Genomic DNA, 60,948 nt, shown 5'->3' on the forward strand with positions numbered 1-60,948 from the left:
GTACCAGGTAGGATAGCATTGTTGTCATGGACCATAGGGCCTCTGGACCCCACATCACCTACAAGAGAACCTATTAGTCCACGCACCCCTGCTTTACCTACAGGAATTTTTGACAGACTGTGATGTGATAGAATGTGGCATGTGTTTGACTTGATGAAAGCATTAGGATCTAGTTAAAAAGATTGTAACATCTCAAAATAGTCCCATCTTGCCTATATGCTAAGGATTTTGCAATGGAATTAGAGTCACCACTCACCTCAGAAACAACCTTCGGTGTATTCCTTTGGGGGGGCTTTTTGAGTTGCGACATCTTTAGGGATCAAATCCAACTAAATTAAAGCTTAAGCCAGATCAGGCCCCACTCGAAGCAAGGAGTCAAGATTCTAGCAGTCATCTATTGGTAGTCTTTCCTAGCAAGTAGGGGCATTTCTATTAGATGGACTTCCTATCAGATAACAACACTTTGAGAAAACCACCTAAGAATTCAGCAACTAAAAATCATAATCAGGAAGAATTAAAGGATTTATGGGAAAGAGAGACAACTTGCCTTGCTCCCAAGTTTCTTAATGAAGCTACCATCCAAATGAACCTCAAGTTACATTGTCATGGTCTGTGAAACCATGCCAGCAAGAAAAAGATACTATGAGCTTGAGGAAACTACCATCGAAGACATAGGAAAAGAAAAGAACGCAAGAACAATAACAAAAAAGTGTTTCTATTTTAATGATGATAAAAATATTATAAAATATATTAGCAGAACAATTTGGTTACCTACCGTTTCTCCTTTGTTCAAGAAAAGCTTCGAAACCTCAATTCCAGCCTAGGAAAACAACTACACTGTTAGGTTTGAGAAACCAAAAAATATCAGTTCCACTGTCTTTCAAGACCAATATGCTGATAAAATGGCATGTGACAATTAACAACATACAAGTTGCTAGGACATGTAAAATGAGTTTCTATAGAACACAAGATACTGAAAATTAATGATACACAAATCAGGCAGGAATTAAGAAAAGCATAAAAAATTAATGATCAGAAGCAAATTTTACAGTACTGACAAGGAACTGTAGTATAATGAAAAATTGCATTCCATGAAGCATATTGATATGCTGTAGTGCTTATACTTGTATGCCATCAGTGCATACTGTTCCACTCAAAAGTCACACCATAGAGATTACATGGAAACATAATACTCATTGACATAAAAGGATGGTTATCTATCTAAAGGAAGGCTTATAACCAATAGAATCAATGAATTTTTTCTTTATTTTCTTTCAGTTCTCCATTAATTTTTTTTCCTTAAGGTGCAGCTACACACGACCACTTCAACTGTAACATAACCTTTTACAATCAATAAGTTGACTGTAGAAGGGTGATGATAACAATTTGTAAGAAAGTTTACAGTGTTCAACCAAGATCCTTATTGCAATGACAACAGCATAAGGGCCCCTTTTCTTTCCTTTTGCTCCCAAGTTTGACGAACTAAACTAGTAAACTTCAACTTTTTTGTAACTTCTACATTCCAAATTTTTACACAGTTAGATTGCTCTAGATTTTAGATTAAGTAGGACTAAAATTGAATATATGAGATGCAATTTTAGTAATACTAGGAATAGACAAAAGAATATAGTTAAGTTGGATGGGAAAGATATTCCTTTAAGTAGAAACTTTAGGTATCTTGAATTAATTATTCAATAAAATAAAAAAATTGATTGTAATAACAAGATGGTTAAAATGGCGAGGGAGCGTCAAGAGTTTTGTGTGATCACCGGATACCTTTGAGACTAAAAAAAATTTATAAGATAGTTATGAAACCAATTGTGTTTTATGGCTCTGAATGTTGGACAATTAAAAAACAATATATAAAAAAAATTTGTGTTGTTGAGATCAATGTATGAAGTTACTAGAAAAGATATAAAAAAAATATTTTAATTTGTGAACAATTGGGTATCGCTTTAATAGATGATAAGATGAGAGAGAATCATTTAAAATGGTATGAGCATGTGCTTAAAAGACCTATGGATGCAGTAGTTAGAAGAAACGAAATGATTAAAGTTAGTGGTAAGAGGAGAGGTAGGGGAAGATCTAAAAAACCTTAATAGAAATTATAAATAAATATTTAAATATTCTAAACTTAATTAAATATATGACGTTTTACATATCTCAATGACGATAAAAGATTCATGTAGATCCCAAATAGTTGGGACTTACGACTTTATTATTGTTATTGTATGGTCTAAGCCACATTCTAGTATTCTACATTTTTAAGGTTTCCTTTAGCAGAGGTCCATGTTCAGCCAAAAATCCCAATCAGACAGAACTACCAAAAGGTAACTATCTTATTACCTTGCCTAAGGAAAACTTATCACTCTCTGGGTCTTTATATTGTGCTAAGATTTAAAGAACATTTTCAAATACAAAAATATTAAATGAAGAAGAGTGGGAAATATCAAATTTGATATTCAAGAAATTTCCATAAGAAAACAACGAGTTCAAAAGAATCAATTTCCCAAAAAATTTAAAGATAATATAACAGCTCAAGAAACCAAGTTGACAAGGGCATACAGGGAGAAAAAAAAATCTCTACTATGAATTGTCAAGTATAATGGTAAATTTTTCAATGTTACTTCAAATATAGGGGATCTTTTAACACCATAGCACTGACAGCAGAGATAAAAGTCTCGTTCAAGTGGGGTAAAAGGAAGTTTATACAATATTTCTAAAACAATCTAACTTCTATACCAGTATTGACACATGGCCTTCCATGGCCAGTGACATAAATCACCAAAGATGAGTCTCATACATGTAATGTAACACATATAAGATACATCCTATTCAACCTATTTAAAAGTGTGACCGGTGACATAAATCACCAAAGATAGAGTCTCGTACATGTAATGTAACACATATAAGATACATCCTATTCAACCTATTTAAATGTGTTGTCTGTTTGCAGACAATTGAACCCAATCTAAATTGGACAATTCTAGCTAATCTAAACTGATCTTACACAAGAGAGAGGACAAACCAGGCATGTTACGGGAAAACCAGGATACTTTGGTCAATCATGATGTGGAATAGTAACAGTGAATTTATTTCAACTTTCAATCTTCTCGGCAATAATCCAGTCAATAAGAGTTGCCAACAAAGATGTGAAATAATAAAATCAAAAATCAAGTAATCCATCACTTCAAGAATGATAAAGTTTAATAGTTTAGTTACAGCACTGACTTTACTGATTAAAGTAATTGGCTGAGTGACCACAAAGACTTGGAAACTGGTATACCTGCACAAGACCACCAAGATTATCCTTAAGATCCAAAATAAAGTACGATGCCCCAGCAGTTTGAAGACGTTTTAATGCTGCATATGGAGAAGTATATAAATCACAACTCCAAATCCCTATATAAACTAGGCGAAGTTGAAATTGAATAAATGACTTTTACTGGAATATCCTATATATGAATGCATGACTTTCCAAATCAATTTGAGGAAATACTAAAAACATAATAAATTCATTATTATACTTTTCTGAAATTATTAAAAGCAGGGATCTGGCATACCAATAACCAAATCTTTTTTTGCCAATGCATTGAATTCTTTTATATGTATGTATCCAACTGAGATGTCTCCATCATCAAATTTTTCCAGACGATAGAAAACAGGAGAACGAGCAACAAGTTGTCTTTCAACCTTCATAGACTGGATAGGGCCACAATTTCCATGTTTAACCTACAAGTAAGGTCAGATGAGTTTGCAATTTATAATAATTCCATCGAATTAATCATATGCATTGATTGTAGCACAACCTCAATTGTAACAAATGTTTCGTGTGGACCTTGTAGCAGAGAGGAAACATCAAATGCCGACATCCCTCTTACATCTACACCATTAACTGACAAAAGCTCATCACCCTTTACAAAAACACATAAAATTGAATGAGCAACAATAGTCAACTAACGCTGGAAGAAGCACCTGCTTTCATCATAATAAGATAACCTAAAGATCAACATAATCCATGATAACTAGATGAATACTTGTAAGACAAACAATACTGTAAGGTGAGACTCTAAATCAAGATCACGTGTGTCAAAAGGAACACATAAAACTAACAAAAAGTTAGGATCTTCCACGGACCACAGTTTAGCTCTCTGAATATATCCATAGGAAAAAATATAACACATTTTGCATACTTCTATCTTATATTGTTCAAATATGATTCCATTGAGATTATTTTGTATACAAAAGTGTGAATTTCAATATCCTGCAAGACATCACATGCAAATAGCCAATCCTACGACTTCCATCATGCCATTTCTCATTAAAACAATGAGAAGAAGATGAGTGTTCAAGAGATGCAAACATGTACTTCAATTTTTAATAAATATCTCCAAAACTGGAGAAGAAACATATAGAAGTTAAATCAAACAAAATAATAGATGTAGTTTTTAAGTAGGAATATCTTAATTCTCTGTGATTACTTTCTCTTTAGAATGTAAAATAGAACATATGCAAAAGACTGTCTGCTTCTCATTCTATTCTTTATATGACAAATCACACATTTGTCACATTGATAACCAGATCTATAGTAAATTGCATAGCTCTAATTGGAAGAAAGAGGTTGTCATATACAATATTTTCAACAACAATTTTCTACTAATGCAGACAAAGAGCAGTGGAATCTTTGTTATGAATCGCCATGTATTGCTACTCAGTACTTAGTAATCAAAGCAATATACAAGGACTAAGTCACAAACTGGAAAAAGATCAATTGCTAAATTTAACTGTAAAACAAAGTGATATAAACATAATGACTCCTGGTCCAAATTATTGCAAAAAATATATCAGTGTACTCAATCCCCCCAGTGAAATTAAGAGGAAACAATGAGGAATTAGAAGTCAAAATAAACAACACCTTGGGAGAGGTAGGTTATATGTTTCAACCATATGACATGATCCTTTGACTGGTATCAATTTCTGATGAGTAATAATCAAAAGTACTTGGGGAATTAATTAATAGTTATATGTATTATATAGTCAAATGACAAGGATATCTAGAAGAGGATTATGTTTCACCAAGGTAACTCTGTTTGCCTGTCTAGAACTACACACTACATTGACCATATAGGTGAATGACAAACATATGCAGCATGCTCAACTGACCTAAAAAGCATAAATAGAATGAAAAATTACCTGTCTCACTCCAGCAGAATAAGCAGGACCATCTAGTATAATCCCCAGAACCTTCATCTTTACAGTACCTTTATCATCAGGAACTTCCCTCAGATTTATTCCAATCCCAGTAACATCATACTTTGCCATCTTTGAGAACTTTGATCAACGATAAAAGTACCAAATGCCAACAAACATGAAAATTGCAATCCTTGTCATTATACACAGAAATGAGATTGTCATGAGTTGGTCAAAAAGGAAGTACAATCTAAATTGATCCAAAGCAACCAGAGAATTCATTCAAAAGCACATATGAACAGGTAGATAATGTTGCTCAGTCACAAGTTTGACAATCAATGAATAATTCAGCTAGACTAGTAAAACAAAAGAAAATTGGAAAATAAAATAAAATGATAAATCAAGCAAAAGTTTAGCAAAGATTCATTAAAAATATAAAAGGAGTGATTACAAAAAGAAAATTATTTGATATTTTTTTATGAATATTCCTATAAATGAAAAAAAAAAGACCAACAATGAAATACCTCCATTGAGATATGAACTGACAGTTCCCATAGATTTATTTTAGTTAGACATATCACAAATTTAGTGCTAATTTACATAGCATTGAACTGACAGAAATAATAGTCTTCAAAAGAACTCCATTTTCAAGAGACGAGGAGCATGAAGTGCAAAGCAAAATGATAACATTGTTTGCACACTAGAACCAATTTGTATCTCTGAGCCCTATTACAAGTGCAACCTTGAAGAACAGACTATGCAAAGTAAAAGTGCATTATACAAAACACCAAGCATGAACCGGAAATATTCGCATTAAAGCAATGAATCTACCATAGAGTAAGATTCTAAGCACTCATCTAATGGTAAAGATACTCACAGAAGTGCATAATTAATCATTTTCAGATAAAGATTTGTTGATCTCGATTAAGTCTCAGCATTTCCCTCCTGAACTCTCTGGTGAAAAGTTGAGAAATGTACTCATGTAACTCTATTCTAGGTGTTAAAAGTTATAAGACACCTAATTTTTGGGCAAAATTAGGTAATTATTCACTTTTTATGATGACTTTTTCTTAATGACAACAAATTCATGATCAAAATAACAAAGAAAAGAAACCTGTGGACTATAGAATGACAGATCTGCTACGTGCTTATTAGCATCACTTACTTCTGCAGGAGAAAGAAACCGGGTATAGGGATCACCCAGACTAGCCAGCATCTTCTTGATTACATCATGAGCCCTGGATCTTGTTTGTATTTTGCTATCAAGGATGTCTTGTTTCTTTTGCTATGTCAACAAAAATAGTATTTAGAAAACATTGAAGATGCTCGTATTTATAAGTAGAAATGAAAAAAAGAAAATGGACTTTTGTCATATAAGCATAGTAACTAATTGAAGACTTCAAGTGTCAGATGTTCAAAAGAAGTCCGAGGATTTGATATGCTAAGCAAAATTAGAAAGGGTAATGCCATGGATGAGACTCGCATCAATATGAGGTCTTGGAGTGATCAATGTATATAGTATTACCCCAAGTAGAGAGCCTAACTTTGTACCTCAAAATCTGATCATCCTGGCTACAGGATAGTATCCTTACCATGGTGAGAAGACCCACCCTCTTATAAGTTGAGTGACAAATTAATATTGCAGCAAGCTTGCTCACTCGATCACACAGAAAATAAGAAATTTATTTTGTTATCTTACAGATTAAATGACCACAAACTTCTTCTGCTTGAATCATGTCATTCTAATCAAGTCCCTTCTGATTTTTTATTTTTACTTTCTTTCATTCTCTTTGTTAGTCACCATCCATTTGCAAGTGCTATGATCATTCACAAATAAAATTATTTCTTTCTAAATTATTTCTTCTAAGTATTCCTATCTTCTGGTTCTCTTTTTTGTCTCTCAAAACAAACCTTGAGTTTTTCTGAATAAACCACTTAAATTTGCTAATGGCGATATTATATTGCTACGTCTTCAATTATGGCATCTAGTACACCTCCTCTAAGACCTCTGAATGGTCAAGCCATTCTTCATGTCATTTCTTACTAACTTGGAAGAAGTTGAACACAGAATAGATAGCTTGAATAATTGAAAATATATGGAGATAATTGTGTTCTTGATGGAAACTTATGTTAAGCTTTCTGATTTACCTCTTTGTTTCCTCAGTTAGCAAATCCAATTTGCATAGCAGACATCTACTGGATAGGATGACAAGACACCCAAACTTAGCTACGCATTCTTTCTTCCAAACAGGGTGATCAATAGTGTCAATTAATTAGCAACTGAATCATAAATTTTGTTCCTCGTTTCTGTCACATACCGTATACATAACACTTGAATAACTCACCCATCTCATTGTCCACAAAAACTTTCTTCAAATGTCTCTTCTCCACTTACAATCTCTTCATTTCTCTCACTAATATATTGTATTAATATTAAAATAATTACTACTACGCTCGACCATAGTAATTAACGATATGACTCAGAACTACTCAAGAATACATGCCTACCACTGACTTGTTGATTCTGCATCAGATTACATCAAGATCAAGAAAACCAAGAAACAAATGCATCTACGTTAGCCCTGAAATATTTCTTCCCCTTAACCAAGAAAATCTTAGAGAGAGAGAGACGATAGTTCAAATGATACCATCCACTTCTCTGGGGACCAAGAGCGGCCCCCGGCGTCCGGAAGGAAGCTCTCGTTGACGACCTCCCACGCCTCCTCGACAAGGCCCTCGTTCGTGATCGATTCCGGCAGCACATCAGTGGAGGCCATCTCGCCATCATCTTCTCGACAGAGGTCCGAGGTGGGCGGCGGGAGATCAACCAGCGACGGAATCTCGACGGCCGCGGCGTCAAAGAGGGAAAGCGAGGCGGCGAGGGAGAATGAGAGGGCACCGGCAACCGCCCGGAGAAGAATATTCTGGAAGCATCGCGAGATTCCCATGCCGGGATCGTCGACTTGCTGTTTGCGACTCTTGATACCGAGAGTGCAATTAATGGAGTAGGGGGAGGAGGCCATCGATAGGGGCTGGGTTCTCGGTGGAGTTCGCGGTGCCGATGGCGGCAGGGGGAGTGAGCAAGAAGAGATCGACCTCATCGTTATGTTGTCCCGAGACGATTGGTTTCCTTCCAATCACTCGTATCGGTGGAGTCGCGAAGAAAAAGGAAAATGCCAGGGAAAAAATTTGGGCGAATTTCTTTAAAAAAAATAAAAAACTATTGTTTTTTTCTAAGAGCTACTTTAGTAAATCAGTTCATGGATTTTAGATGAATAACAAGGAGAATATCATCGGTTAATCCTTACATGACATATGATAAACGTTACTCTCTTTCTATTTATCCACTTATACAAAGGTTAAAGATAAAGATAAACAGTTATAGGCTTTATCGCTTACATAGATAAAAAGTTAACAAGTGATTGTTAGAGATAGTCGGAGGTTATCTTTTTATAAAATATTTCATCGATCAAATATAAAAGTTTATATTCAATACAATAGAAAAGGAGATCACTTTTTGACCACTCACGTCTGCACTACCAATTTGAACATCGAAGGGATTGAGTTAGGAAATTTCTCTTAATCTCGATCTTTGTGTATGTGATACCTCAAGAGCTCGATGTTTTTACTTGGGAGGTATCTCAAACAATCCTGCACGTATAAGTCTGGACCACGTAGGATTGACTAGGATGTCAATAAATTCTTCTTATAATATTTTTGGCATTAGGAGGGTTCAATGTCGTAGAAGCACTCGCTTATAGACCATCTCAATGAATGCTTCAGTAAATATATTTTACTCTTGAGCCACAATACTTGTGCCCAAGGTTGGTAGCAACCATTCTTTCTGCACAAAAGTGCATCAACCTTGATTCAGACATTGATACAATATTGACGTCTATTCAACAACTCAAGCCTCTCACCTCCAGGGATGACCCCGAGCAACATACTTATCCCCAATATGGTATTCTTAAATCTCACTCAAGAAGTGTAGATACGAATAAGTATGATGTAGGTCATCGCTTTGCTTTTTCTCCGGTTAGCCCAACAAGTGATACCATTAGCTCGGCCATAGTCACCAACTCAATTGCCACCAACACTAACACTCATCAACTTTGAAATTCAATGGATCGCACCACCACTCTACCCTACCTAAATCCGAGGCATAATCGGTGGAGTCGACGAAGGATTTCCTATGAGTCCAACTATAGTAGATAGACCAATATTTGGAGAAGATGTGATGATAATTATAATAATAAAAAGGGGAAGTGTTGATCGACCCCATCTCAGGTTGGTTACTATTCATCCAAAAGAAGCCAATTCCAATGAATTTTCGTCTCTTATCTTTGGAGGTGCTTGATGATAGTGCTAACTCAATGGAGCATATTATAGCCTTTCGTGCCCAAATATTATTGTATGATACTTCGAATACCCTAATGTGTCATACCTTCCTAATCACATTAAGAGGCTTAGCAGATGAATGGTATGTCTGCCTGAAGTCACTTTCCATCAGTTCTTTTACTTAGCTCACAAAAGCGTTTGAACTTCACTTCATCATCAATAGCAATACTCCTTAAACTCAGGTAAAGAGAGGAATAAACACTCGCAGTCTTCATTATTCAATTCATGAGTGAGATTTGAGGCATGCTAAACTTTTATCATTCATAATACAAACCTTTATAATGGGGCTAAAGCCCTCTCACTTTTTTTAGTGATTGATAGAGAGACCACCGACAACTATACCAAAGACACTTTAAATGATCAATCAATACATTGCTATCGGGGCAATAGTCTTGGACAAACGTGAAGAGGTCGAAACAGGAGTGGCTACAATTAGCCCTGACCCCAAGGTCACTTTAGCGAAAGAGAAATGAATAACCCTAGTAACATCATCCAAGGTCCAAGCTGACCTCTCTAAATATGACTAGAATTGAATGTTTTCTACAAATAAAAGAGAAAGTATTCTTAAAAGACCATCACCCAATGAAGACCCTGTTGGCAAAAAGAGACAAGTTTAAATACTGTTGATTCCACTGAATTACAATCACGACACAAAGGATTGTCACTACTTGAAAGAGTAGATCAAGGAGTTGATCTATTGGGGACACCTCAGATGGTTCATCCAAAAGCATTGAGAACCCTCATTAACCTTAGGGACCAATGGAGAGGTCGATTAATGTCATAATTAGTAGACCTACCCTAAGGGAGATAACTCCTCGGATCGTAAGGCTTATACATGAGCTACCATCACAAAGTACTCAAGGATAAAGAACTACCCGAAAATAACCTTCAAGGGGGAAAAGACGGAACACCTCAACCTGAATCATGATGATGCTTTGGTGGTTTATATAAGGATGATCAATACTCGATTGAAGAGAGTCACAATTGATACAAAAACAAGCCTTACTCCAAAATAATAATGACTAAATTTATGATGGTGGATATCCCTTTGGTGTACAACGTGATCATACCCTAACCCACACTAAACAAACTAAGGGCAGTGATGTCGCCCTATCACATGATGATAAATTTTTCAATAAGAGAGAGGTCAAAACTTGTTGCCTTAAAATGATAAAAGGGATTGTGCTATTGAGGACATGCTACATTATAAATTTAAAGAAGTTATACCCTTAAGGCATCCCTCGGAGTCAGGTCGGGATGACTATATCTTGAGCATCAAGCCTTGATCTACTATGTCTTCAACGCCAATTGTAAAAAAGAAAAAATATATTTTTAGGTTATAGGTGTTATAAGTTGAGAAAAAAAATTACATTACTTAAAAGGACTATACCAACTTGGTCGAGTCTCTATAATAAGAAACATTTCATGACATGATGTATAAGATAAAATATGTCCAAAGCACATGAGTCAGAAAAACTCGATCCACGTAAGAAGAAACTCACTACGATGAGAGGCATAAGATAAAATGTGTCCGAGGCACATAAGTTAGGAAAACCTTACCTATGCAATAAAAGATTCATCAATATGGGAGGCTCAAAACAAAATGTAACCGAGGCACATGAGTTGAAAAAACCTAACCCACATAATATGAAACCTACCATGGTTAGAGGCACAATATCAAATGTGCTCAAGGCACGTGAGTTGAAAAAACCTAACCTATGTAAAAAGAAATATGTCATGGCAAAAGGAACAAGACGAGATGTGTTCAAGACATGTGAGTTAAGAAAACTCGACCCGCATGAGAGTAAATACATTATGATAGAAGACACAAGAGAAAGAATATTCGAAGCAAAGAGGTCGAGCATTGACCCACTTCTTTACTTAAAGTGCATAGCCCACTACCTAACATAACCCATCGGCCTAGAGGCTAAAAAAAAAATGCAGGCACCTCAAATAGAGACGACCTCCCTCCGCCCAAGGTGGGTCCCTCAATGATGGGTGGGGCAAGTCGATGATAGGGAGCTTCGTAGCATCCCTGTTGTGGACCCATTGCCTACACAATGTGGTTCCCTCAATAACGAGTAGAAGAGGAGCCCACCTTAACACCTCCTATAGCATACCTTGACTCATCTCACATCTCACCTTGATGACGAGTAGAAGAAGAGGGTTAGGTCATCGATGGGGGGCTTCACAACATCCCTGTTGTGGACTCGTTACCTGACGTGGGTCCCTCAAGGACAAATAGAGGAGGAGCCCACATTGCACTATTTGTCACCCACCTTAATTCCTCTTATAGCTTGCCTCGATGACGAGCAGAAAAAGAGGGGCAAGTCAGTGATGGACCGTCGCTAGTAGCGCCTCGCCTGTAGTCCTCATTGAGCCAAGGAAGTTAAGAAATTTGACGATGAGCATAAAAAGAAGGGTAGGCCTGCGATGGATCACCTCTAACAATGCTTGCACCCCTTGCTTACGATCCTCACTGAGCCAAGGAGGTCAAGAAACTCGACCTCCTCCTCCGCTCGAGGCGTGGTGGTCGGTAAACTCATCCAGGTCAAGTAGAGATGGGCCCACTCTACTCCCTCGACAATGGGAGAGGTAAGTCGGTGATGGATCATCGATTAACAATGCTCGCACCCCTCGCCTGTGGTCATCATCAAGCCAGAAAGGTCAGAAAATTCGACCCCCTCCTTCGCTCGAAGTAAAGAGGTTAAGCACCTAACCCTTCCTTTTTGTCACTATCGAGCCACAAAGGTCAAGGAACCAACCCCCATTATTGTCGTCCTCCATGCTTGGAGGGTCGGGTTCACTTCGAACCCCTCTTGTGAGAGTCATCAAAGCACATCTTAGAGAAGAGACAAATGATGAGGAGAGCATCGTCAGTCAATCTTCACCTGACACATGGCCTTCACATGGTATCTAAGGTGGAAGAAAAAGTCAAAGGCTACCCTTCGCTTCTTTGCTCACATGGACAGGGTCCAAGACAATCAACTATAGGCTACATCCCCCTTGCTACCCATGTAGATAAAAAAGGTCAAGAGGAGATTGTTGGAGGCAATTAGAGGTTGCCTCCTAGAATGTTATATATAATATTTTATCCTTTTACAATTAGGCATAAAAGTTCATCTTTAATACAAGGGAAGAGGGGGGATTACTTTTTAACCACTCGTTTCTGCACTCATCTACCTTAAGCTACTAACTTTGGGGTTAAAGAGATCAGATCGAAAAACTTCTTCCGACCTCGATCTTCGTGTAGATGGCACCTCAAGAGCTTGGTGTTTTCACATCGAAGACATCATAGACAATCCTACATACATACGTCTGAACCACATCGAACTGACCAAGACATCAACGACTTCTTCCCATAATAATCTATATAATGAATCAATCCTATTTTTTAACTATCATATTTTTAAATAGATTTATAATATTTTTAAAATATTATAAATCTATTTAAGAACATTATAACTTATATGAAAATCTCTCTTTTATTTCTAAACTAATAAAAATAAAATATTTTATTTTTAATATATAAACTAGTTTTTATTGGATTTTTAAAAATTCATTTGCTTCAATTATAATATTCTTGAATATACTTATTTGGTGAAGGTATAAAAAACATAATTAATATAGAAGTTCTAAAATCAATAATGATAATTATTTAAAATTATTATATATATATATATATATATATATATATAAGTTAGTTTTATATTAGATTTTGAGTTAATTTATCTCGATCGTAATGTTTTTAATAAATTTGCAATGTCTTATTAGGAGATTCTATTAAAGAATTATAATATTTTTCAATAATAATTGGACAAGAAACGTTATTGAAATAATTGAAGGAGGAGAGAGAGATAAAAGATAATAAAACGAAGGAGGCGAATGAGAAAGGAGATTGAGGAGGAGGAATGAGATAAGGCAAAAGTGGACGAGAAGAAGAGGAAGATAGAGATGGCGAAGACAACAAGAATAGGAGAAAAACTAGATTAGGAGAGCAGATAGAGATTGATAGGGAGGATGAGGAGAAAGAGTAGGAGGAATCAGTTTAATAAAAATAAATAAATTATGAATTATTTTTAATTTTAACATCATTAGATATAAAATGTGATGATATTTCTGTTCAAATTAGAAAAATGGCACCCAAGTAAAACAGAATTAGGAGGGCATCATCTTTAAAAAACAAATAGTGGGTTTTTTTTATATATTATCCAAAAATAAAAGAGATTAACATATCCTCCACAAAATAAAAATAACAAATATATATAATCTTCCAACATCTTTAAATTACTTAAATGTTCCTGTAAATCTGTTAAATCTTATATTGTGGTTAACATTAATTAGCTTTGATCAGAACACGTATATATAAATGACAATAAATTGTTAAAATAGTATAAATATCAATTATAATTTAATCTAAAATAAAATGCCAGTCTGCCAACGAAAATTTATTTATAAGCGCATTACATATAAAATCGGCTTGGCTCCGGTTTGGCTCCGGTTCATGGTTTGGCTCCGGTTCATGGTTTCAGTAAAATTTCAAGAAACGGTTTTCCACCCTCCGACAACGTTCCACAAAAGACACCCGCCCTGTTTCTGGGAGGAGCGGTGGCCCCCTGTGGGACGTGGCTTCCTTTACGTTTGAGGTATGTGTGGCACTGTGTAGGATAAGTATTACCGCTATAGCTTTTGGTTTTATATAGACCCCAAAAAAGAACCGGCGGTTGACGACAGTATGTGTGCCGGTTCAGTTATAGACCGAACTAATTATATGTTTATAAATATTCTTCCGCGCCCTAAACCGGCCCATTCCGGTCGTCCTTTTATCTTCGGGGTTTCCCTTTTGCCCTTTATGTTTCGATGCCCTAATTCCTGACGAGCGACGCTACCCCGCGATCGCTCTCTCGCCCCCGAGGATCACACCTTTGCCGTCGATATTACCTCTCCGTGGTGGCGAGCCCTCCATTGCCGTCGCTTGCCAAGTGGTGCCTGTCTCTCTAGTGCGATTAGCTTGTGGTGCGTTTTCTTTTTCTCGATCTTTTTTCTTCTTACTCTAATCTGATATACTCGACATCATCAAACGTTATCGATTCAATGAGTCATTTAGGGTTTTGTAATTCCTGTGCCTCCAATTGATGGATCTCTTATTTTTTTGGTTGCCCTTTGGATGATTTGTTGATGCCGGAACGGCTCGAGTTCTGTGCTTGGAAATTTTGGTTAGCTGCTCCAATTTTACTCAATATTAGTTTCTCAAATTTTTGTTTGGATGTTTGATAAATTATTTCGGTTTTAGATCGTTACAAAAGGAACAACTTTTAAAGTTCAAAACGACATTGCTGGCTTTTTGCCTTCTCTTCTGTATATCTATGTTGATTGGTGCTTCTATGTTGTTTAGCAGCCGCTATTCGATTGCAGAGAAGATACAATCTAGTAGGTCCACCTTACGTATTTCATAAATTCGCTTATCACCTTTGGTATTCATAGAATAACAGATCGCCTGCTGTCTTTCATCGATTAGCATTGCCGTGTTGTATCCAGAGAGTTCTGTGTCAGTTTGCATCAGCATCGATGGATTGCATATGTTTATCTAAAGTATTATGAAACTTAATGATACATGTTGGGTTGGGAATCTATTACATTCGTGCAAGTTATTTAGGCTTTCTGGATCTTCTGGTAGGCAGCATTCATGGAGATTGATCTCCTAAGAAAGATCCTAAAAAGGAGTATTTGATTGTTGCGTTCCGGGACACACATGAGATACACAACTTATACATTTTTGCACTGGACTTATTGGTTGTTATTTTTTGTTTAGCTCACGCATAGGTTCTTTTATAGCTATCTTTTATATGAACTGAGATTCTGGGTACTGCATTTTTTAACTAATGAATTATAAGATGTTTGATTCCCTGCAAAATGGCTTTATATCAAAATGTTGAAGCTTCGATTTGGTGCCAATAAGAATATTGTTGCAATTTCAGATATCCTAAGTAGGAGGCATATTAATTAAAAAATTCTTGCAAAAGTCCTTAGAGCTGTGCATGCTCGAGGAGTTGAAAGTTTACTTGATTGTTTTGGATATGTGGGCCTAATTGTAAATTTATGGCCATGTATTATCTGAACATTACTTTTTCCAAAATGTTAAATGACAATTCTTCAATCTTGACCTAGCTTTATATCTGTTTTTTTGGGTTCTAATACGTGAGGCCTCACTAAATTTCTTTTTTCCTTTTAACAGATTCCATTCCTAGTAATGGCAAGTTACTCAGGGAGAGGTGGACCATCAAATGGCTCTGTTTATGTGTGTAAGTTGCCTCCTGGAACTGATGAGACTATGCTGGCCGAGTATTTTGGCACCATAGGGTTGCTAAAGGTATAGGTCTTGCCAGATATCCTTTTGAATCATCTTCCATTATTTTCAACTATTTGTTGTGTGTAACAGAGACACTGTTTTATGATTTCCATCTATAATTATATAATATGGCTGCTCAAAATTTGACAGAAGGATAAAAGGACTGGTCGACCAAAAATTTGGTTGTATAGGGATAAAACTACCAATGAACCTAAGGGCGATGCAACAGTTACATATGAGGACCCACATGCAGCTCTCGCTGCTGTTGAATGGTTCCACAACAAGGATTTTCACGGAGTTCCCATTGAAGTTTATATAGCAGAGTCAAAAACTAAAGACTCAATTGATAATTCAACTCAGCAGGATGGTTTTGAAGAAAATCCAATTATGGAAGTTGGAGGGCATGATGATCTGAATGGTGCCGGAGGTAGAGGTAGAGGTCGTGCTGGTGCATCAGGAAAATCATGGCAACAAGATGGAGACTGGATGTGTCCCAATACAAGGTCTGTGGTATGATATTGGTGAGCAACTCATTCTTGCACTATTAGATAATTTTTCTAATTTGAATATGTTCCAGATGATGCAACTTGTTTTATCATTCTTTCTTTTGCTGGCAGTTGTTCCAATGTGAACTTTGCATTCCGTGGTGTGTGTAACCGGTGTGGGACAGCTCGTCCTGCTGGTGTTGGTGGAACAGGTGCTGGTGGCGGTGGTCGAGGAAGGGGCCGAGGTAGTGGTGATGCTGGAGGAGTTGCCCGTTCTGTTGGTGGTCCCACAGGGCTTTTTGGTCCAAATGACTGGCCCTGTCCGATGTAAGTAACCTTTCTTGCTTTAGAAGTTAGTTTTGTCCCATTTGAAATGCTTTTTTATCACTTAATGTGGAGAGTATCTAATTTCTTGCTGAATAAAATCCAACTTTTTGATATGATTCATGGTGTTTGCTAGAACAAAATACCTTTTTTTAGGCATAAAGTGATGTTCTGTTTTCTTTTAGCAGCATAATTTTATAAAAAAAATTCTGTGAGAAACTCATTTGTTTATTGCAGCTATTTGTTAAGCTTAGTTTGACCCAATGGTTGTTTGCTTTAGCAAAGGATGTTACCACTTGACTTGGTTTGTAAGCATTCAGCAATGATATGTAATAAACTATTCCAGTAGCACTATAGTTATACGGATAGCATTTATCAATGATTTATTTTGACCCTTTCCAGATATTACACATTTCCTAGTGCCAAAAATAATCAAGGAATACACCAGAGAATAGAAAACATATGCTTTTCCCCAAGCCCAAAACATTCCATTAGTTTCATTTAGTTATTTTACTGTTTGATTTCTTACTCTATGCACAGGGAAACTACATATTATGGCAATGTTTTTCTGTTCTTTTTTCTTTTACATCTTTTGAGGTTTTACCAGCTCTGATTTTTGCAGACTAGTAAGCTCTAATTATATTTAACACGCACACCCAACAGAAAGCAAATATGGGTTAGATATTCTTTGTTGCACCCTTTATGTTGGTCAACTGAATTCAACACATGAGAAGACATCTTTATTAACACTTCCCTGCTTAGAGAATTTTTTTTGTTGTGCATGATATGTCATAGTTGAAAGCTGTATCTTGTATGCACATACTGTATAGGGTGTTTGTTGCTTTTTTGGCTACAATGAAGTTATCATTGAAACCTTTTCATAGTACACTGTTCATTAATTTTTATATAGGTTACTGCTTGAGCAAGTGTTTTTTCCCTTCTACATAAGAAACATTAAACCCCTGCTAAATTGGAGCGAACGTCTCATATTGTTGGTTCACTGCTTGGAGATTATCACACTGTCCTGTTTACCATGCGAATAAATCATGAATCGATCAGTAGCACACTATGTTGTAGAAGACAACTCTTCTCTCTCTCTCTCTCTCTCTCTCTCTCTCTCTCACACACACACACACACATGCACACACACTCACACTGTTCATCAAACAGATACATACTCTGAAGGTTATAGATACTCTACATGTTTTGCCTCTCACTGATTTTCTGTGGCCGTCAACCTATCACTCAGTGAAGTGTTGCTTTATCTGACCCACTTACTATGTCATCATGACAAGGCTGATGTTCCATTGTTCAAATAAATGTTTCAGGTGTGGCAACATTAATTGGGCAAAGCGCACAAAGTGCAATATATGTAACACCAACAAGCCAGGTCACAATGAGGGTGGTGTGAGGTAATATGAATCATGCATAGAATGGCCATATTGTAAGAACATTTGAAACTTATTATTATGGATATTAAATGATTTTTACAATTTTTATGTCTATATTTTACCCAACTGTTTAGCATGTTGGATAAGTTTATAAACTGAATTATTCCTTGTTTGATTTATGTTATAATTCTTCATACCATGTGCTTGCTAAGCATAACAGAACCGGAGTTGATAATGATAAGCATGCAAGCATTGTTTTTCAGTTTGGCTTTAGTTATGCTCCACTGATAGTAATAGTGACACATGGAGACAGTCATATTTTCTTCTGATGCCTGGGCATTTATGCCATGCTTATTTCTCGACCTGAATGTAGATGTTGTTGTAGCTTAATTGAGAACCACTTATGTAATTTTGTTGAAGCATTTTCTTGGTTCCATTGCTTTATTTGATAGAGGAGGCCGTGCTGGAGGTTACAAAGAACTTGACGAAGAAGAAATAGAAGAAACAAGGCGACGGAGAAGAGAAGCTGAAGAGGTTGATGAACCTGTAACTTTTGTTGGTGAATTTTCTTTTCCTTTTTACATGTGTACAAATATTTCGTTTGTGTCCCGCAGGATGATGGAGAGATATATGATGAATTTGGAAACCTTAAAAAGAAATTTCGTGCAAAAACACAACAAGCTGAAGCTGGGCAAATGGTTCCTGGCTCTGGCCGTGCTGGATGGGAGGTTGAGGAGATAGGTAACTTACACCTTATTGACTATGTATCATTTATAATGTTATTTATTACTTTTTAAATATGTAAATAAATGTTAATGCATGCTATATGCGATACTGTTTAATTAAAATGCTTATACTGCATCTTATTTCTTGAAGATTTGGATGTATCGGCTTATTTTTATGATCTATCTATATCCATGCTTTGAAGATGTCTTTTTCCTTTTTTTGATCACTTTTATAAGGTGATATTTCTACTTTATGTGCTTGTTGTACATGTTTAAAGAATATTCGATTCTACAAAGTAGATGCTATAAAATCTTTCAGTAACTTGTAATATGCTTCTTATGACTTGCGATACATTGAAGTACCAAGTTCTCAGAATGTAAATGTAAAGAGATTATATTTACTTTTATGTTGCTAAACGACGATGCTACATTCAGTCCTACATTTGCTAGAGTTGAAGAGACAAGACCTTTTGTAGAATTAGGACTTTTGCTCATACATGTGTTTCAATACTATATTAACATATTTTAGCATTTGATGCTGATGGGGTTCTAGGAAAATAACAAATAGAAAACTGCAAAATCTGATGTGCTGGTTTGCATAATAATTTTAAAATTTTATAATGACATTTGCAGGTGTCTCCGAGAGACACGGTGGAGAGAAAAGCAAAGACCGTTACAGAGATTTCAATGAACGGGAAAGCAGCAAGAACCGGGAAAGAGATGGTTCTGAGAGGGAGAGGGAGAGACGCAGGAGCCGAAGCAGAGAAAGGGAGAGGGAGCGTGAGAAGGAACGAGGGAGAGTCTCGGATCGAGATTATGGATATGAAAGAGGTCGGGAACGTGGTAGGGACCGCCACCGAGACTGGTAGTGCTTTTGCCAAGGCTAGGTTTCTACTGCTGCGCATGCCTTTAGTATATTGAAACTGTTTTGTGTCATCTGTAGCTGGAAGCTTTGTTAAAAATTTCTTGCTTGAACATCCACTTTCTTCTTTCTGTTTCCCCCGCCCCCCCCTTTTTTCATTTTACCAACTGATGACATCCTTTCATATCAACTTTTGAAGCAAATGTTTTGATTATTCTAGTGATTTGAGTGATGCTAGACTATTGCAAAATGCAGGCGCTGATAAAAAGCCAGCTTGTGAAAAGCTTTCTAGTTCTCGAATGTATCTACTGAAGGGTAGTTTAACATTCAGGAGATTGATGTTCCATATGTATAAACCTGCATTGTTCTTACCTTTAACATATGCTGTTGTCTTCAGGGTGACTACATTTTGATCAATGTCACTGATGCATATGGTAGTTCTCACTGTAGCTAGAGACTCGATGCAATTTAACATTAGTTCCTTTGCATGTCAGCTCAACTTGCAGAGGGCACTTGGTAAACCCCTAATCAGCAAAGCAGCGGCAAATCTCCCCAGAGGAGGATCTGAATCAAGAGAATTGAACTTGGCGATTAGTATGAAATCATTTTTGGTAACTCCTGAACTTACCATGGGATGACAATGCTTTTCATTTTTTCCTTACAGTTTGATTAAGAAATAAATTATTTTGTTGGCTAGAAAGAAAGTCCATTCGCCTACTATGCTGATAAACATTGTCATTTAGAGGATGTGTCATTGATGAGGGGATGTCCGAGACAATTGGATAGAGTCTTAGGATAAAGACAAGCAGTGCATGTTGTTTTTGAGTTAGATATCAAGAGAATATATGTCCCTTCAATAGGGTTATTTTGGTGTAGTTAAGACGTTTGGAGGGCAAAAAGGCAGACATGAGTTAGGCAATGGAATCCAATCATAGGATGTTGGCTTGCCCAAGACAAGTCATAGTTTCTTTGCTGCTTGTTCTCTTTTCTGTGATGGCACATACGAACTTTAGATTGTTATCCAAGTGTACCAAATTGAACTTTCTTCCCCCCAGTATGCCTGAAAGATACTGGTGTTGTCAGTTCACTTAAAAGAGACCTTCCTTGGAAACTGGCATTTTATCTTGTCCTGCGTTTGTTTCATTTTGTGGGTTAATCTTTTGTTTATGTTAAGCTTGCCATAAACATGGACTGCACTATGTACATGGGACATGTATTCTTCTGGATACCAAACTAGATAGATCTTGATGAGTCCAAAACAAAGTGGTCAAAAGGTAAAAGAAGGATCAAGGCCAAGAGACTGGTCAGCTAAGAAAAGGTCGTTCCTTGGACTCAGGCAATGGGGTCCTGATAACAGTAACATTGATTACATCAATGCTGGCAATGTGGGATGTGTTTTAGGTCGAGACAGTTGATGACAAGGGTGAGGAGTTTGGAAGAACAAATGTTTTCATCTTATTAGGGGATGCAGAAACATCTTGTTTCTTTAGGATCACAGAAACCCAACATATGTCAGAGTAGTGTGGCAGCACAACTTAATGATCTGGAGGAACTTATCTGTTGAGAACCAAGAGGGAGACAAAGGCAACATAATAATAGGAGCCTGTTGGATCTTGTTTGTTGCTTCAGCATCTAATATGTTTGAATCCCTGTCCCCTAATTAAGACAAGCTCGGGAGTTAGGACATTGCTTTCCACAGGACATGTTGTTTTATAGGTGACAGTCCAGTATTAATGATGTGGGTGTGGTGAGAGACCTGAAAGATAAAAAGACTGAAGACCGACGTAGATGAAGAATGCATGACAAAAGATTAGTTTAGTAAGAGGAGCCATGCTACGTAGAAAAGGAAGTAATCTTATGCTTGGGTAGAAGACAAACGGAGCCGAAGGCAAAGACAAATCCTGCATATGTTATCATTTGCATGAAGCACTTAGCAGTGCAATAGGCCAAAGCTATTTTATGTTCATCGATTATAGAACTATAAGATGCACTAAGGATGGGTCAGAGGGCTCTGTCGAAAAGAGAACAAAGGTGATGTGTTGGCTTGGGTAATAAATAAGAAGAAGATCCATGAGTGGACACCAACATCCCAAGGCAAGGCAGTCTTCCCAGTGGAGACAATGATACAAGTAAAGAAGGTAGTAGAATCCTCTTTAGTGTTGAATGCAAAGTTGGCTTTATCCAAGTGATTTCTGCTAGTGATTGAGTAATTATCAGACAGATTAATGGAGGCTGTCATGATTGTGCTGGTGATTATTATTGTTGCCCAGTTTTTTTTTTTGTTCCTGCTCGTTATTGCTCCAATGCTGATGAATTTTGTGGCATCTAATGAGGCAAGTTTTTAGACAAACTAATGTTATTTTATGTGATGTTAGAGTGGGTAATGATGCTTTTTCATGTGATCATTAAACAATGAGCAAGTGGACGACTAGTGTTGTTTAAGATAAAAAGGGATATATAGTGCTGACAATGGCAATCGAGAACTTAAAAGCCGTCTCAGTACTACGTTAAGGATAAATAAGTTCCTTCTTTTGGGGGTGTGGATAATGTGTGGGATATCTGTTAGTTTAATTTGAATTAATTTCTTACGAATTATTTGAACTCGAATTATGTTCAGTAATTATTTCTTACAACAAAATCTGAGTACCAAAAATTGCACATTTATCAGAGAGAGAGAGAGAGAGAGAGAGAGAGAGAGAGAGAGAAAAGAAGCATTTTTTTTTTGCCTTCTTGAGATATAGGAACGCTAAATTCGAACAAAGTAGTGATCGCTTATCGCACGGATTTTAAAGCATTTCAGTGGTCTGGTAGTGCTGCGGAGCAGATTAAGAAGGGCGGGGAGGCGATGGCCATGCGCTCCTCGCGATGGAACCTGGTTTGCTTCGCAATGAAGGCCTCCACCGCACGCCGGAACTCCTCCGCGTCTTCCGCCTGCACCTCCTCTTCGGATGCCTCCGTTGTTGTCGGTGGAAACATGTCCCTTTTCCGGCCTGCCACCACCGTCTCTGCCCGACGAAGCTCGGGCGGTGGCCCGCGCCGCCGCTCCATCCTCTGTGAACGGCTCTTCCGGAATGCTCGCGTCTCGACGCACACGGCCTTGTCCTCGTACACCACCACCTCCTCCTGTGGCGGCGGAAGAGAGAAGGAGAACCGGAGGCCGCGGCTCTCGAGGAACTCGTCGAAGAGGTCGCCGACGGCCGCGGAGGAGGATGAGGAGGAGGAGGAGGCAGAAGAAGTGGTGGTGGCTGAGGAGGAGGAGGGAGAGGGGGATAGGTGGCCGGACTTGGCGAAGAGGAGGAGGACGATGGCGTTGCCGAGGAGGAAGACGAAGCGTGGGCTGAGGAGGACCGCGGCGAGTCGGCGGAGGAAGTCGACGGAGAGGCGGGCGGCTGCCGGAAGGCGGGCGGATAACCAGGAGAAGAGGAGGAGGCCAGCGACGGCCTCGAGGTAGCGGAGCAGCGTCCCGATCTTTTGGAGGCGACGGTACCGCCGCATCGCGGTCTCCTTCTCCGCTTGGATCGCGTCCATTCCCGGATCGGACGGTCCAGAATCAATCACGACGAGCAGAACCTCCTCAGAAGCGGAGTAAGCCCTGTATGAGTGAGCTCTTCGGGAAAGCGAAGCTCGATGGCCCGTCTTATAGGGATGAGTGGCCTTTTGCCATATCACCACTATATATATATATATATATATATATATATATATATATATATATATATATATATATATATATATATATATATATATATATATATATATATATATATATGATTGAAGAAAATATTTAATTATCGAAAACATAATTAATTTAGACAAGATTTTAATTTATGAAAACAACCGATTAGGGGTGCAATTAAAAATAAATTAAGTTCTAATAAAGAGTCAAAGATGAATCTACTCCAACATTATTGCATGCGACCCATTTAAAATGGACAAACTACTCGTTGCTCAAACAGCTCACACACCACATCAAGCTTCATATACTTTAGACAGAATGATAACTACGTATTAAAAATATATATTTTATTTTTTTTTCTTATTTTCATCAACAATATTTTACACATCTCTGATCAAAATGATACGATGCTTTTTTAACATCGACATAAATGAGATCCTATCAAAATTAAACATCAATAAGTTTAATTTAATATTGGGTGAGTTTATTATGTTCGATTGACCCAAAGCTGGATTCCAGTGCCTCTCATCGGTGAAACGAGTTGGAGTAGCTTGTACATTTCATAGACTTGAGCCACAATTTATGATTCCGGAATAGCTTTATGTGAGAAGCAATCATTTTACGTATCAGGCCAAGTAGAGAATTATCTTTTGCTCCTACGTTGAAGCTGAATCCAAAAGTTCGATCAAGATAGAATCCATGAATCAGTGAGTTTATTTCTTGTTTCTTATGTAGATTATGACAGGAAGAATGGATAGGGCTTTTAATTCAGGAAAAAAGCTTGATCATCATCGGAGTCACAGACAGCTGATGATCATGACAGTGGTTCCGAGGAAGGAATCTGCTGGGCTCTAAAACGCATTAAAGACCCTCACCAAATCCAAATCTCAAACCACGGAGGCAGCAGCTATATTATGAGGAACTGTTGCTGTAGATTTAGTGTAGGTATGTCGGGTGGAAATCTAAAACCAACCCTAAGAGAGAGGAGCCCATCCCATTCCGCATTTCTTATAGTTCCCGGTCAAAGACTAGAGCTTGATTGATGCCAGAAATCTGCACCACCTCTACGTATACGTTTGCATGGAAGAGGAGACCATTGTGGTGTTGGAAATGGTGGTGTTCACTCTCTCGGAGCTGTGCGCACGAGTGCAGTATTGGAAATGTATTCTCAGATGCGACTTGTCAAAGCAACCAGATCTCTCTCTCTCTCTCTCTCTACCTAAACCCCTGCGGTGGGTAACGTATAAACAAGCGCCTCCCGGCCGAAACAGTGCGAAGAAATGAGTAAAGAATGCAACATCATGACTCTCTGCGTCAGAGTTGAGGGGACCGGAGCTCGAGGCTGCCAACTCGAACGCTGCAGTATTGACGCAGGTGGCAGCGGATGTCCGGAAGCCAACCACCACCACCACCACCACCACCACCTTCCACTCCTCACCCGCAAGGAGGGCCGCCACCGCCGCGGCCAGGCGACAACTTTTGGCGCCTCAGGACGGGCGATGTGGAGGGAAGAGCGAGATTAGGTGGAGTGGAAGGTGGCATTCTTTGTGCCAGTGGGTACTGCAGCTTGTGGTGTGGTTATTGTGTTGACGACTTGTCTAAAATATCATATATATTTTCTTTGTTGATATTTAATGCTATTATTTTTTGATCGATTTTCTTACAAAAATATTTTCTTCCCCGTTTTTGTTTTTTCAAATCCATCATGTCCTATTTTCAACCTCTCAAAAATATTCTGCAATCGTCAACGTAGGTTGCAGAGGCAGAAGAAGAATCCACTTCATGGCAGGCTTTGGATTAACATGGCGTTGATGCGTAATATATGACGTTTGTCAACCGCCATGTACGTGACAGTAAAAAGCTTTACGTTGACCGAGGGGGTACGGCCTGGGCTCGCCATCACGGGTTTTATTACCCTAAATGGAAACTACTAACCAACGGCTGAGATCGTCTTGGAAGGACACAAAAAGATTTGATCTATTTACCCCAAAGCCCTTCATCTTTTCAAAAATTACCAACGATGACTGACGGCGGCTATGGTTCCATAAAACTGGGCCGGTCTGCTACTTCAGTAGGCCCAATACGGCCCAATTAGTAGTGATGAATGGGCTTGGCTCGGTGCCTTTGATCAAAGCGGGAAAGAGAGAGAAGATGTGTTGGAGGAGGTATAAGAGGATGGGCAGCCATGCTTGCTTTCCCCATCGATGACCTCCATGTGATCGTATAAACAAATCGAGAGCTTATAGAGAAGAAGGGAGTAAGATATTCGAGCAGTTTGCAATGATACCGAAACAAGCAAGAACAGTCTCATGAACAGCGTATAGAGCTGGTGTTTGGTCCGAAGGGCAGGGAAGAAAACATGAATCCTTTCTCCCGTGATCAGTCCATTCGCCTACGATGCTCCCTCCCGCAACAATCCAAACGACTGCCTTCATTTCATATACATGCAAGGAAAACGAGGATCCTTGGTGTTGCCGCTCGAAACAGTGCTGCCGTGCGATGGAACCTCGGTGCACATACGTGCTTGGCCGCACTCGTCTCCGGGGAGCAGTCCCATGTGTGTGATCTCTGCGTCTTGTATCGTCGCCTCTTGTCCTCTTGCGTGATTTGATGGGCTGCCTCACCGCGGCCGCAGCTTTCCGGCGCAAAACTTCGGGTCACAGTGCCCCCATTCTTGTCCTCGGCATCTACGCCAGTGATGGCTTATTGAGAGGGAGCTCTCCAGACTGGTGTATCGACTTGGGTAGTGACCCGAGCTCGGTTCGGTAGGGACAAGCAGATCTGCAGTTGTTCTCATGATCATGATGAGGATATGTGCGATGGAGAAGGAATGTTTAACTGTCAAGTATTAATTGCAGCACCAATAAACTCGATGACTAATTCGAACTTTTGGAGTTATCGAACGTGGCTGACACATGGACTATGAGTGCCACAGGATACGATCATCTGGTGATTGATTAGCCAACACTTTTATTGCCGACCACGTGTGCCGCTCAGAACGACCTGCACTAGGATCTGCCGGATCCGGCGTGAGACGTCGTCGACGTGGGGACGGACGTACGGGTCCATCCTCTCAGATCGCCATCGCGGCCGTGCGTCCGCCAGTCTGGCGTCTTCCCCCTCCTCGTCTCTAGCGCACCTAATAGCGATATCCGCCGTCGATCTACGGATCATCCGTCGACCACGAATCCACGATCAGAATATTCCTAAGATTTGATTTCGAAATCTATAAATGCTAAAATGATGATATTTGTAGTAAATAATATCTACGGCTGGAAGGCAACACTGTACTTGATTGGGGCATTACCAACGTGCACAGTGACCGACGTATCGAGGACACCTTATCGAGGCATCCGGCGACTCCACGAGTGCGTGCAAGCTTTTACAGCACGATCGAGTTCATACCGGTGCGTGTAATAAATCGGCACGGGAAGCCTGAGATCGTTAAATTGCTGCCGCGTGCGAAGAGATGGTTGGATAGAGGACAAGAATTAGAGCATGCAGAGGTCTCATATTACATTAGAAATCGTAGTGGTAAGAAGGATTCCAAGTGCACGGAGATTATGAGAGGTGGTTGAGGGCGTGCCGTGATGCATGGGATGATGGGAGAATTGTTTCGGGGATCTGTGTGACATGGGAAGTCTAGAACAAGTCGCCGGATTCCAAAACAAACAAAAGAGCCACAGGAGCCGATTTTAACGTGACCGATCACATGCCAAACGCCATCGCCGCTAACCGCAGTTACACCTTTTGCTCCTCTCCCTCCCCTCTCTAAGTAGTAGTAGACCCGCTCCACAGCGGCTCATTGCGTACCCACACACTCGCTCTAGATTTCTCTTCGGCTCTCTCCCTCTCCTCTGATCTTGTGACAACCCCCTTGTACCTGTTCTTAAGGTGTGGGGAGTTGGCGTTGCAGTTGTTGTTGTTGTTGTTCTGCAGTTTGTTTGTTGTTGCGGTAGGGAAGCTTCGGAGGCAGCTGCGATGGAGGTCTGCAGTGTGGGAATGAAGGCGAACGTGTGTTTCGGCCAAGTGAAGAGGAGAAGCGTTGGTAGTGGGGAGAGTGGGATTTGGGGAGAAGGGATTGGTGGTGGTGGTGGTGGTCTAAAAATTAAGGTGTGGGAAACCAAGGTGGTAAAGGGTGTGAAGAGGAGGAACTCGTTGGGAGCTGCAGTCGCTGTTCTCACTTCAGATGTCAGCGAGGAGACGATGGTAAGCGATTTCTTGTTTCTGGTATCCTCATTTCCTGTCACTTCCGCTTCTAATCGATTATGTCATCGCTCCAGGTTTTGCATGCTCCGATGTTTGGTTACCGGACGGCAGAGCCCAAGAGCGTTGCATCCATAATACTGGGTGGAGGGGCAGGCACTCAGCTCTTCCCTCTCACTAGCACAAGAGCCACGCCTGCAGTAAGAATCAAGCTTCCATGTCTCTCTCATGACTGCTTTCTTATTGATTTGAATTGTTGTGCTGGAATTCAAGTTCCTTAAACATTGGGATTTCTCTTCGAGAGCTGCCCCATGTCTTTGCAGTTCTCGACTTTAGCTACGGTTCATCCGGATCATGCTTGTTTCAAGGTTTCTGAGCCTCTCTCTTTGATGCAAACATGAAATGAATGCATGATTTTTCACCTGTAGGTTCCCATCGGTGGATGCTACAGGCTTATTGACATTCCAATGAGCAACTGCATCAACAGCGGGATAAACAAGATCTTCATAATGACGCAGTTCAATTCGGCTTCACTGAATCGCCACATTTCTCGTACATATATCTTCGGCAATGGAATCAACTTTGGTGATGGATTCGTCGAGGTAACATTCTTGAACTGGTATCCACCACTCTGTTTGCCAATCTACACCGCAATTTTGTTTGATTCTTTTGTCGACCGGACTCATTAGAAGCTTATAGCAAGCAGGTTTTAGCAGCCACACAGACGCCTGGAGAGGCTGGGATGAACTGGTTTCAGGGTACAGCAGATGCCGTCCGGCAATTCACTTGGGTATTTGAGGTGAGCAATCTGATTCGGCAAACGACAGATTCAATCAGTCGTAATAATTATTCATGTGGAGTTCTTTATGATGCACGAAACTTGGGAATTATGTTGAACTCTGGTCTCGCATTTTCGTTCAGGATAACAGGAACAAGAACATCGAGCACATAGTGATATTGTCCGGTGACCAGCTTTACCGCATGGACTATATGGACCTCGTGCAGGCAAGTCTGAGCTCACACCATGAATTCTTTCGAGCCTCCTTTAGGATTTCGATTGCTTAGATGATGATGCCTTCCAATATGCAGAAACATATCGATACTGGTGCTGACATAACAGTGTCATGTGTGCCCGTCGGTCACAGGTAGATCCCCTTTTCTTCTCTCCTTTGTCTGCAGTATTTTGTTTACATATGCGCTTGAGCAGGAATTGTGCGGATTCTTTCGGTACTGATCGGTGTTTTGTTGCCTAAAAGCCGAGCATCTGACTACGGACTAGTGAAGATCGACAAGACGGGCCGCATTTTCCAATTTTCTGAGAAACCAAATGGTGCAGAATTGGAAGCAATGGTGAATTAATCTTCTCAAAATTATTTGTTCTCGAGTAATTTGATGGATATCTGCCATGAAATAACCCACTGTAAGGGAAAAAAACATTTGATGATCTGCAGAAGGATGGCGGAAGCTTTCTCAGATTGTCTCGTCAAGATGCCATGAAGTACCCGTACATTGCATCCATGGGAGTCTATGTATTCAAACGAGATGTTCTTTCCAAGCTTCTACGGTAAGAGACTCTCGATCTCGTTCTCCGGTTGCGTCTTCCGCATCTTTATTCTTTGTCTTCTCTCCTTAGGTGGAAGTACCCGAAAGCAAACGACTTCGGATCGGAGATCCTTCCTTCTGTTGTCAAGGAGCACAATGTTCAGGTAACAGAGAACGCCTGTAAGCACACTCTGCTCGTAGTTTAGATAGAGGGGCTGATGGATCTCAGCAACTTGGCAGGCATATATATTCAATGATTACTGGGAAGACATCGGAACAATTAGATCCTTCTTCGATGCCAATTTGGCTTTGACAGAACAGGTTGGTAATAGCTTTCGCAGAACGCATGCAAACTTCATGCTGAAGATATCATCTGAACTTTTTGTGCAGCCACCAAAGTTTCAGTTCTACGATCCGATGACTCCTTTCTTTACATCTCCTCGATTTCTACCTCCGACAAAGATCGAAAAGTGCAGGGTATGCCGTCATGAACACCCACTTTGGCCTCACTGTCATCGAATTCCTTGGGCATCATGAACTAAATGTTCATACGTACAGATTGTGGACGCAATCATCTCACATGGATGCTTCTTGCGGGAGTGCAGCGTGGAGCGTTCCATTGTTGGAGTACGCTCACGTTTAGATTTCGATGCAGAGTTGAAGGTTTGCATCGCTCTCCTCGTTTGATAGAATCGTGGATTTGTGCTAATTTCCGAAGGGCACCGTAGGATACGATGATGATGGGTGCTGATATCTACGAGACCGAAGCTGAAATAGCATCTTTGCTGGCGGATGACAAGGTTCCGATTGGTGTCGGACAGAACACCAGGATAAGGTGAGACCTCGCGGTCAAACTCTTTTTGGCAAGAGCTTGGTCAACTCTAAGGTTCTTCTTTGATTGATGTCCAGGAACTGCATCATCGACATGAATGCGAGGATAGGGAAGAATGTGGTGATAGCGAACAAGGATGTAGGCACTCCACTGCATCTGACATGCTTGCAGATGGATTCTTTTCCCATGCTAACTTGCAGAAAAAATTCCTTTTGTTGCAGGGGATTCAGGAAGCAGATAGGCCATGCGAGGGCTTCTACATACGATCTGGGATCACAATAATCATGAAGAATTCTACCATCAAGGATGGAACAGTGATATAGAATGATAGATTTGAGGTGTAATATGAAGAATACATAGAGGAGAGGATGCTACGGCCAGAATGGTAACCCATGCTGTCAGGATGGAACTACTCGGCTGATACTACTGTCTCCATGATGTCTCTTGCGTTTTGCTAATAACAAGCTGCAATGATGCAGCTGCGTCCTTGTATGTAATCAGTACGTTCTTATATCATTTCATCAGCATCATGCTCCTCTGTTCTGTAAATAAAATGATCTCTAGATAACCTATGTTTGGTCTCATTAATTAGTATCAATGTGATTCCACTGTTGCATCTTGTTGAACTATCTTCTTCTTCTTCTTCTTCTTCTTCTTCTTCTTCTTCTTCTTCTTCTTCCAATTTGTTGGTATGAAATGTGATTACAAGCTTGAGAAGGGACACAAAATCCTTCTACATGCTGGCTGAAACCAGCAGTCATCTTCTAGCTCAGTGTCCTGCATCCTTTCTCTTGTTTGCAGCCTTCTAGTGTTTGCCTTTCATGGCCTTTGCCCTCTTCAGCTTAGCAATGGTTCGAAGTTTGTGAGACTGGAGCGTGATCACTCTTGTCGTGGATGGTGATTCACCTAGAATGACTTCATAGCCATCTCTGTATGAATCCATCCCTTGAGCCAGCAGCTGCCAGAACAAGCTACCTGCGGTTGCACCACCAGTTCTAGCCGACAAATATACTTTGGAGTACACTGTTCTGAACATTGCATCCCTTTCGTCATTGCTGAAGCCGGGATCCTTGCAAGACTTTCCGAACTCAGTCACCAGCAATGGCTTCTGAAGAACGTCGCACGCGTCGTGGAGGTGGATATCTAGCCAGTTCTTCAAGAAAGAAAGCTGCGATCGATCGTTCGAATCGGGTATCCTGTTCATGTAATACAAGATCCATCAGTGAAGAGATGGAGGATATCGTATGAATTGGCACTGATGTGATGATCGTAGTCGTTGATACCATTGGTCAGGGTAAGAATGAACGGTGGCAAAATCGATTCCTGGAATCTGGTTATTGGAGATGAAATCAGTTCCAACTTGAAAGCCGGGGTTGGATTGTTTCTGAGGTGATGATTCACCATAGAACCCCTCGAGACCAGCTTCCAGCAAGTGCTTGTTGTCTATGGATTTCAGGTAGGCAGCCATCTCTGTGATCCATTCCTAGGCAACAATCAAAATGAACGAATCAGCTATCAATGTAAAACACTACTGCCGAATAGCATAATCCTTGATGAGGATTGGCCCCAAAAGCTTGTAGTTTCTGGAAACCTGTATGCTCTTCCCTGACAAATCTGAGGGGCATCTGGGCTCATTCATGAGTTCCCAAGCAAAGATTGTTGGATCATCCTTGTAGGCAACTCCAGTTATGGTGTTGACTCTTGTGACAACAGTCTACAGAATAAGAAGAAACACTTCACAAATGCTAGCTTTGATACAACAAGTGGTACAAAGGCTAGTTTCTTTTACTGTGTTCTTCCATGTTGTTCATATGGATTGGTCCTTTCTCTTACTGTTTCCTGTTGGATTTGTCCAATAAGATCTCTTCTTTTCAGTTTGGCTCGAGATTAAAAGTTATGTTAGGAGATAAAAACTGTGATTGTTGGTAAATTGCAGTGATGACGAAGAATTAGAGGCAAGGAAGAACACAAAATGATATTGACAGGTAAAAGTAATTCATCATATGACCTTGATATGACTTTTGTAGTAACCTTTGACAACAGGGTTGGTGAAGAATTCATCATCAGATCCAATGTTCTCCCCCTGATCTCTTGCCCATTGGACATACTGCTTCTTCCCTCCAAAGCTATCGTAGTTGTTAACCAAGCTCAATATGAGCTTGATGCCATACTTTCTTGCCTCAGACACCACAAAATCCAACCCCTTGACCAGAAGAAAAGAGAGAGAAAGAGACTTCAGAAATCAAATAAGAACTGGCAAAAGCCCACAAAGACAAATGAAGATAAAAGGAAGGAAGTATGAGACCAGAAAGATCTGTTCACTGTAAGCTCCTGGGGAGTTCTGCAAGGCATTGCTCCCTCCATCGCTGAAAGCCCAAGTCCTGGCCACAGAGAGGCCATGCCTGGAGGCATCACTCAGAGCAGAGGAGACCTTGTCTCTTCGAGAAGGATCTGAGGCCAGGGTCATCATCCAGTAGGCATTGAAGCCATTTGCAAAGAATGGGTTCCCATTGAGAACAAAATGTAGCCCCCTTGTCTCGATGAACCCTCCTGCAGCCTCAACACCATGATGTGAACCCAACAGCAGGAGCAGAATGACAGATAAAAGCCTCAGCTTCCTCATATCTCTCTTCTTCCTGCTGCTTCTCCCTCCCTTGAGATGGCAATGCAGGTAGAGGAAGCCCTGATTGGAAGGTAGAAGTTGCAGCTGGTGCAGAGCACCCAAAGGATAACCTGAGCACAACCAACAAGGGTTAGGCTTGTCAGGCCTCCATGTGACGTACCTCATAAAGTACTGTGATGGTCATTTGCACCTTGACGAATGTACTGAACTCAACACAAACCATGCATTTTGCGTTGGCTTGGCATGTTTGTATTTACAAGATTTACTGTGTCAGCTTAATGAAATCGCCGATGACATTCCTGTGTTTGTTACTTTTGTTTCTATCGTAAGCGACGTATGTCCTTTTATGATTCGTTGCTTCTCACTAGGGTTTGAGCACCTTTGCACGAAGCAGAACCTCTGCTTTCTTAGATCTGCTGATGAACTACTAAGGAATCAGGAGACCTGTGATCTACTGCACTTCTCCGGATTCCTGGAACACAAATTAAAAGAACGTTGGTTGAGCTGCAGAAGCGCAGGACGACCACGAGAAGGAAATGGGTGTAAAGGTCAATTGGAGTCACAGATGAGTATTTGGACACGGAGGTTCTCTTATAACACCCAACAAACTTGACCGGAAGCTGCAGAGCAACCATTCCATTCATCGGATCACCGTGTACGTGCACGTGGGAAGCACGTGAATTCCAAGAAAGCACGGCCAATGAGCGATGGTTCCGCAGGGTTAGCTTCGAGATGCGTGTGAATGCTTGATATGCGTCAGCCGCAGGATTGATGTCTTCCTCCCTTCGTCTCTTCGCCGCAAGTGGGCGCGGCCCGAGCTTCAACGGTTCGATCGAACCGGCTTCCGTTTCCGGTCTGATCTCGACCAATAAGAACCATTAATCACCCATCAACGTGCCTCGTGGGACCCGGATGGAGCCCGCGAGGCCATATTACTGCCGTTGCACGTGATGTGTTCCTCTGTAAACGCCCTCGGCATTGCACGTGATGTGTTCGACCCGTGACCGCGCACATCTCTGGGCCTCCGAAGCAGACTGCGGCGGACATGTTCGACGGTAAAGGATCACACGAGTTGCCCGTCGAGGCTTTCACAAGGCTCGTATTTGGTCACCATAGCCGAGGTATCTCGGAAGACCTTCATCCTGTCTCCGATGTTCTTTCGCCCACCTGCCCAACCTACAACAAAACGATGAGATAACTTAAGATCCTAATCTTTCTCTCTCCTTTTTCTCTCTCTTTCCTCTCTTTCTACCGCCATGTACTTTTTCCAACTGTAATTCTTTCATCTCATGCACATCACGAATCCAGTGATATCTCACATCAATATGCTTGGATCTAGAATGATATATTGAATTCTTAGAGAAGTGAGTGACACTCTGACTGTTATAGTAAACAGTATATCCTTCTTGTTTCAAGCCCAATTAATGTAGAAATTTTTTCATCCATAAAACTTCCTTGCATGCTTCAGCAATTGTTATGTATTCTGCTTTTGTGGTTAATAAAGCAATACCATTCTATAACTTTGATTGCCAAGAGTCTGCTCCCCTTACAAATGTCATCAAGAACCCCGAAGTGGACTTCTTGGAATCAGTGTTACCTGTCATGTCTACATCTGTGTAGTCTTCTAACATAGGTTCATCACTGTTAAAACATAAACATAACCTGGAAGTACCTCTTAGATATCTTAATATCCATTTCACTACTGCCCAATATTCTTTTCTAAGATTAGAGAGAAATCAGCTAACAATTCCAAACTGCATGAGCTATATCTGACCTAGTAAAAACCATAGCATACATCAAAATGCCTACTGCAGACGAGTAAGGCACTCTAGATATTTCATCTTTTTCTTTCTCACTTGTATGACATTGTTTCAAACTAAGCTTGAAATGACATGCAAGTGGAGAACAAACTGCTTTGGCTTTACACATATTGAATATTTCAAGAACCTTTTCAATATAAGTCTCCTGAGATAGCTAAATCTTTCTTTTCTTTCTATCACGAAAAATCTTCATGCCAAGTATTTGTTTCACCGATCCCAAATCTTTCATGGCAAAAGACTTACTTAGCTCTCTTTTAAGCTTTTTAATTTTTCTAGTATCATAGTCAACAATCAGCATATTATCAACATATAGCAGTAAAATAATAAAATCATTATATGAAAATTTCTTCATAAATATACAATGATCAAATGTGGTTCTATCATACTCTTGGCTCATCATAAAGGAATCAAACTTCTTGTACCACTGTCTAGGTGTTGTTTGAGTCCATATAAACTTTTCCTAAACTTACACACCAGATTTTTTTCTCTTGAGTTTGAAACCTTCTAGTTGTTTCATGTAAATTTCTTCTTCTAAGTCACCATGAAGAAATATTGTTTTCACATCAAGTTGCTCAACTTCTAAATTCAAGCGAGCAACCAAACTAAGAACAACTCGGATAGAGGACATTTTCACTATAAGAGAAAATATTTCTTTAAAGTTAATACCTTTCTTCCGACTGAATCCTTTCACAACTAGTCGTACCTTGTATCTTTGTTGTGAGTTATTATTTTCAGACTTTAACTTATTAACCCACTTATTCTTGAGAGTTTTCTTCTCTTTAGGCAACTTTACCAAGTCATAGGTATGGTTCTCAAGCAAGGATCTCATCTCTTCTTACATGGCTTTAACCCATTCATTCTTATGCTAATGTAAAATAGCTTTTTGGTAAGTTTCTGGCTTTCCCCCATCAGTAAGCATAACATACTCATGTGGAGGATATCTGGTAGATGGTTGTTGCTTTCTAGTGGATCTTCTCAATAGAATCTCAACTGGTGGTGGAGGTGTTTGTTCAGTTGGTTCAGCATCATCAACTGTAGGAGTATCATCACTTACATTCTCACTACAATCTTCTTGTTCATCTCCTCCATGATCATCATGAACTATAGTTGAAGGAACTGGACCCAAACTCTAAGGAACATAAATAGAGGTTTTTGGCTTCTCAACATTATCACCATCATCAAACAATTGGTCTTCAAGAAATATAATATATATGCTTCTAATAATCTTCTTATTCATTGGATCCTATAATCTGTACCTAAACTCTTTATGACCATATCCCAAGAAGATATATGCTTTTGCCTTATTATCAAGCTTGGACCTCTCATCTTTGGGAATATGAACAAATGCTTTACACCAAAAGACTCTCAAGTGATTATAAGATATATCTTTTCCTTTCCATACTTTCTCTGGAACATCCTCTCTCTGGAACATCACCTTTCAAAGGAACTAATAGAGAAAGATTTATTAGGTCAACTATAGTTCTCATAGCCTCCCCCCAAAATGACTTAGGTAACTTGGCATGAGAAAGCATATACCTAATCTTTTCTTCAATTATTCTGTTTATCCTTTCTGTCACACCGTTTTGCTGAGGAGTTTTAGGAACTGTTTTCTCAAGCCTGATACCTTGGAACCTATAATAATTCTTAAAATGACCCCTGTACTCGCCACCATTATCTGATCGAACATACTTTAGCTTTCTGCCAGTTTCTCTTTCAACACTGACATGAAACTCCTTAAAAATATCGAGTATTTAATCTTTAAATTTCAAAGTAAGAGCCCGTACTTTTCTAGAATGATTATCAATAAAAATAATAAATAAAGAGCACATCCAAAAATTCTAGTTTGCATAGTACAAACATCAGTATGAACTAAATCAATAACATATGATCTTCTAGATGATGGATATGTATGAAATGCAACTCTATGTGTTTTTCCAACTAAGCAATGATCACAAGATTTAAGATATGTACCTTGCACCTCTGGTAAGAACTGCTTTCTAGCAAGAGTTTGAAGTCTCTTCTCGCTGATATGACCAAGCCTCTTATGCCAAAGATCTATACTTTCATATTTTTGAATTGCATTAATCTTTCCTTTGTGTAACTTAGCTTCCATGACATAAAAAGAGTTAAGCTTCTTTCCTCTGGTTATAATTAGAGAACCTTTAGTAAGTTTCTATTTGCTTTCACCAAAATAATGCGCAAAGCCCTCATCATCAAGTCTGCCTATAGATATCAAGTTAAGACGAATATTTGGAATATGTTTGACATCTTTGAGTATCAATTTGCTTCCAATACTAGTCTTCAAGCAAATATCTCTACTACCCACAATCTTAAATGTACCACTATTTTCCATTCTGACATTACCAAAATCACCAGCAGTGTAAGATCTGAAGAAATCACCATGAGAAGTAACATGAAATGAAGCACTAGAGTCAATTATCCAGTTACTGTCCTGAGCTGCAAGACTGATACAACCATTATCATAAACAATAGTGATATTACCTTTAGTAGCAACTATATTAGTTTCTTTCTCATTTTTCTTCATTTCATTCTATTATCGCTTCCAAAACCTACACTCTTTCTTCATGTGACCTGGTATATTACAGTAAAAACATTTGATATCTCTTCTAGACTTGGATCTTCCTCTATAACCATGTGGATTTCTGCTATGACTTATTCCACGTCTTTCTTGTTTTTCAGTAACAAATGCACCAGAAGAAGATTCACCATGTTTTTTCCTTCTGGCATCTTCATTTAGCAAACTGTTTTTAACCATATCTATAGTTAGAGTCTCCTCTGGCATGGAGTTACAAATTATCACCACATACGTTTCCCAACTTTCTGGTAAAGAGCTAAGAAGTAATAATCCTTGCATCTCATTATCTATATTCATTTTCATATTAACCAGCTTGTTTGTAAGACCCTGAAATAGGCTTATATGCTCAACAATATTATCACCATCTTTATACTTCAAATTCACAAGCCTTCTAAGGAGAGAAATTTTATTTCTCACTATCTTTTTCGCAAAGAGATTTTCTAACCTTTGCCAAACAATATCAACTCTGGTTTCATCAGAAATATGCTCATGCAAGTTTATATCCATCCATCTTCTAATATAAGCAATAGTTTTTCTATGTTAAATTTCTTATTCTTCATCGTCCATAGTAGAAGGTTTATCTTTAACTTTGATAGGCTTATACAAATCTTTGTAATAAAGCAGATCTTCCATCATACGCCTATAAGTAGAATAATTTGATTAGTTCAATTTAATCGTACCATCTGACTGCTATATTTCAATCACACAAGAAAAACTAGCATCAAAACACTTGTTGCTCTAATACCACTTGTTAGGAAAAATCTGTTAAAGCAGAATAATTTTTTTCCCTCTTTGTGTAACAAAATGGATTCCTCATCAAAATACCAACTTATCGAAATGTAAATATCAACCAAAGCAGTATAAACAGTGGAGCAATAAATCAATCACATAGTGAGACCAAATCTTTTAACGTGAAAAACACAATGTAGAAAAAACCAAGGGATCGTAGTCCACCTCAAACTTCCACTATCAATAATAATGATAACAGATTTACAGTAAATCTTCTCTAGAATAATTAAAGGATCATAATAACATTAAGAACATAGATCTTGGTTCAAGAATAGCATATCATCATAGGATGGATCTGAGAATTCTAGGTCTCACAAAGTGGATACAGTAGGAAAGTACCTCAGAGAGGGTAAATCGTATATCAACACAGTTAGGATTGTAGAGTTTACTGTAAGGATTCTTCGTATAAAATTGGGGTCAAAACTGACAAAATTGATAATGTTTAGCTACTGATCGTTAAGCAGAAAACTTAATATCCTAATCTTTTTCTCTCTCAATGCGACTGCTCGCGTTCACTATGCATGCTCGTTGATCTCTTGTTCGCTACCCTATATCTCTTTTGTCTTTTAATTAATGATTTGGGCTCAAAAAGCTCAATTGTCCAAGCCCACATATGGGCTGGACCCAACAGACCATGGAGGAGACGAGTAAACACAACGGAGATCAGGGAGGGAGCAGGGATAAAAGGTGGCGGTGTTACCGGGTCGAATCCATAAAGGTTCATCCGGATCCGATATATTACAACAATGAAGTCGTGGATTCGTTATATTATCGGGTCGGATCGGGTCCATCAAATTCTAACCCCAACACGTAGCTTTTCTTTTTTTGTGGAAAAGAAATCATAAAAATATCACGATATTTTTCCTTCTTTGTTATGATCACAACAATAAGCATTACAAATCAACGAGAGAAAGCAACACCCGAATGCATCAAAGCTGCTACTTGAAGTAGATCGCAGGCGCGTCGGAGTTGGGATGCCACGTACCGGCCTCCCTCATGTACTCCAAGTATCGCAAGAACTCCGGCGTGGCTGTTGCCTTCTTCGGTGGCTTCTCCATGATTCTGATGACCGGGTGCGCCTTTATTTCCCTGGTGGTGTTCGATCTCTTCATTTCGCTCACCGTCGCCGCCGCCGCCGTCGTCGTCGCTTCGTCGCCCTCGGCCAGGTCGAACGAGGACTGCCGGGACAGCAGGCGGCGGTAGCCTCGCCGGCTCCTCCGACGACCCGAGGCGTCCGACATGGCTGCTGAAGGAGGGAGGTCGTGGTCTTGCTTGCTTGCTTGCTCTTCGGGGGTTGGGAGACCTTTAAAGCATGAGATATGGCTGAGGAGGTGGGTGGGGAGTTTAAAGCATATCCAATCGATGAGTTGCAGGTGGGACGTCTCAGTCAAGTACGCTTCCTTGAAACCCCACTTTGGATGAGGTAGTCTGACTTGGTGTGCTCGTCCTTTTGACCTTGCCTCGCCTTGGCGGCCATCGTCCTCTCCTGGACGACAAAGTCAACCGAAGTAGACACAGCTTTACTGTGCAGGGCAAGTATAAAGACAAACTGATGTGGTCTCACATTTTTATTCCTTTTGCTTTTAGTAGAATATATGCTTTGACTCCATGGATGATTTCTCACTGGGTTGTCTGTTTCTTCCTCCTCTGCCATTGCAGCTTAGCTGCCAGGAAATCATGGATGATTTCTTTGGCTGGGTCTTTGAAGCACCAACCCCCCAACTACTGCCAATATCTTTTTCAACCTATTGCCATTTGACCAATCGACATATTTGGCTCTGCTTTTGATGATGCAGTGCAAAATAAGAGACTTGGCGGTTGCTTCTTTAGCAGCTAAGCTGTGAAAATTACTTCTGCTGCGTAAGTCTGCATGCCGAATCGTTCTTTAGTTTACGCCTTTGTCCCTGACCAGAATAGGTCTACCATTTTAGAGAGATGTGGTACAAACTTCATGACCATGTCCTTACAAGAACGTCTTTTTCTCTGCAGTCATTGGGAGCTTGAAAGACTTAGTGCTAAGTTGAATATGTTCCAAGCTTCTTAATACTCTCGTACATTAGTTTTGGATGTTTAACGGACATAGGAAAGATTTAATTAATAATGAGGCTAAATTGCATGACAATATCACCGTAATAATGTTAGTTTGGCAAGTTTCCCGTATTGGGAAAATCAAGCTTGTTATCTCCTATTGCAACTATAAATAAGGGTATGGGCTTTGAAGCCAGATGCACCACAAGAAAAACTAATTGTTTACTTTAGATTTAATTTATATTAAGTTCACACTTAGTTAAAATAATTTGGATTTTTTTTGTTTAGTAGTTTCAGGTGTTTTATGACCTAGGAACATTTTCCTAAGGCATTTGTAATTGTCCCTTTTATAATAGAATTTTACTCTTCCACGTAAGTCAATTGACCAAACCATGTAAATCTGATACCCTTGTTTCTTTTATTTTTCTGCTTTATTGTATTTATTGGATTGCCGAATTATTCTTTGGTAAATTTTCTAGGGTCAGCTCTAACAAACTGGTATCGATATGTGATAGCTCAAGATGGAAGTCATTCTAGTTCAAGACGGAGTTGATTTGGCACTATAGAAAATTGAAAACATTCCAGATGATACGTCAAAGGAAGATCTTGCAGGTATGGATAAAAAGGCCCGATCAAGCATTATTCTAAATCTCTCTGACGAGGTTTTACAAGAGGTAACTACGGAGACTACGGCTAAGAACATGTGGGACAAGTTTAAAGCCTTGTATATGAAGAGGACAGTGGAAAATCGTCTCTACTTGAAGCAGAGTTTGTATATGCTTCGGATGACTGAAGGTACATCTATACTCTCACATTTTGATAAATTTGATTCCTTAGTTATGGATTTGGATATTATAGATGCAAAAATTGATGACGCGGATAAAAATAATGGTTTTCTAACCTTTGACAATGGAAGGTTTTGATTGAGAAGCAAACAGGTAAACAAATTAAGCAGCTTCGAACAGATAATGATATGAAATTTTGTGAAGGTGACTTTGATGAATTCTGCAAAAATGAAAGAATTGTTTAGCATCATATTGTTAGGATGACGCCTCAGCAAAATAGTGTGACCGAACATATGATCAGAACACTCTTAGAGAGAGCAAGGTGTATGATCTCAAAATTTTTGCATCAATTTTCGCATCTATATTCTCCAAATCTATAACTAAGGAATCAAATTTATCAAGATGTGAGAGTATAGATGTACCTTCAATCATCCGAAGTATATACAAACTCTACTTCAAGTAGAGACGATTCTCCATTGTCCTCTTTATATACAAGGTTTTAAGCTTGTCTCACATGCTCTTAGCCGTAGTCTTCGTAGCTACCTCCCGTAAAACCTCGTCAGAGAGATTTAGAATAATGCTTGATCGGGCCTTCTTATCTATACCCGTAAGATCTTCCTTTAACGTATCATCTGGAATGTTCTCAACTTTTTGTAGTGTCAAATCAACTCCGTCTTGAACCAGAATGACCTCCATCCTGAGCTGCCACATGCCAAAATTAATATTTCTATCGAATTTCTCGACAACAATCCTTGTTATTGTCATCGTTACCAAAAGATCTCGAAACCAGGCTCTGATACCAGTTTATTAGAGCTGGCTTCAAGAAATTTACCAAAGGATAATTTGACAACATAATAAAAACAATAAAGCAGAAAAATAAAAGAGACAAGGACACCGGATTTACATGGTTCGATCAATTGACCTACGTCCACGGACAGAGGAGTAAAACTCTACTATAAAAGGGACAATTACAAATACCTTAGAAAAATGTTCCTAGACTATAAAACACCTGAAACTACTAAACAAGAAAAGCCTAAATTATAAGCCCAAACTATTTTAACTAAGTGTGGACTGAATAGAAATTAAACCCAAAGCAAACAATTAGGTTTTTCTTATAGTGCATCTGACTTCAAAGCCCATGCCTTTATTTATAATTGCAATAGGAGATAACAAACTTGATTTCTCCAATGTGGGACTATATCACCATAATAGTAATAAGTATTTATCAAATTATTGGTATCTCTCGGGTCACATTTTGTTTAAATAAGGAAAAGTATACGTGAAAATTAGGATCGATTTTATATAATGCCAAAAGAAAATTAGGATCGATTTTACGTAATGCCAGAGGAATCATTACCGCATGGCATAGAGGGGGAGGTCATCAGTGTCTATAATGTAAAATCGATTTTCGACGGAATGAAAAAGATATTTGGTAGAATCGTAACCATAGAATACGACCCTAATCGAAATGCATGCATTTGTCTCATACACTATGGGGATGGTGAGAAGAGATATATTTTACATCCTAGAGGGGCTATAATTAGAGATACCATTGTTTCTGGTATAGAAGTTCCTATATCAATGGGAAATGCCCTACCATTAAGTGCAGTTTGAACTATTGATTTACGTAATTAGAAGTAACCAATTAGGTTTACGACGAAACTTAGAAATTGATCACTGATCCAATTTGAGTACCTCTACGGGATAGACCTCAACAGAAAACTATTGAGTAACAGCAGTAAGTGATTGACTTCAGTAGTTCCTCATAGAAAATTATTGACTCAAGAGATATGATAATATGGAGAAGACAAAATTGTTTGAAGCACGGACAGAACCAGAAACACCCCTTGTTTTAAAGAGAGGAGGACGAGTTATTCACATTTAATTTGATGGTCAGAGACGAATTAAAAGCTAAGCAATGGCAATTAAGATCCCCCTAGGAAAAAGAGAGATGTCTCCTATGTTACCCATAATATGTGGAAGTATCGATGTAATTTCATAAAGTCATTCGGTCTGAATGCTACACGAAGAGCATAAGGGAACAGGGAGATCTAGGATGTAGAAGATCATATTAAGTGATTCAGCACATTTGGATTCCTATATATCCACTCATGTGGTACTTCATCATACGATTTATATAAGATCCATCTATCATATACATCTAGAAAGCTAATGAATATGCTTGTGTAGGAATTAAAGAATTTCAAATATTTAGAAATCAATAATCTAAAAATATATCTAAAAAAAAATTAAATCTTTTAATATGTGAGATTAATTATAGAACCTTAAATTATCATCACTCACTTCCTTATAAATTTTCTCATATAAATTCTAAAAAAATTATACCCTTTCTCTCACCCTACAGAGAGTACCTTATCATAGAGAGAAATATAAAAGCATCAAAAGTATTTTTTATATTTTATGAGATGTTCATATAAGAACACAATCTTAATTATTAAGATTTTTTCCCTCACAAGAAATTCCTTGTATTAATTATCCGAGATATTGACGAATCCCAACATTCATGTGATACATAATTGACCACATCAAGCTCAATTCGAACTAATTTCATATGCATTACACTAATAAAATCATATTAACAAATATTATTTAAGATAATCAGTTATATTAATAACTAATTTTAAAATAATTACAAATCTCAACACTCATGTAGAATAATAACCTAAAGCATGGATACACAATTGACCACATCAAGTTCACTACAAATTAATTTACACTAATAAAATCATATTAACAAATCTAATTTGAACTAAACAAATAAATTAGTGACCATACTATCCAAAAAAAAAAAAAATGAAATGATAACATAGAACAACACGGATATCAATTTAAGATAAACAAAGATAATCTCATACCATCATCACTTTCTTTGCTTCTACCCCAAATACATACAAATCCTCACGTAAGCGAACTCACGTTATAAAGGACTACTTAATCAAATAATAATAAGATTAATATCTTAGCAGAAAACCCCAATAAACATGAAAACCCAATAAACAGACTTCACTGACCTTCATCTGCTCCTCAACAACAGCAGGCGCAGCGGCGGCGGAGGCAGAAGCACCACCTCCGGGGCCGGCAACAGCGGCTGACACAGAAGCAGCAACACCACCTCCTCCTGTACGTCCAAAATCAGATGGGCAAATAATAAAGTAAAGATAATCTTTCTATCTAAAGCCGTTCAAGCAAAAGCTGATCCGACGCTCAAGATGAGATCATCGACGTTCTTCTTCTCGACGAGCTTGGCGAAGAGGGGCGGCCAGTAGGAGTCGATCTTCACGTTCTCTGCCTTCGCCAGGGTGGCGATCCTCTCCGCCTGATGGTATATTTTCCAGAAACGGCAAAGAACAACCGCATCTCTTGAAAAGAAACCGCAGTTTCTATTTTCAGAAGAAAACAAATCAAATGCGGAAGAATAAAAAGGGGAAGAGGGAGAACCGTGATGGGGAGGTCTTCGTCATGGAGGATGAGAGCAGCGTATGTGCATGGGAGCTCCCCGATCGACATGGCTGGACGCAGCAAACAAGAAAACACTGACTATCTGCAAATAGAACTCGGAAAAAAAGAAAGGGGAACATCAACCTAGCCGGAGTTGTTCGATGTAATACTAAGAGAATACAACTGCAGAAGCGATCATTACCTGAAGTAAGAAGAAGGATTTGGCCGCAGCGAAGGAGAAGTTCTAAGTTAGGGTTTGCGCTGGGGAGCGTGAGGGAGAAGCCCGGGAGTTTATATATGGAGCACTGCGTGTCTATAAAGCGTGATTCGCGGAACGAAGACGGCGTGGGGGCGTCACGCGATTGGAATGTCACTCGTGGGCCCGAGGGTCCCATACTAGGATCCAATCAGAATGCAGCAGCGCCACGGGTCATCACAAAACAGGTAGAAAATTTCGTTTCCTGTCTCTCCTGTTACGAAACGGGATGCTATATATATATATATATATATCAAAACCATTCCTCCAATTAATTTATGAAAGAGAATAACAATCACTAATTGATGTCATAACCGGTGGGCATATCATTTACATAACAAACCACATTATTATTTACATGAATCAATAAGAATGAAATTATCATATTTTTCTTTACATTGGGATATACAGTATGCAATATGATACGTGAGGAGCTACAGGCCACCGTCTGAGGAGTTTGTTGTGAGGGCAGATGATCTCCTGAAATAGCGCGGGGTAGGCCTCAGCCAATCTTGACCATCGATCCAAGACTTCGTAGCAAACGGCTCGGCTTCGAGCGGTGTCAGCCTGTGAGACCACGCAACCCTTCCTGTGACATCTGAGCCACGACCAAAGCAGCTGTACTCCCCGTAGTACGCCGTCCTGCTCGACACCCAAAGTAGTTCTGTGAGAGACATGCAAGCAGACCAATGGCTTCAACCACCGAAGCAGTATGCCAATGTTACCTCTGGTTGCGAGGGTCGTTCCAATCGTTCCAACCTTCAGGTAGCACTGCGTCGGACATGTAGGTGAACGCAAACACCACCCTGGAGTAGGGTCCCCATGGCCGCCCGAGGATTGCAGTTCCAGCTCCGGTGCCGGTGATCTTGCACTGCAAGAAGCTATACCCTGTGCTTTCAGCTGCACTGGACCGGCGTTGCGCCGTGATGGCTCCGCCGCCCGGTGATGTCGAGTGCAAGTGGCATTTCTGGTGGCGAACACATCATCAGAGTCGACATCAGCTGCAGTGACAAGGATCGGATTCTGAGTAAGGACTTACTTCGAAGAGAGCGAGGCCGTTCCCGCAGATGAAGTCGGTGGCGCCTTCGATGTAGCAGTTACTGTAGTAGTGGCGTCCGGTGTCGTCCAGGAGAGTGTCCTGGAAACCGATGATCCTGCAGGAGTAGAATGCTGCTCTGTCCCCAGCAACGTGCAGGGCGATCGCTGGGCCATTTGGACCAAATGTGTTCTGGAAGAGAGTCTCATCCATTACTAATAGCTGCTCGAAAGAAAGAAACACTCTTCTTTCATGCAATGTAAGAGTACCTGAATCGTGAGGTATCTTCCAACGAAATCTGAAGCTAACACTGAAACCGTGGGAGATTCTGATGATGTCCAACCTTCACCCCATGTTATGACTGTGGACATTGCATTTGAGCCGCTCAATGTTATGAAGGGCTTGTCAGCTGGAACAGTCACCTTCTCTCTGTACATACAGTTTGGAACGAGGCAGTGCTGTCAGATGTGGTTTGCATTTTAAATGAACAACCCGTGCATCATCTCGTTGTTGCAGAAGAAAGGAGCTTTGAACAGAGCACCTGTAAGTCCCAGGCGTGATCAAAATGAAGACGGGCTCGGCGTTGTTGGAAGGCACAGCATCGATGGCGGCCTGAATGTTTCTGAAATCTCCCTTCCCGGACTGGTCGACTCTGACGAGAATCGCGGAGGATGGATCCGAAGAACCTGCCGCGGCGGCCACCGCGAAGAAGGAAGAAGCAGCCAACAAGGCCAACAGCGCAAGGCGGGTGTCTCTCAAAGTCTCCATGGCTCTTGCAAACGTAGAATTCTGCATGCTAATGGAGGCATACTTAAAGAAGGAGAGCAGTGACAGGAGCCAGCCACTCTCTTGCTCAACAAGCATGGCGGATGTGTGATCTCGAAGCCGTCTGCTGGCGTGTTGTGTGGATGAAACATTCGAACTCGCTGATGTTTGTGTGCGCTAGCAATCAATTGACTTCGTGGGCTAAGATGCATGGATTACGTAGTTGACCAACCTGAAATGAACCATGAGAAGATCGACCATGGAACATTACATGCGCTGCACATCCTAAGCAAGAACTAAAAAGATATGACATGACACGACACCTGTCCTCCGCAGCTGATCTCCTAACCTGGAGTTTACACAAGCGCTATTCTTCCTCCTCAAGCTTAGCTTGTTTGCAGGAACAGAAACAGTAGCTTGACATTATCTGTGATATGCTCGTTGGCTGCCAAGTCTCAAATGGGGGCTGCATTGCTCAACATGCAAGAAAGATTTGGCTCATAATCCACACTGGATGATGGCATGATCTTTGTCAAAGTCAGCTGATGTAACTACAGAAGCAATTTTGCTGGCTTACAATTGTGGTTACACATGTTTCCTAGTCTCCTACTCCCCCACCCATGTTAAGAAACCAATAAAAATATTTGAATCAAGATTTTTGAGCGGAGAGAATCAAGATTTGAGAACAATGATCATACAGGTGTTATCTTCTTTTGACATATTTATTATTTATAGGGAAAATATTATCGATCAATCATTATTCGATATGTATTCATGTTCAAACTTGAAGAAGAAGACGAAAGCTACCTCTTACGGATCTGTTTACGTGGACATAGGTCTAAGACAAATAATTATGGGTTGTCTTTATCCTTATCACTTATAACGTTCGAGTCTCACACATATTGAATTACAACTAGTATATCAATAAAAGGATAAATAATATGTATATATTACTCTTATTTTATGTTATGATTTGTAATGTCTATGCTTTATAAATATGACAAATAACATGTCTAAATTTTTTACTTTTAAGATTAAAGTGTATACTTTACAAAAATATCATTCTTAGTTTTTTACGAAATATTAACTAAGCATGCATAAGTATGAATGTCTATATTAAGTATAGCACAACAAATCAAAGTGTGCTAGCAAACCTAAATATGAGGTTAAGTTATGGTAATAAACACACATATAATGACTAGAAGTAACGATTGAATTGTAATCGATCTTGAGTGAATTTTAAGGCTTGAATGAGTTTAAACATAATTAAAGGAAGAAAATTTAAGTTTTAAACCATATATAAGATACTTAGAGATGAACAGAGTAATGAAAAATTAAATGAGGATACAAATAAAAGAGGAATGTTATACTAAATGTTAATATGCTTAAGTGAGGTTGAAGAATGAGTTTAGATTTAAAAAAATATTATCTTTATCCAAATCCAATTAAACTCAATTAAAATTATTGTAACATTAAAATTATATTAGTAAAAGAAGAAAATAAAAGAAAAGAAGAAAAAAACTTGAAATAAGATCGAATGAGATTGAGCTTTACACCTTAATGCAATCTTTTAAGTACCTCTACTTTAATTTTAGTCTCATCCTCTTTACTCAATTAATAATCCATGATCATTTCTCTCTTTTTTTAATCATTCTCTAAACTTATCTTAGGAAGGCCGTGAAGCCCTAGCTCTATGGAAGATTAATTAAGAAAAACTTAACTATTCCCTTGTTATACTTAGGGTTTTGGTTTTGTAGGCTGATATTTTTAACTACTTTTGAGTAACACAAACGTTGAATTTATTTTTAATTTTTGGATATGTTTTGGATAATTCTCTTATGGTTTTAATATCATTAGTATAACCTTACTCTGAGATTGGTGCATAGAGTTGTTATGGTCCCAATTTGAGGTACTTAGAATCTCCTATTTTCTAAGAAGGGATTCTGTTCGAATTGAATTAACCCCTTAGGAATATAATTAGGCTTTGGTCTTTAAAAGATTCTATTAGAGTTCTTTAAAAGATTCTATTAGAGTTCTGTAAGATTTGAAATTGAGTGAATACCATATTTATAAACCAAGATATGATGTTTATAAGTTTAGACAATCTCAATCTAGTTTCATAGAACAAAATAGGTGTTGGTAGTTGAAATAGGTGTTGGTAGTTGAAGTAGGAGGGTAATTTAGCCTCCAAATAATTCAGTTTTATGTTAAATTTTGATATGTATTTAGTTTTATATGTCTCCTAGTCTTCTACAAAAGTTCATGATAATTCAAAATCATTTAGTTAGCTTGAATAGTGAAGTAAAACTTCTCACATAATTGTGTAATGTTTATGGAGTGAATTGTTAGAAAATTTATAGTGAAATTTAAATGAACTTTTAGGTTAAGTATAGTCTATTTTATAAGAGATTTTATCAAAAAAATTTATAAATTATTACTATAAATTAATAATTCAAGAGGTAGGGTTCTTAATTAAGATATCTCATGATAATTATAAATAAATAATTTTAGCACTTCATCGCACACTCAATCACTAAGGAACGTGATCTTTTTTTGACATCGTCATTTTTTTAGTTTAATCAGGTAAGTATAAATTTAATTCACTGTAAAATAATTGTCGTATAAATTATCATATGCATAATATATTTTAAAAAGTATGTTTCGAATGATATGATTGTCATCAGCTAAGAATGAGTTAAATATAAATATATATTTTTTGTAAGGATAAAAATCTATGAATTATGATAAAAATATATTTTACACATGCATATACGATGATATGTGATTGCACAAGTTTTCTATGACGTGCGTTGTGGGATTTCATGTGTTTTCTATGACGTAGAGTATGAGAGTACATGTATATATTATGATGTGCAATGTGAGAGTGCACAGATATATTACGATGACGTGTGATGTAAGAGTACATGTATATATTATGATATAAGACGTAGAATTTCACGAATTTGCTATGTTTTCTACCTGAGCATATAAACATTCTAAATTATTTTACCGTAAAATTTTCTCTTTATTTTGCATATACTATGTTGCAGGATTATACTTGCTAAAGAAATATATGATGAAGTGTTTATTGTTAATTGTTATATGACGATGATTTTAAAATATGATATACATGATACATGCTCACTTGAATAAAGCTATAAAAGATTATACTTATTAAGTGATTACTTACTATAGACCATATTTTGCATGTAAAGATATTAATACCTAACCCAAGTGATTGTCTAGGGAAGTACGCACGTGCAAGCCAATGCTAATATAGATATGGATGATGACCACTGAACATTTTATGTATAAATTTTGAACATGTTATGTTTGGATTTTTTTAAATTTTTTTTTACATGTTATAATTATGTACAAGTGCCAAAAACACTATATATAAGGGAAATCCTATCATTTTGTCTAGTGAGTTAGCATGTTTTACTTTAGTAGTAGTAATATATATGGGAAACACTATATACAAATGCATTCCTATCGATAGATAGTAGTAATGAAAATTAAAATATGACATCCTACTTTAGTCTAGGGTATGAGTGAAATAAGAGTACTACGATATTACATCGAACATAGAAAAGAAGCTATATTGATATTGTTAAAGGTCATTAAAAGCTATCTCCGAAGAATATTGCTCAGCAAATATAGATGCTAACATGCATATATTGATATTGTTAAAGGTCATTAAAAGCTATCTCCGAAGAATATTGCTCAGCAAATATAGATGCTAACATGCATGATACAAACCATCATACTACTTTTGCCCTAATTGGTCCAATAGGTGATGTCACTAACTTAATCACAGTCCCCAACTCCATAGCCATTGGTACCACCGATCGAGATTCCCTAACTCGACAAGGTGTCGACATCTCAAGACCGCTTCAGGCCTATCAAAACAATAGTCAAAGGGGTACTTTGGTCCCCGATCATAGAATTCAACAAACCATACCACCCCTCATTCTACCTTGCATAAATTTAAGACTCAATTAATAAACTCAACGTAAGATTTTATATAAATCCAACTACAACAAATGGACCAATATTTGGAGGAGATACAATGAGAGTTCTAATAATCAAAATTAGATACACTGATTACCCCCACCTTGGTCAATCACTATTTACTCAAAAAATTCAAGAGGAACTAATTTCAATAAGCTTCAATCTCCCATCGTTGGAAGTATTCGATGGTAGCACCAACTTAATGAAACACATTACAATATTTCTCACATTATAATATTTTACGCTCATATATCATTATGTGACACCTCGGATGTCCTAATATATCATGTCTTCCCAACCATATTAAGAGGCCTGACATAAGAATGATACGCTCGCTTAAAATCAATTTCCATCTACTTTTTCATTCAATTGGTAACAAAGTTCGAACTTCATTTTCTCAAGAATATATGTCATTTACCTTTAGTGACAATACTAATCTAACTCAAACAAAGGGAAGAAAAAAACGCTCGAAGACTTTGCCACTTGATTCACAAATGAGAGAGCTCGCCCTCATCCGAGATGTCATCCTTTATTCTAATTTTATTTAAAAATCCTTAAATGATTTTGATAGATAATTAAGAATTTGTCATCCTTTATTCTAAAATAAAGAATGATAAGTTCTTCCTGTTTATATGTAACCTGAAATTAAAAACTCATAATTTTAAAAAAATTATAATCTTAATTTTATTTATTAGAAAATAATAAAAAAAATGAATGTCAAGTTGGTTAATTCTTTTATGGGGCACAAAAGATGCAGAAACCCAGACAACGATCTCAGCACCAAAACTCCCCGTCATCAACGAAAATAATGCGACGATCAGATCTTTTGCCCAAATGTTGGCAACGAAAAGAGAAATAAAGAAATACTAAGAAACTAATTCTTGTACCGCATAAAACCAAAACAGAGCATCCATAGACCAAAGAAGAACGAGTAAGAAAACATATCTGGGGTGGGATGAGAGAAGACAATTGACGGGCGAAGAGGAGAGGAGGTGCTCAGAGATCTGAAATTGAATGGATTCAATGCTGTCCTCACGAAGAAAAGAGGTCAGATTAACGAGAAACCATCATCGCACCCTCCTCCTCTACGCCTACTGCTAATTCATACGAGAAAAGACAAACACACACGGCGATGGAGATTTCCCCTTCGCTCCAGCCTCCGGAAACCCTAGAGGAAGATCCCCCTTTCGCCCACCGAGAGAACCCTAGCCGAGCCACTATCAACGCGGATTAGCAACCCTTTTATAGGGTATTTGGCAGGCTACTGGGCCCGGTAACCCGTTAGCCGATGAACCCGGACCCGATACTTCCAGCCCAGCTCAGCCCGCGAGATCCATACACCCATCAACGGCCCGATGTAGGCCATGCAGGTGTGCAGCACGCATCATGTCGCAATTCTCAGGGCAAGTGGGGGCCGTGATTGGAGTCGTGAATTGCTGACATGGACACCAACGTATCGACCCAAGCACATCTACGTGGAAGCCGAGTCGTCCATCAGAGAATTCCTATATTTGGACCGTGGAATAATTGCTTTATGTTGACGGGACCGAGAGATGAATACTTGGCTCTTTCCCGCTCGTCCGTCGCTGGTTTGCATGGGATGCATCAGCATGCACTGGAACAATCCCTTTTCCTGCTGAACATGGAGTGAGCTGAATCCTGGAGCCACCTGATGTCTGTACGAGTACATATTCCAGTCCGATGACTTCCGTGGAATCAGGCAAGTTGCTTCCAGCAGGAGGAATCTGTGTCTCTCGGACCACTTTCTGGAAGCACTGATGCGATGCAAAGCTGGGCTGCAGTCTCAATCTTCCCACAGTTCCAGCTGAACTTTGAGAATCTTTTCTCCTCCGGGGTCGGAGGAGGAGCACAACACAGTTGGTGAAGATGAAAGAAGATCAAAACCATTGCCACCACAAAGTCGGTTGCTGTTGAATCATCCTCTTGACAGTGTCATACAGCCAAGGATCAAAGCGCCAACTTGCAGAGGAAAGGATCAGCATCGCCCTCAATTTAAAAGATTGAGGTTCTCCGGATTGCAACTTGCTGGAATCACCAAAGGTGGCATCTGCCAAAAGTTGAGCTGATATTTCAACCCCCAAAGCCTACTAGTTTTCTATCAGATGATGGAAATGGCGTTCGATCACCTTTGACCACCATATTTGTTGCTTGATTGGTGCAGCATTCTAATCACAAAAAAGGTATAGGCGAGGGTTCAGCCATAAGCATGAATTATATTGCATGACAAAGGAAGAGAGAAGATTTGGCAGGCAAAGGGGTGAGAGAAAATTTACAAGGGTGATTCCTTCTCCCAACCCACCAATTCACAAATCCCTTTCTATTGGTCATCTAGAAGTCTTTGTTCTCCACCACAGAACAACCCCCACTGCCTCGGCTCTCCTGCCTATAAGGAGCACCGCCTGGCTGCTTCCTCTTCGTATCAGCAGCCCACACCGAGCTCGTCAGCTTCTCTCACCCACATCAGAGCTTCGAGATGGCAACCAGCTCGGGGAGCTCGTGCTGGACCGCGAAGCAGAACAAGATGTTCGAGAAAGCCCTCGCGGTGTACGACAAGGACACGCCCGACCGCTGGCACAACGTGGCGCGCGCCGTCGGCGGCAAGTCAGCGGAAGAAGTGAAGCGGCACTACGAGCTGCTGGTGGCGGACATTATCCTCATCGAGAAGGGCCAGATGCCTCGAGCCAATTACCGCTCCTCCGGCCACAGGGGTACTCCCTTCGCCTCTGCCTCTTTGTCCAAAAATTTGATGGACATGATCAAGCAAACTCGAACTGTACCATCTGAACATTTCTTTTTCTTTGTAGCAGGATGAAGTGTCGACTGGATCAAAAGTGTAGAAACGGGCAGCAGTCTACTCTGGATGATCAATTACAAGAAACAGATACATACATATATGTGATGAAGTATCAGACATCCCTGCTCTAAGTAGTGTTCTGTTCTCTTGTCCCCCCTTCGATTCTATGTTGTATTTAAAATGCAGGCAGCCAAGAAGACATGTCCTGTTCTCTGTAAATTTACCTACTGGAAGCACAATATAATCCTGTTTGGCAACAATGCATATCTGTGTTTTCTCCTCTTCAATTCAAAAGATTAAGTTGATCAAACGAGATTAATACAGAGTTTTGAGGGCCATTTGAATGGTATTAAGAACAGCTGAAAATTTTATAACACAATATCATGTTCTTTTGGCACACTGTCGTCTAAATCACATACTAATGAATAAAAATGAAACATAATGATAATGTTAATAATGAAATGAAATATGGTGTTATGATGATTATTTGCTTATCTATTTAAACAAAAAGTATATAAGCAGTCTATGCTATCTATTTAAGTGGAGCAGAGTCTCCATCCAGCCTCTTGAAGTTGTCTTCTCTTCTTATGCACTGCTGTGTAATTTCTTTCGGAGGAATGAAGTGACAATATAGATCTAAAATTCTACAGAAATCTAAATCAGACATAAACCTTTTCAGAGGAATGGAAGGATCAATTTGCAGCATCAAGTCTTGTTCAGCTCCTCTTTTTTCATTTAGATGGTCCAACTCATTCCTGAACCTTTTCAAGAGTTGTGTGGCCTTCACAGACATGATGTGTGAGGCTTACATCCACACCTCAAAGCCAGAGATCATAGCAGTGTCCCCTTGTGGTTTGGCCCTACATGAATGAACACATGCAGATGATCTCAGTCCATGAGGTGGCAGGAGGTAGTCCTTTGAAGAGAACATCTGATACTCTCAAGTGGAGTTCCATAAAGAATTTTGTCTCTCCAAAGAATTATGCTCCCAGGGTGCCATAATCATCATATCATGGCCAACAAGCCTCACTCACAGTCAATAAAAGAAGAACATAGCATTACTATCCCAACCTCACAAGTGAGCCACCATCTGGGGAATTAATTATTTGGGACCTATACTTGAGCATCAATACTACAATAATTTTAATCCAGAACCTCTCTAGTTGTATCCCAAAGACAATTAATCAGAATATTATATTATTTTTCCTCATTTTGTTTCTATAAGTTGTTTATATTAGATAGATAATAATTAACACATGTGATCCAAAGTGAGTTCAGTCTCTGAACAATAGGCAGGGAACAAAAAAAGGGCACAAACCTTTTCACATCTACAAAGAACACAAGTTTTCTTTAGAAGAATCTCTGGCTGATACATATCTCACTGTTACAGTAAAGCTCTGAAACTGATGGGAACAGTAGACTCTGGTACTTGTGTACATTGCTTGAGGTCCTTTAGTACAATACTCATGCATCTTTGGAACTCTTTGCTGGTCCCTCTCTTCCACATGATTCCCTGCAACTTTACATACAGCCATGGAATCTTCAGTGGTGCAAGTAGGCAAAAGCAAGCAGCAATTTGCAGAAGCTTGATCCAACAGGTCCCGAAGAGGTGAGGAAGATTCTCTCCGCCCCAACTTGCAGGTACCTGTCATTGCGAGGATTCCAAGAGAAACTAGCCTTGGTTAAAGATGAACACCTCCATGCATGGAATCAGCTCTGAGACGGCCTACAAGAAGCAAGTACTCCAGTTTCAACCAAGGGTTGAATCTTAGTAAGTAGCGTGATGTGACATTGTTGTCTCTCTCCCTTCGTGTATCTATTCTTCCTCATGTGGGATCGTTGGCTTTCTAACTCTTTGATCCCTTTACCCGGGATCATCTACCATTCCATGAGATCTCTTATACGTCAACTTTCAGATTCGCCCTGCTTATATGCCAATCTTGTTTCTCAATCTATACTCGTCAAATCCAATATATTCCCCCCCCATGTGTGCGCCGATACCTCCCTGTATCTTTCCACAGAATCTACTCTCCAGGATCTTTTCTTCTCTCTCTCTCTCTCTCTCTGCCTTATAATTTGACTGCAAATAATCATCAGGGAAGCATGAATTAATGGCTGTATACGACCTATCAATATCCTTTCAACCCAATAACACTTGAATTCTTTGGCACTCTTCTATCACTCAGCATCTTTCCTCGTCGTGAACTACTGAAATGCTAATACGAAAACTCAAACGTTGTCAGAACCGCGAGGGCATGCAAGTGTTGTGAGATCAAGAATACCGAGGAAGAGAGTATTGGAGTACTTAAGATAAAAGTTGGGAGGGAGAAATGGCGATTCCTTCCACTTCCCCACATAGATCTTATTGTTCTTTGGCCTCATTGTGGCTCCAAGAGGGCACCAGTACTCATCTCATATTCTGCCATCCTTCCTTCCTCCTTTAGTCCTTTTGGAAATGCTATTCTCCTGCTAGTTAGCTCCAACGAAGCACTACCCCACAACTCCCACTTCCCTCCTGTTTATAAGGAGCGCCAACCCACGGAAGAAGCCAACGCAGGAGTTCGTAGAGCTTAATTAGCGTCTGCTGCCAATTAGACTCCCCTCCATCTCATTCCATATATAGCCGAGATGGCGTCCGGCTCCAAGAGCAGCTCGCGCAAGCTCCAGGACTCGTGGACCAAGGAGGAGAACAAGCGCTTCGAGATGGCGCTCGCCCACTTCGACCTCGACACCCCGGATCGCTGGGTGCACGTCGCCAGGGCCGTCGGCAACAAGTCCGTCGAAGAAGTGCAACGCCACTACGAGCACCTCCTCAAGGACATCGAGCTCATCGACTCCACCCAGGAGCCATTCTACAGTTACCCGACCACCAATGACAGGCGCCGCAACGGCACCAGCGACCAGCAGAAGAGGTGGTTGCTTCTTCGGTACTCCAAGCTTTCATCTTATTTCTTCTTCATCTCTGGAACACCCCCACCTTTCCGTCGTCGTCCTCAGTCTTTGCCTTTCTGAAGAATGAGACCCGCGGAGCAGCATTCCACAGCATCTCTTAGCTTTCCACAATCTTTAGGGGTCACAGTCACATGCAGCACTTCATTCTTTCATATATTCTTATTGTCTTGGCTAACTTATCTCATGGATTGCTCTGTCTCTTCCTTGTCTGCTGCATGCCAAAGCTTCAAATCAAGTTGTGGGTTAAATTAATGGTTCTTGATGAGTGAAAACTATTCTGATCTCATGGCTCTTTCCATTTTTGTCTTGTTTGGCAGGCTGAGGTTCTTAAAGCTCCAGTGAAGCAGAATCTGGGGAGCGTACAGTAGCAATCTTATGATGCGATGTTATGATGGACAGCCATACGTATAGTCTTTAGGTGTCAGGTTACGTATCAAGAAGCATCAAGTGTCGAAGCCATGAAGAATCAGACAACACTGATGTTGTAGTGGTAGCTGTGTTACAACATATGATGTATGTGACCGTATCACAGACTATGTATGCTGTATGTAATTTGCTAAATATTGCTGGTACTTTAATTAGCATCTGTGTTGCCTTATGAAAGTATCTATGATATGTTTCTTCCTGAGTCATCGATGTTCTAAGCGTTGGCCTACGAGACAATATATTTTGGCTTAAGTTTGCTATGTTATTGATGGTATGTTTTGGGTTGAGCCTCAATTAAACAGTATATGACTCTACCATTTGAGTGATCTATGCAGAAACCTATTTAGTTTACCTATTATTTAAATAAATTTAATTATTTTAGAGATATTTTATGTAAGTATCTCAATTTCAACTTAGGAAGAGAAAAAGGAAGTAATTACATAAAATAAAGAAATTAGATTTGATTTTGATTAAAGATAATAAATTTTGATTGAAGATAATAAATAATCTTGCCGAGTTGTGAGACAAATATTCTGGGAGTGTTCTACTTGGACCAAAGCGACCATGGCATTTATTCCATTATATTTTTATTATCATTTTCTTTCTGGAATCACTCTTTCTTATTTCAAAAAAGAAAATTAAAGTTACTTATCTGTGCCTTTTGAAGTATTGAAATTACACATTAATTCTTACAAATTTAACGTAGCATATATGTCCCTCCGAACTCAAGATTATTCACGTATATACTCCCGTCCACTTCCATTCAAAAAATCTATACTAAATATTCTTAGATGTGGTTTATATTTGTCACAGTTAAATTATTTATCATACCTAAAATTTATTAAAAGAAATCTTACTAGTATCATAGGATCTTTTTAAAGGATAATAATATCGATTATAGTTTCAATTAAGAGAAAACAATATTCATATAATATAAAATAATTGCATGAACACATATGTATCTTTTTAGGTTCAAATGGGAGTATATATATATACTATATATGCTTAAATCAAATTTAGTAAAAAAAATAACTATAGGCGAGCATATATTTCATGCTTCAAGAGAGAGGGTTGTATACATTTAACCATCGCATTTGTTGCACTCAGCTCAGCCCACAAGCCACACTTCAGCCCATGCAGTGATGTCTACGGCAATATAATTTAGATGTCAGTTTCTCTTCAAAGATGAGACTCACTACATCAATTAGCATTGTCATCTCATATGGTGGACAAATATGATGTTCCATGCAGAGCTAAGGAAAATACTCGTACATGTACATGAGTGCGAGTATAACAATCCTAAGAGGAGACTTCCAGGTTCTATACTACTAAAGATGACCGATGAAGACCCATAGTTTGCTCGGTTTGGTGTCAAAGGTTGATTAGAAGTTTGTTTAGTATTATTAGGAGTTCTAATAAAATTAGTGTATGTTCTATGTGAATTATTTAGGTGAACCACCTTCCCATATTATATGAATATTAGCTTTTGGGAATTCCGAACCGGTTGATATGCCTTCGGGTGTTCGAAGTGAGCTCGATATGTACTAAGACGGATGTCGGATGAGGTTCTTGATATGATCTTTTTTAACGCTCGATTAATGATCAATGATTTTTGTCCTCTTCTACTAAATAGAGTGCGGATTAGAGATGAATATTTTTCCTATAACCAACGTATACATGATTGCTTAATAGGTTCAAATTGCAAGAAACGTACAACTTATATACCCAATGGTCACAAGAAAATAATTTATCGTCAGCAACACAAATGCCTTCGTCCCTGAATTTGACACCGAAGGTTAAGCAAAGAAGCTCTCTGTTTGATGCTGAATTGATACTCTAGAAAAGAAACCAGTATGTTTTACCTATACATAAGATTTCAGCCATGAGCAAGAACCATGAAGAACACAAAAAAGTGGAACAATATGCAGAATAGCATAAAGAAAGGCCTATTCTTAGAACTCCATTTGATGCATCGTGAAAGAAAATTCAATGTTCCTTATAATAAAACTGTTCCTCTCAATCATCCATCAAGATAGAATGGGTTGAATGGTTCAATGAATGCGCTCATTACAAAGGTCTCAGCATCCCAACACCATGAACATGTAGAAGGGAGAAATGGGACGCAACTGACATATCCTTGCTTTAATTTCTGATCTTATCCCAATGCTATCATCGGTGGAATCAACTTCAAGAAAAAGACAAGATGTCCAGCAAAAGTGAAACTGCCAATGTGGCCTCATCCATGCATCTTTAGTGCAACAGAAACGAGGACGGGCATGATGCAAAACTCGACACAGAAACAAGAGAAAACGACATGGATGGATCTGCAAGATTAGGAGAGAGAGAGAGAGAGAGAGAGAGAGAGAGCCGTAGCAAGCAGGTGATCATGTTGTACACGAGAGTGATACCTGTTCGGTGCCGACATTAGGGTCCGAGTGTGATGCTGTGAGATGACAACAACATAGTCGTCGATCATTCATGCCATGCACTTGTGAACTCTTCCTCCTGTGCGCAGGAAATGTTGAAACGTGGAGTTGATGGAGGAAGAAATTTCCACAAGTTCTTTGACCGCATCAGCTTCTCCTCCGCCCAAACCACAAACAAGAAAAGCAAAGGAACGGTTCCAAAGCTCTCATATGGTCGATCAACCCTTTTGCTATACCAACCTCATGGTGAATGAATGAGGAAATGGGCGGGCTTATGATCACACCGAGAACTAAGTAGCGATACATCTAAGCAAGTTAAGTTGATGACAACAGTAATGCAGATGCAAACCAAGAATTCGAACGCAGATGTTTCAGTACCCTGCCTCCGCCTACGATCTCATGGCCATCACATCTGCTGCTGCGATTGTTGCGACGAGGAGTGCGGCTGGTGTTGCTGCGGCAGTACTACTTCATCCTGCCCCGGTGGTTGCTGTGGCTTCCTGATCAAGTGCTTGTTGTTGTGCATCCAGACCTTCAAGACTTGCCTCCTCACCCCAGTCTCGGCGCAGAATTGCTCCACCAATCCCTCGTCTTGCTTCTGAATCCTCCATCCCATCCTTTCCGCGAAAGCCAGCATCTTCTCCTTCTGCTCCATAGTGAACTTGGTCCGGAACCGCTTCCTCGGCGTGGTCGCCGGGGTCGGCGCCCCGGCAGTCATCCGTTCCTCGCTCGAAGACTCCGTCGTCCCTCCGCTCCCGCTGGCGTTGCCACCGAACGCCACGATGCCGGAGGACGGGGTGGTGGGAGTACCGAATTGGAATTGCTTCTGGTAGTGGTTATGGTGCTGGGATTGGGGATGGGGGGGAGGAGGGAGGAGGAGAGGAACACGGGCGGCGCCGCGGTAGTAGGAGTCGGCGGCGGCGGCGTCGCCTTCGGCCTCCTTCCGATGGAAACTGCGGTGGCAGCCGCAGGCCGCGCACTTCAGCGCCTCCGGCGAGGACGGGTCGCCCTCCGACATGAATTCGCCGCAGCCATCGAGAACGTGGCCGCCGATGGAAGCCGCGTGGTTGCGGAGGCATTCTCGGTACCTGATAGAAGCTGATGCAGCGGCCTTGGTGTTACTCGGCGCAGTTGCACCGCTGACCGGAGCTGGATCTGTGTTCCTTGCAGCAGACTGATACAAAACATCCACCGCTGCAGCTGTTGATGACGGTGTGGTGCTTCCAAAGAGGCTAACATTCTCCGCAGTTGATGTGCCACTTCCATTTCCTCCTCCTCCTCTTAGGGAGATTAAAGAGGAAGAAGGAGAGAGTACAGGTTTGGAGAAAGCAGATCCTCTAATGGGAGGACGAGCGTTGAAACTCAAAGCTGTGGATGAACGCATCTCATCATCATCATCATCATCATCATCAACAACAATTTGGTCTTTATATTCCATGAATCGAACTCTTCCTCTCTAGATTTCGTCTTCAACAGAGAAAGCAAAGCTAATGGAGCCGATCAGTAGAAGAAATCTTCGAGAGAAGCGACAACACTGTTCAAGCTCTTATTGCACTGGGAGCACGGATGAGGTGAGAGGGACAGGACGAGAAAGTGCTGCACCAAGAGACGCAGACACCGGAGGTGTAATAATAATGAGAGAGTCATTTAGAAGGGAGTGGCCTTGGGATTTGGTGTCCTGCCATCCACTTCTGAGGTGGAAAGAGACGACGATTAGTTCCACACTTCTCCCCTAATCTCAACCATTAAACTCAGCTCCTCCTCCTTCAACCACATCAATTCTAGGAAATGGCTACAACATGACACTCCATGTGTCGTTCATCGCTTCCAAGTCAAAACCAGCTGCCAAAGAAATCAAGACACATGATGAATCATTTAAGACATGTCTCCATGTGATCTTCACCGGAATCTACATGATTGAGTTATGATGAGTGCAGGCTATCATTTTTCACACGGCTACATTAAGATCGGGTTGGCCACTTGATGTTGCTATCAATTGCTTGCAAAGTACTCGACGTGTCAGACGCACAAGTATAATATTGTGCAGGTCTTTCCTGTTAGGGCATGTAAATGTCTCATTCCATCTGGATTAACCTCAAGTGATTTGGATGTTTGTTTGGATGAAGACATAATGAGAGAGAGAGAGCGAGCGAGAGAGCATATAATAACGTGGGAATCAAT

At 39.6% G+C, this 60,948-nt stretch overlaps 10 protein-coding genes and 1 pseudogene across 15 annotated transcripts in view; 4 read left to right on the forward strand and 7 right to left on the reverse strand.

Annotated features, from left to right (window-relative positions):
- LOC103989210 (carboxyl-terminal-processing peptidase 1, chloroplastic) overlaps positions 1 to 8,330 on the reverse strand; it is a 12,700-nt gene extending 4,370 nt beyond the window's left edge. For 2 of the 3 annotated variants that reach the window (XM_009408008.3, XM_009408009.3), the window contains exons 1-7: positions 7,839 to 8,330; positions 6,356 to 6,475; positions 5,194 to 5,331; positions 3,810 to 3,914; positions 3,564 to 3,732; positions 3,287 to 3,363; positions 776 to 820 (exon numbers count right to left, since the gene is read on the reverse strand). In XM_009408008.3, the coding sequence (XP_009406283.1) occupies positions 776 to 820; positions 3,287 to 3,363; positions 3,564 to 3,732; positions 3,810 to 3,914; positions 5,194 to 5,331; positions 6,356 to 6,475; positions 7,839 to 8,291 (1,107 nt within the window). In that variant the 5' untranslated portion in view covers positions 8,292 to 8,330. The remainder of the gene's footprint in view (positions 1 to 775; positions 821 to 3,286; positions 3,364 to 3,563; positions 3,733 to 3,809; positions 3,915 to 5,193; positions 5,332 to 6,355; positions 6,476 to 7,838) is intronic. The other variant, XM_018827677.2, reaches the window with a different exon arrangement.
- A 6,053-nt stretch (positions 8,331 to 14,383) lies between these two features.
- Positions 14,384 to 19,943, forward strand: LOC135580929 (transcription initiation factor TFIID subunit 15-like). Of its 2 annotated transcripts, none has more exons than XM_065153482.1 (8): positions 14,384 to 14,604; positions 15,824 to 15,958; positions 16,088 to 16,440; positions 16,555 to 16,749; positions 18,075 to 18,158; positions 18,590 to 18,671; positions 18,752 to 18,878; positions 19,496 to 19,943. In XM_065153482.1, exons 2-8 carry the CDS (start codon positions 15,839 to 15,841, stop codon positions 19,729 to 19,731), a joined length of 1,197 nt encoding a protein of 398 aa, XP_065009554.1. In that variant the 5' UTR covers positions 14,384 to 14,604; positions 15,824 to 15,838; the 3' UTR covers positions 19,732 to 19,943. The 2 variants fall into 2 exon arrangements, with proteins under 2 accessions (XP_065009554.1, XP_065009555.1); XM_065153483.1 differs by having other exon boundaries at positions 14,463 to 14,604; positions 16,301 to 16,440.
- Positions 19,944 to 22,360: 2,417 nt separating this feature from the next.
- Positions 22,361 to 23,344, reverse strand: LOC103989212 (uncharacterized). The gene has a single exon (XM_009408013.3). It carries the CDS (start codon positions 23,250 to 23,252, stop codon positions 22,521 to 22,523), a length of 732 nt encoding a protein of 243 aa, XP_009406288.1. The 5' UTR covers positions 23,253 to 23,344; the 3' UTR covers positions 22,361 to 22,520.
- Positions 23,345 to 26,876: 3,532 nt separating this feature from the next.
- On the forward strand, positions 26,877 to 30,606 carry LOC103989215 (glucose-1-phosphate adenylyltransferase large subunit 1). Of its 2 annotated transcripts, none has more exons than XM_065153298.1 (15): positions 26,877 to 27,609; positions 27,684 to 27,806; positions 28,035 to 28,208; positions 28,313 to 28,405; positions 28,528 to 28,611; positions 28,696 to 28,751; positions 28,863 to 28,956; positions 29,058 to 29,170; positions 29,240 to 29,312; positions 29,389 to 29,469; positions 29,515 to 29,625; positions 29,707 to 29,811; positions 29,877 to 29,983; positions 30,058 to 30,118; positions 30,202 to 30,606. In XM_065153298.1, the coding sequence occupies exons 1-15, from the start codon at positions 27,382 to 27,384 to the stop codon at positions 30,301 to 30,303; spliced, it is 1,605 nt and encodes a 534-aa protein (XP_065009370.1). In that variant the 5' UTR covers positions 26,877 to 27,381; the 3' UTR covers positions 30,304 to 30,606. The 2 variants fall into 2 exon arrangements, with proteins under 2 accessions (XP_065009370.1, XP_009406290.1); XM_009408015.3 differs by having other exon boundaries at positions 29,539 to 29,625.
- Positions 30,607 to 30,644: 38 nt separating this feature from the next.
- Positions 30,645 to 32,769, reverse strand: LOC135639519 (mannan endo-1,4-beta-mannosidase 1-like). Its single transcript, XM_065153299.1, has 5 exons — positions 32,286 to 32,769; positions 31,989 to 32,183; positions 31,572 to 31,694; positions 31,264 to 31,463; positions 30,645 to 31,176 (listed from the first exon to the last, which is right to left on the reverse strand). The coding sequence occupies exons 1-5, from the start codon at positions 32,766 to 32,768 to the stop codon at positions 30,786 to 30,788; spliced, it is 1,392 nt and encodes a 463-aa protein (XP_065009371.1). The 5' UTR covers position 32,769; the 3' UTR covers positions 30,645 to 30,785.
- Positions 32,770 to 38,746: 5,977 nt separating this feature from the next.
- On the reverse strand, positions 38,747 to 39,049 carry LOC135641435 (uncharacterized). The gene has a single exon (XM_065156794.1). It carries the CDS (start codon positions 39,047 to 39,049, stop codon positions 38,747 to 38,749), a length of 303 nt encoding a protein of 100 aa, XP_065012866.1.
- A 4,414-nt stretch (positions 39,050 to 43,463) lies between these two features.
- Positions 43,464 to 44,340, reverse strand: LOC103989811 (acidic ribosomal protein P1 pseudogene; annotated as a pseudogene). Its single transcript, NR_166070.1, is given in 3 exon segments — positions 43,464 to 43,958; positions 44,081 to 44,183; positions 44,283 to 44,340. The product of NR_166070.1 is annotated as an acidic ribosomal protein P1 pseudogene (transcript).
- Positions 44,341 to 44,644: 304 nt separating this feature from the next.
- On the reverse strand, positions 44,645 to 46,251 carry LOC103989812 (putative pectinesterase 11). Its single transcript, XM_009408757.3, has 5 exons — positions 45,914 to 46,251; positions 45,642 to 45,801; positions 45,376 to 45,564; positions 45,062 to 45,303; positions 44,645 to 44,978 (listed from the first exon to the last, which is right to left on the reverse strand). The coding sequence occupies exons 1-5, from the start codon at positions 46,234 to 46,236 to the stop codon at positions 44,771 to 44,773; spliced, it is 1,122 nt and encodes a 373-aa protein (XP_009407032.2). The 5' UTR covers positions 46,237 to 46,251; the 3' UTR covers positions 44,645 to 44,770.
- A 6,325-nt stretch (positions 46,252 to 52,576) lies between these two features.
- On the forward strand, positions 52,577 to 53,223 carry LOC135639560 (protein RADIALIS-like 3). The gene is made up of 2 exons (XM_065153373.1): positions 52,577 to 52,877; positions 52,977 to 53,223. The coding sequence occupies exons 1-2, from the start codon at positions 52,643 to 52,645 to the stop codon at positions 52,979 to 52,981; spliced, it is 240 nt and encodes a 79-aa protein (XP_065009445.1). The 5' UTR covers positions 52,577 to 52,642; the 3' UTR covers positions 52,982 to 53,223.
- Positions 53,224 to 55,528: 2,305 nt separating this feature from the next.
- Positions 55,529 to 56,499, forward strand: LOC135640498 (protein RADIALIS-like 4). The gene is made up of 2 exons (XM_065154973.1): positions 55,529 to 55,875; positions 56,233 to 56,499. Exons 1-2 carry the CDS (start codon positions 55,592 to 55,594, stop codon positions 56,255 to 56,257), a joined length of 309 nt encoding a protein of 102 aa, XP_065011045.1. The 5' UTR covers positions 55,529 to 55,591; the 3' UTR covers positions 56,258 to 56,499.
- A 2,048-nt stretch (positions 56,500 to 58,547) lies between these two features.
- On the reverse strand, positions 58,548 to 60,441 carry LOC135640982 (zinc-finger homeodomain protein 2-like). The gene has a single exon (XM_065155895.1). It carries the CDS (start codon positions 60,203 to 60,205, stop codon positions 59,174 to 59,176), a length of 1,032 nt encoding a protein of 343 aa, XP_065011967.1. The 5' UTR covers positions 60,206 to 60,441; the 3' UTR covers positions 58,548 to 59,173.
- Between the last annotated feature and the right edge of the window lie 507 nt (positions 60,442 to 60,948).

The sequence above is a fragment of the Musa acuminata genome, chromosome BXJ3-6 (assembly GCF_036884655.1).
Source record: "Musa acuminata AAA Group cultivar baxijiao chromosome BXJ3-6, Cavendish_Baxijiao_AAA, whole genome shotgun sequence".
Lineage (NCBI taxonomy): Eukaryota > Viridiplantae > Streptophyta > Magnoliopsida > Zingiberales > Musaceae > Musa > Musa acuminata.

Coding starts and splice junctions, on each gene's coding strand:
- LOC103989812 (XM_009408757.3), bottom strand. CDS start 46,236: ATGCTTGTTGAGCAAGAGAGTGGCTGGCTCCTGTCACTGCTCTCCTTC. Junction 45,802..45,913: donor ATCACGCCTGGGACTTACAG/GTGCTCTGTTCA, acceptor CTGTATGTACAG/AGAGAAGGTGACTGTTCCAG. Junction 45,565..45,641: donor GAAGATACCTCACGATTCAG/GTACTCTTACAT, acceptor ACTCTCTTCCAG/AACACATTTGGTCCAAATGG.
- LOC135580929 (XM_065153482.1), top strand. CDS start 15,839: ATGGCAAGTTACTCAGGGAGAGGTGGACCATCAAATGGCTCTGTTTAT. Junction 16,750..18,074: donor AATGACTGGCCCTGTCCGAT/GTAAGTAACCTT, acceptor TAAATGTTTCAG/GTGTGGCAACATTAATTGGG. Junction 18,672..18,751: donor GGAGAAGAGAAGCTGAAGAG/GTTGATGAACCT, acceptor TGTGTCCCGCAG/GATGATGGAGAGATATATGA.
- LOC135639519 (XM_065153299.1), bottom strand. CDS start 32,768: ATGAGGTACGTCACATGGAGGCCTGACAAGCCTAACCCTTGTTGGTTG. Junction 31,464..31,571: donor TGTCAGGGAAGAGCATACAG/GTTTCCAGAAAC, acceptor ATTGTTGCCTAG/GAATGGATCACAGAGATGGC. Junction 31,177..31,263: donor CATTCTTACCCTGACCAATG/GTATCAACGACT, acceptor TTACATGAACAG/GATACCCGATTCGAACGATC.
- LOC135639560 (XM_065153373.1), top strand. CDS start 52,643: ATGGCAACCAGCTCGGGGAGCTCGTGCTGGACCGCGAAGCAGAACAAG.
- LOC103989212 (XM_009408013.3), bottom strand. CDS start 23,252: ATGGACGCGATCCAAGCGGAGAAGGAGACCGCGATGCGGCGGTACCGT.
- LOC135641435 (XM_065156794.1), bottom strand. CDS start 39,049: ATGTCGGACGCCTCGGGTCGTCGGAGGAGCCGGCGAGGCTACCGCCGC.
- LOC103989215 (XM_065153298.1), top strand. CDS start 27,382: ATGGAGGTCTGCAGTGTGGGAATGAAGGCGAACGTGTGTTTCGGCCAA. Junction 27,807..28,034: donor GCACAAGAGCCACGCCTGCA/GTAAGAATCAAG, acceptor TTTCACCTGTAG/GTTCCCATCGGTGGATGCTA. Junction 28,957..29,057: donor GTGCAGAATTGGAAGCAATG/GTGAATTAATCT, acceptor GATGATCTGCAG/AAGGATGGCGGAAGCTTTCT.
- LOC135640498 (XM_065154973.1), top strand. CDS start 55,592: ATGGCGTCCGGCTCCAAGAGCAGCTCGCGCAAGCTCCAGGACTCGTGG. Junction 55,876..56,232: donor ACCAGCGACCAGCAGAAGAG/GTGGTTGCTTCT, acceptor CTTGTTTGGCAG/GCTGAGGTTCTTAAAGCTCC.
- LOC135640982 (XM_065155895.1), bottom strand. CDS start 60,205: ATGGAATATAAAGACCAAATTGTTGTTGATGATGATGATGATGATGAT.